Below are 67808 nucleotides of genomic sequence, written 5' to 3' on the forward strand. Positions count from 1 at the left end.
ATCCTAACGTTTTATTTAAAATCTCATGATTTTTAAGTCAGTCTCACAATGCTCTGGGGTCTGTTCTGTGATTTTTGCAGTTGGTGAGAATGCCCTTGTCTGCTCTTTCTCCTACTTCCAAGGACACCAAAAAAAAAAAAAGTAAAATTTCTCTTTTACCTTTGCTCCTTTGGAGATGTTCAGTGTGTGACTCCAACCCCCACTAGAAAAGGAATCTTACCTGCTGCTGGTTGCTTCTCTGACAGAGTTATGCTTGTCTGGGAGAAAGATTTCAAAATGGAGGATAGGGTTTTGATAGGGTAAGCCCCTCCCACAGGGAAAGCTATGATAATTAGTAGTAGGAAATGTGAATGGTCAGGTCTTTGGACCTGGCTGATTTTCTGATATTCTTTTGTCAACGGACTCGTGTTGATGGAGTCAGTCTATTGACCATTGGGTAGGGGAGAGGCTCCTCAAAGAAAGTTGATTGGGTCAGATTGACAAGCCTGTGTAGTCTATCCTCCTGCTTGTACATTAATGAACCCTTCTTAAAGGGAGCCAGAGGGTGGAGAAAAGATAAACTCTTAAATGGAGACCTGTGTGATAGGACAGCCAAACTGAGGTGCTATAAGCCACTTTTTATGTGCATGTTCACACATACGTGGCATCCATGTGATCAATTACAGAGCCAACCAATAAACTGCACTTATCATACACACTTGACTACCTCAGCTGTCTTCTCCTCACTAATCCATCTCAACCAGGGCTTCTTCTAACAGTCAGGACTTCTGAGCAGTTCCAACTACCACTAAAAACATTTATAAAAACCCCAACAACCTACCTCCATGGCTTATGGAATCCTTCCTCCTTTCCTCTGCAAACTAGGCTGGCAGGAGATGCAGAAAGGGCACAGATTAGTTCTGCAGAAGTAGAAGGAGTACCAGGAACTTTATACCATATTAAACTTTATACCATTAAAAAGGGCCTGTAGTGGATGGGAGATTTCTTTCCCAGTTAAGTAAAAAAAGCACCTGGGTTTCCAGTGGAGGGCAGGGGCAATCACAATAAAATCATTTTAAATTATCTAAAACCCTAGTCCTGCAAACACTTATGCATATGATTAATATGGCACAGAAGTCAAGTTAAGCAGATGTGTAAGTGTTTGCAGGATTGGGGCCAGAAGCATTTCCATGTATTTTGGTAAAGTATCGGGCACATACAGAATGTTCCTGAATGTTCCTCCAGGTCTTTGTCAGCTGTGAATAATGCAAACATCACATAATCATGCCAATAAATCCTTATTCCACACCATATCATCGTACAGTTCCTACACAATATTCTAGCTGCTGGAGTGCTATTGTTGCCTAAGAATTTCTAGTATCAGAGGGGTAGTCGTGTTAGTCTGCATCTGTAAAAAGCAACAAAGAGTCCTGTGGCACCTTATAGACTAACACATGTATTGGAGCATAAGCTTTCATGGGTGAGTACCCACTTCGTCAGACGCATGTAATAGAAATTTCCAGAGGCAGATATAAATATGCAGGCAAGAATCAGTCTAGAGATAACAAGGTTAGTTCAAACAGGGAGGATGAGGCGCTCTTCTAGCAGTTGAGGTGTGAACACCAAGGGAGAAGAAACTGCTTTTGTATTTGGCTAGCCATTCACAGTCTTTGTTTAATCCTGAGCTGATGGTGTCAAATTTGCAAATGAACTGAAGCTCAGTGGTTTCTCTTTGAAGTCTGGTCCTGAAGTTTTTTTGCTGTAAGATGGCTACCTTTACATCTGCTGTTGTGTGTCCAGGGAGATTGAAGTGTTCTCCTACAGGTTTTTGTATATTGCCATTCCTAATATCTGATTTGTGTCCATTTAACCTTTTACGTAGGGATTTCTAGTTGCTTATAACATTCCAAAGAATTCAGATTAGACGCAACTTGCCAGGCCTGATCTTTTTAACCCAAGGTGCGGGGTTTTTTTTTTTAATCCAAAACAGTTCAGCCTTTTTTGAATGAGGAAGTTGGGAGCTGAGGGGGGCAATTTCCCCACTTAAACAACTGATTCTTGTGGCTTTTTTCTCAAAAGGATCTATTGCTGTAGAGGAAGTTGTAAGAAATGATCCAGGTACTGTAAGGTTTGAGGCCTTTTTCTGCAGCCATATTAGGACAACAACAGCCATGAGCCAAGAGGCAGAAAGTCACATCCTCACATTCCTTCTAAATTACATTAAAACAATGAAATATCAGGCTGTTAAGAAGGCAGTCCTGTCCTAATAGTACCCACCACCACCAGATAAAGAAACAGATCTTAAGATGTTTAAAGAAAACTTTGTTTGATAGCATTCTGTCTGGCAAGGAATCATTTATCACCAGTTGTGAAACATCTACTTCTTTATTGTTTTGCCTTTATGGTCCCCACTTCCCACAGCTCCGATTGGCTGGGAACGGCGAACTGCGGCCACTGGGAGCTGCGGGGCGGCCGTGCCTGCGGACGGTCAATGTAAATGAACTGTCTCATGGCCCATCAGGGTAATGTTGCCCACCACTGCCCTAGAGTGTGCAGGTAACAGTATTCTTTAGCTACTTCATTTAGGAATAGAAGTCTTTAAAGAGACAGATGCAACCTTGCATCCCCAAGACCTCAGCTCCAAATATTCCCAAATACTGGGGAAGTTCAGCTCCATTCCCCTGAATCCTGATACAGCACTAAATATCATGGCTTGGACTACTTTGTAATGATCATCCAATTACAATAGTGGTGCTGGGATAGGCTATGTCAGTGATCTCCATTGGTTAGTAACAGATCGTTGTTTGTAGGTCCTGCCTAGGGCAGAGGTTCCCAACCTCTATTGTTGAAGAACAACTTTGTGACAGATTCAAGGATGGACACCCACACTGCCCCAGTACCCCATTTCACTATGCTTGGAACAGTTGCCATGTCCCTACTGCTTTCTGTCCATTCTGTCTCTACGTCTCCTCTCCTGTTCTGTCTCCACTGCTCTTTTCCAGGTTTGTTTTGTTTTTTGCTCTCACTTTTGCTGTCTATTTGCATTCACGTTTTTCCTTTTTTTTCCCCCTTGGTTTTTGTTCCTTGTTGCTCCCTGTTCCACCCAAAGTCTGTGTGCTGCTCAGAGTGAGAAGCATCCATCGGAGGCTCGTTGGGGTCAGGCTACACATCCTCACGGCTAAGCTGCGTTGAAAGAGCCAAGATACAAAGCATGGGTTGGTCCATCTATGGCTATTAGTCAGGATGGGAAGGGATGGTGTCCCTAGCCTTTGTTTGCCAGAAGCTGGGAATGGGCGACAGGGGATGGATCACTTGATGATAGCCTGTTCTGTTCATGCCTTCTGGGGCACCTGGCATTGGCCACTGTCAGAAGACAGGATACTGGGCTAGATGGACCATTGGTTTGACCCAGGATGGCCATTCTGATTATCTTAAACTCCAGTCTGTAGCCCTGTATGTATTCTGCTTCTATAGCCAGCTGGATTAGAAACTGCCACAGAAACAGGGAGGAAGGTAGGTTTCAAGGAGCTCCCAACCGCTTTACCCACAGCAGTATATTTGCAGTGGGGAATTGGAAGATTTCTCTAGCCCTGGACTATAAAACACTGTCTGAGGGGGATCTCTCCAGGTTCTATTTCCCATTTAAATGCATTAGGTTGAAATTCCACTGGGTAACCAGAATACTTGAAAAATTCATTCTCTATGATTGAAGGCCCAATCCTGCATACACTTAAGCATGTGCTTGACTTTAGGCAGATCAGTAGTGCCACTGGGTGAAATCCTGGCTCTACTGAAGTCGATGGCAAAATTCCCATTGACTTCAACAGGGCCAGGATTTCACTCATTAACTATAATGGAACTATTCTTGTGCTTCAAGGTATATACGCGCTTAAGCGTTTGTAGGATCCGGGCTTAGATTATTACCTTAAACTCAGACACACAACAAGTATCTATATATTGGTCTATAAGTGGATCGTTTAAATGCATACCAACTGTCAGCACTTCAGAGATTCCTCTAGTGTAAATAGTTAGACAATGAAGATTTACAAACTGCAGAGCTATTCTGAATAAAGACATGAACAGCAAAGTATTTTATATCCTTTTGTTATCATTTAAACATCAATTACATACAGCATTAAGACCAAATATACAGATTTTCATATGTATATACATTGATCAACATAGTGCACAATTTAAATTTATGTTACAATCAAGTGTACAAGTTTAAATATGGCTTTATAAACTAGTAGTAATAACTATGCTAAAATAATTTATGTCTCATGTAGGTTCACACACAGACAATGGAATGCAGCTGTACCACTAGATTCCCCGATTAGCAATGTGTTACTTCATGATGTTGGTAAACTTTTGTACACCGTATAATCAGTCGTAACCCCCCCCCTCCACCTCCCCAACACACACATACTCTATTTTCAGAGGTTCTCAACCTTTTTCTTTCTGAGCCTCCCCCCCCCCCCGCCCCCACAACATGCTATAAAAAACTCCACACCCCCTCTGTGCCACAATAACTGGTTTTCTGCATATAAAAGCCAGGACCGGTGTTAAGGGGTAGCAAGCAGGGCATTGCCCGAGGCCCCATGCCACAGGGGCCCCAACGAAGCTACATTGCTCAGGCTTCAGGTTCAGCCCTGGGTGGCAGGGCTCAGGGACCTGGCTTCAGCCCCATGCGGTGGGGCTTCAGCTTTCTGCCTTGGGCCCCAGCGAGTCTAATGCTGGCCCAGCTTGGGGCCCTGGACTCCTGGTTGAGAACCACTGCTCTATTCTGTCCATAACACGGTTGGATTATATATTATAATTATAAAAACTTTGGGTCCCGCAATTCTCAAATATCCTGAAAATATCAACCTGTATATTCTAGGAAAGATTAGTCAGAATAACAAATTATAATGAGAGGTGGAGGAACACACGCAAACACACTGTTCTGTAAGAATACCATTACAAACAGTGAAGTTGAAAAAGTAAGGGCTAAACCCTGCTTGTCATACTCCAGTGAGTAGTCCGATGGAGGCAAATTGTTAACCGTGAGAGTTATTAGCCATTGGAATAGAGTAACAAGGGATATGACAGATTCTCCATCTCTTGGAACCTTTGGGTGAAATCCTTACCTCAGTGAAGCTAATGGGAGTTTTGCTATTTACTTCCGTGGGGCTAGGATTTCACTCTAAGTCAAAATTAAATGTCTTTCTAAAACATATGTTTTAGTTCAACCCCACATTGTTGGACTTGATGTGGGAATTATTGGGTAAAATTATATGGCCTGTGTTATGCAGAATAGACTAAATTATAAACAGGCCAAACAGGGTTTGGCCCTAGAGGTTCAGCAATAAGATTCCTGTGCTGTACACACATGCTTCATTTCTTTTCCCAGTACCGAATCATGGAACTTCAAAATCTATGCAAACAAGAAGCACTTTATGTTACTGACTACAGAAAAGGAATGAAAGAGAGGCCCTCCATGATGACCATCAAAGTAAGGAGTCCTCAAAACTGCTGAGTTAGAGCTGATTACTTTTGCACATGTCTCTCCGCTAAGGCAAAGAAATGAAGACCAGAATGAGCAGTTCTCCCATCCCACCCACACATGGGCCTGATTCTGTGAGGTACAGAGGGTGCCTTCCGCTCCTACTGATTTAATCTGGAACATAAGAGGATAGGAACTCAGGATATATAGGACTGGGTCAGTGACTCCAGCCCCTGCTCTCCCAGACAACCCCATCTGTACCTGGAATTGAAGGCACACAGTATCTCACAGCATCAGGCTCACTGATAAGTCTAAAACTAAACTCCTTGTGAGGCTGTCTGTACAAAAACCATTTCCAAAAGTCTCCTACCAGGTCTAACATCCTTTAATAAACACACTGACAGTTCTCCAGAACAAACACAGATCTTTGTGAAAGGACAACCCAATAACCTCCGCACAGAATAGTTAATACCTATCAAAAGAAATATCTTGTCTATTTAGCACTAAAGAATACCTGCAATTTATGGCACTATAAAGCTACTGGACACTGTACATACTGTAACTGGGTGCTTCAAAGATCTACATAGTCAACTTTGTCTATGAGACGTTATGGATGGTTAGACAGAGCTACCTTGACATTCCTCTAAACTGCAGTCACCAACGTACATATATGTGACTCATTGCTGTATTATGTACATCTGTTTCCACCTCCCAAACACTGGGGTAGGCAACATAATTTTGCATTTAATGAGCATAATTTGATGAATACAAAACATATCCATGGGGTACTCAGGTCAAAATCCACTTTAGTCCATCCCTTTCCACAGACTTTCACTTGCTGAGCACCCCTGCATAGATCTTTCCACATAACACGTTTTTCCCCCAGGCAACATTTTGTAAGGTTTATTACTTGACAGATAAAATCATTCCGATGGAAATAGCAGGAAACTGTCATGATTACTTGAGCAGACACCACTGACAAAAGGAAATTTGTGTCTGGACTGTTGCTAAAAAAATTTTCAGGCAATATTTTTCAAAGAGAAAATGGATTCAAAGGGACACTGTCAAGGTTTTAAAGATCAAAATGCATGACCTACAGGGTTATAATTGGATGGGGACAGTCCTCCAGTTTTTAAACATCGTTTGATTTGTTTTTTAAATCTAGCACAACATTCATGAGATTTTTGTAGGACTTCTAAAAACAACAGTGTATGATTCCTCTCTTGACTGTAGTCAGAAGCAGTGGGCTCTGCTGATGTTACTGTTGGTGCTAATGGTTATAAACAAATCCACTTCAGCATGACAAGGTGCTATACAATATGAAGTTGCAATTGCTGTTAAACAAGAAACAAGCAAAACTTAAGAAGCAAATCACCATTTGCCACATGGAAAAAGGGGCTAAAATATTTATTCATCATCCTCAGAGGGTTTTATAAAAACAAACTTAAAATAATAATTAACAGTTGGACAGTGATATTATTAAAAACAAAACTGAGGGGGGGAATGCTCTGACTTTTAACAAAATAAAAATAAAAAGCCAGATTCTGATTTTATTAGACGGTATAAATCAGGAGTGACTCCAGAGAAGTCAATGGAGTTACACTCATATAAAACAGTGTGAGATCAGAGGCTCAGATTGTCTCTTTCCATTGTAAGAGCTGGGGAAGGAAACACCACATAATTCCACCCCCTCTTCCTGTGCAGAGCCCATGCAGCATAAAGATCCTTCTACAGCAGCCAGGGAAGGAATGGGTGGAGCAAAAGAGGCACCTACCTGAGCCCTCTTTCGGTAAAGAAGAGGGGAGATCCATGTATGGAGGATTCTTCCATATATGGACCGGGAGGGAGGGGGCACAATCTGGACCACAATCAAATTCAGAGGGATGGATACTGATAGATTAATAAGTAATCCAAAATTCTAATCCACTATACTCCTCTAGTAAAGAATACTCTGGCTGCCCCAGTTTCAGTATCCTACATTACAGACCTAGAGATCCACGTTTGATTCCCAGGGCCAATCTCTTGCACTGTGAGCCAGCATGGACAGTGACTGCTATGCAGGCAATGCATAGTGCCTGATCCTAGAAGATAGTAACTGTTTTCAGAGTGAGCTGAAAGCACTTAGACCCATTCCTTCTGTATCAAAGGGGTATTCCATTTTCCCCCCTTCTGTGTTCTGTATAGTTAATCTCCATTTTGTCCCCTGATTTATTATCCTTGCCCTCACTATTACAAATGACTCTTGTTCTTTGGCTGAGGAAGCATGGCTAAGATTCTCTATGGAGCTTCTCAGCAAAGATAAAAATTTTATTTTAATTTTTATCTTTGCTGAGAAGCTCCATAGAGAATCTTAGCCATGCTTCCTCAGCCAAAGAACAAGAGTCATTTGTAATAGTGAGGGCAAGGATAATAAATCAGGGGACAAAATGGAGATTAACTATACAGAACACAGAAGGGAGGAGGGAAATGGAATACCCCTTTGATGGTTTTCAACTCAATATATTTCATCAGAGAGCTGGTCAAAAGAGGTAGGTATTTTCCATGAAAAATGTTGAAGGAAATGAAAATTTTGCATTTCTGACAAAAAAATTCCTAAAAAGTTTTAGCGGGGGGACTTGTCCTCTCACTTTTTTGCCATTTTAAAAAGAAGCAGGAAAGTAAAAATGCAATGTTTAATTTCTCATTTTTTGTCAAAAAACTAAAGATTTGAACCAAAATTATTTTTATGAATTTATTGTGAAGAGGCATTTGTTTTAGCCAAAACACATTTTCCATTGAAAAAAAGTGTGAACAAAATATTTTTTGACCAGCTCTAGAAGGAAAAACAGTTGATATTTGTTTCTGAACAGGCTAAATTTAGGATAAAAATTTCCTGTCATGCCTTGAAAATATGACGTACATGTATATTTAACATACATACATAGTTTCTGCAATTTCTTCTAAATTTTAAATCAAAACAATGCTGTAAGCAACACAAAAATGCACACTTTTCCAGGGTATCCATGATGAGGAAAATGTTACTAACCTCCTCCTTTAAAAAACCTGAGTTGCTCCTAAGAAACAAAAGGCATGGCATGTGTTGTAAATATTCACACAACTGAGCAATACATAGACAAATCAGTGCAGCTAGAAAATCGCAGCTGATAATGACAAGGGCTGCTGCATTTGTAGTCTCTTTGGATCCTTACAAATTTTTTTAAAATGTTACTTTTCTAAAAAAAAATGTGTTACTGTGCTTGTCAGTTTCAAGTTAAGCCTTCACTGGAAAATTTCTGGATATTCAGAATAAAAATAAAAATCTTAGCTCATCAAGTGACTGTTGCACAACTTATTTTTCCAACCTAAATTTCAATGGAGATACTTCTATCTTAAATACACTTCCTCCTTCTTTAGGGACTAAATCTGCAATTCTAAGAGTAACAATTTTTATTCAAGTGGCCCTATTGATTTCACATGAACCTGTTGATACAGCAGACCCATTGGTCCAAATATTATTAGACCAGTTTCAATCCAGGGAGGTGTTCCAGGTTTACACTGTTCTAACTGAGGGCACTGTGTCTGTGACTTCCATGGGAAAACTAGCATACGTAAGCTTTACTCACATGAATACGAGATGTAGGATCAGGCCTTTTCTCCCCACGCTGTTTGCCTGCCTCTGTAATACAGAATTCTAAGTACTGGAGATACCGAGAATCGGCCATCTAAATTCAATCCCCTTCCCTCTCCCATTCCTGCTGTTGTGTGGGGTTTCTAATATCTAAAGGCCACCTCCAGCAAGTGTTTGTCACAAGACATGACACAGATTTTTAATGATTCTGCTCTAGCCACCTCTCTCCAAGGCGTACATATGGAAGCATCAAAATGCATGAGAATACACAACAGTGGGGGGCAGGGAACCTTGTTAGCATTCTAGTCATTTGTAGCGAAAGGCTCCAGAGTGCTTTTATTTTTCACTCTCCCCAGAGATGGGAAGACACCAATAATCATATCCTCTAACTAGGTTTTTATTTGCCATTCTGAGTGAAAACGAGTCTAGTTCTCTATCAAGGTATAGAATATATCATACAGTTATAAGGGAGATTCTGTTCAGATAAGCTTGAGGTCAGGAATTAGGAAGAATTCAGATACCTAAGAACACGATGGACAGAATGCTGCTCTCTCACTGGTTTTACACCAGTCTAACTTCACTCATTTCAGTGGTTACTGCTGTTTATAGCAATGTGGGATCAGAATCAGACCCCATGAATTTAGAGGGGGAAAGTTAACCCTTAGGCTTCTGGTTAGATTGAGTCCTTTCCCTTTATGATGGACCACAGTCACGGGCAGATTTGTCAGCCTCCACAACTGGGGAAGATGCAAGTGCCTTATAACTCAGGTTAATCTTTTAGCTACAGTAGCTTATTGCTGTGACATCCGACTCAAGCTCCTGACATCAAAAAGTTGAAAAAACACTGCCTTCAAATATAGAGCTTTGAAAGTTAAATCAATATATAAACAAAACAAACAAAACAGATACAAACCAGGGTCACATCTGACATTTTTAAAGAATAAATTCCCCTCTCAAATGTGATTCTTTTGGTCAGAGTTCAACGTCTGAATTTCTTCAGGTAACACCTGGGTTAAATGATCTGTGGGGTTTCAAAGGCGTTTCCGACCAAGCATGTCTGTCCTTTTGGTTCCAAGGCTTTACCCTTTGTGTCCTGTGCTTTGTGCTTAGTTTGCTGACGTGGTTCCTAAATGCTTGGATTGCACCTTCCTCTCCATCATCTGCAAGTCAACTATAGCTCAGATTCATTCCCTGAATCGTACTCATCCGTGAGATTGGAAAGCTTTGATAGAAGCATGACTGCAAAGGAACGTCTGGCCTATTTTAAGAAACAAACACAAAACTATGCATCCCACGCTACGCAAGCCATCAGCTGTCTTCATAATAGCTGTTCCCACCTAAACACAAGGAGCAGTTGCCAGGGTGGCTGTGGATCTCCACATGTGAACTGTGACTCTCCCATTCCGGATCCACGGCCGGCTCTGTGATTCCCCGGAACAAGCATCTTCCGAGCTAGAGGGAGTCTTCACAATTAGTGAAAAGATCCACAACAAATGAATTTCTTTTAAAGCTTTGGGAAACTCCTCCATTTATTTTGAATTCTCAGTATTAGGAGAAGCAATAACAACCATGAGAAGAGTCATCAACTGCCCCTTTTACTCTTAGCTGCCCAGAATACAAGATACAGGAACAAGTTATTTATCAGCTGCATGACTAGTAATGTTGCAAAGTGGTCCCATTCATGTAACAACTTTTCCTAAACCATGAAAGCCATGCATAAAACATTTTAAGGGACACCGTCAAGATTCGTGGACCCAAAATCTGATTTTTCTTAAATATATTTACAAACATCTTGACACACTTTAATTCCTCATATGCTTTTTCTCTGCTTGAAATCAGTGTCAGCATCCAGTCTGGCATGGGGAAATCCACACAGGCTACAGAACTGGCATAGCCAGCTAGTTCTCTACTACCCATTCCCACCCACCTGGTTATAGGGAGTGTGTCAGGTGCCCTAGACCCAATGTAAACGACCTACCTAGCCTTCCCATGTTGAGTTCTCCTCTGGCACTTCTGAGGATCTGGTATCTTGAATTTACATAGCGTCTTATACCCTGCAGCACTCCAAAGTGCTTCGCAAACTTTGCCAACTCATACACAAAAACTACAGAGCAGGGATCGGCAACCTTTGGCATGTAACCCGCCAGGGTAAGGACCCTGGCGGGCTGGGCCTGTTTGCTTACCCTGGAGGGCTGCATGCCAAAGGTTGCCGATCCCTGCTATAGAGACTGAAGTGTCCGGCACTGCAATGCAGTTGACTCTGGGGAGGTGCATTCTAGGTGTTTAACTTAACAGTATCTAGCAAGACCAAACAACAGTTCGCACCAGGAAGTGGAAAGAACACTTGACATAATCGAAACTGCAAGGGGAATTTGAATGGGCAGAGTATATATACCTGAGATGGGGTTTAGCCAAGACTCCTAAACAATCTTCTAGGGGATTGTTAGGTAATAATTTAAAATACTTTGAAGTCTCCCTTTCAACTAAAAAAGTTATAAAACTGAAAGATTTCAAGCTATTGTACAGAATAGGAATTATAAAATGTTGCTTTTTGCATAAGCACATTTTCTTCTTGCCTTTATTGATGGACAGTCTGTGAAAGCACTGGAGACCAAACCCCTACTCCTCTCCTATACACACTCACGCGTAACGTACACACCCAGAGAGCAAGAAGCTGTTGAGTAAAGTTGCCCTGGCATCCTGTTGCATTAATACAGTGCAATCACTGCTTACCAAGGAGGGAGAGGGGAATTCCAATAAACCCTTTTCCCTTTCTATCAACCCCCTGCTGTGACCATGAGAAACTCAACACAAAGCAGTGCTCATGACCTCTCTGCTCCACCTGTGGTAGGTTTACTCGCATGATTTTGGAATCTGTTTTCAGTGGGAGCAATATGTAGGCCTAAGATCCTGCTACTCTCTGGATCTCTTGTTTGCCTATTTTTGTTCTAATTGTTTAACTTAGGCTCCATCTGAATGGATTTACAAAATGAAATAAGAGTGAAATAGTCCAGGTAGCATGTGAAATGTGTCAAGCACAATGATCTCTTCCACACTGGCATGAACGTGGGAAAGTTGGACTGGTCCCAAGAAGTGGCATTTCTGACACAAACGGAGAAGTGCTTGGATACATCACTTGCATTGTGCGTGATCTGTATAATCATCCATGTCCACATCAGAATCAAAGAGAGAGTGTCCAGTATAATCCGTGTCAGGGGTTTGAGAAATACTGTTCTCTGTCCCCTCCTCATCAAATGTTTCTGTCCTTGAATAAAAGCTGAAGTCCTGCAATGGGGTGTGAGGCTTGCTAGCTTCACTACTTTCCTCAGATTCGTACAAGGTGTTATCATCGTCCTGGTGCCACTCTGGCCAGAATTTCCTCCTTATTCTTTCACAGTACATAGCAAGATTAATCAGTTCACCTGCAACATAGTAAAATAAGCCAGTGTAAATACTCCTAATCATTAATCCTGTGACCATGTTCACTGCAAAGAAAAGTCACAGGAGCTGTCTAAAAGAAATCTTCCTGGCTTGTTTCCAGGGAGGCATTAGAGATCTCTTTCCAAAAGGCTAAGATACGATCAAACATAGTAACGGTGCCGTTTACAAGTTCAGTCAAATGAAAAATGCAAATGGTTGTGACTTGATTAACGTACCTATGGTAAGCAGGGTCAAAATGAAAGGATTATGTCTGAGTGTGGCTATAAAGTTAAGCAATTAGAATTAATCTTCATGAATGTGACTCAAAGGGAAAAGATTACTGATTTTATAAATCTGTCACAATAAAATTGTTATGCATTTTGTACAAACCTGGCATCCAAAGTCAGAATTTGGCCATACATATTCTATGTATTTATTAAAAGAATGTCATGCAATTGGAGGCAAATTTTGGTTTTGGACCACAAGATGGCAGTACTGTTTGCAAGATAAATTTGGCATTTGACACACTGAATTTTTACATGGTCACTGTAGCACACCCTTAGGTATTGTACACATTAGGGATGGAAGGATGGAATGAAAGTATTTTTCTTATATATTTATGAAGATATTATAAAAACCTCAGTGAAGGACAAAACACAACAGTACATCCAGGAAAAACACTTGTTGTGTGCAGTATTTCATAGCATGAGCAGCTGTCTGGTTAGGGGGAGTCAGACTGGAGAGTATTGTAGGGGATGGGAGTGTCCATCTGATCATTTTGGTAGGGCAGCTGGGTTTCAATCAATATAAGGCTAATTCTTGAAATGCATGGGTCCTCTAAGATTTTGCCTGAGATCCTTCGGAGATCAAGGTCATAGAAGAGAAGCATATAATAACAACAAATAATACCTAGCTCTTATATACAGTGTTTTTCATCAATAGATCTCAAAACTCTTTACAAATGTGTTTAAAATTCCAAATTTGATTCTGTTCCTCCAAATTTGTTATTACAATATTTAGCCCTTATATAGAACCAGATTCTATCCTTCTTCTACTAAAACTATTTCATGCCACGCCCCCCCTTATAGTCTATCACTTTTTTTTTTAATATACAGTTTTGTTCTGAACATTTATGTTAAATGGCTCAGGGGTGGGGGAAGCCTTCAAATTTATCATGCGTCTATGACTCCAGATCAAATGTGCTCAGCTTACCAATGAAAGGTGAGATCCAAAAGTCAAGATGGGCTCCTTCCACTTCCTGTATCTGCAGTAGTCATTAAGGTTATGATTTCACTGGGACTACTTGCAGAATATGATACTACTCGGTGTAAGCAAGAGAGGCAGCATCTAGCCCATAGTGATTTCATTATCAAATATGTTGCAAACATTAATTAATTAACAGAGCAAAGGCCAAATTTATTTAAACAGAGTGCTGTAGTGTTTAAGCTACCAAGTACAGCAATAGGAGCAACTAATGTGAAGAATTTCATTGGGGGGGGGGGGGGGGAATGAAGGCACCTTTGGATAGAAAAACAATATTACAGAGTACATCAAAAGACAGGACACTCTAGCTGAACTTCTAGGTTCATTCTGTCTTCAAATGTCATATGATCCTGACAGTGTTCTCCTGCATATTATAATGAGATCTCCCTGACATCCTGCCCTAGGCCTACAAGCAGAGAATGCTACCAAAAGAAATGTCCAGATCTCTAAGATTGTCTTACCTTTGATTAGTCTCTCAGGTCTAGTCCCTGGTAATGTCCACATTGCTTGAGCCAGGTGCCCAAAGACAGTGGCATCGAGAGTGGAAAGCTTTGGTCCCATGATGTACTTCTTGTCACCTGTAAATGGTAAAATGGTGAACAGTTATGGACCTGCAGGTACCTCCCCCAACTATCAATATGGATTGCATCTTTTAACATGTGTCTTACTGAAATGATTTGACTGGCAACCTGTATACTCCCCAAAAATATCCGGTTCTGGGATCTATGCTTTAGCAACTACATGTGGGCCAAATTTTGGCTTGGGCACAGAGAAGGTTCCCAGGGATGGACTCCATTATTGCTATGTAATCCTGTGCAAATCAGTTGGCTAATTGATCTATAGTGTTACAGAACCACCAGGCCGTCTGCTCCCCTTCTTTCTGCCATCTCCTATGCACTGAGTAGCAGAACCCACCATGGCATGCAGAGAATACACACTGAGTCGGTTTTGCTGCATTCAGGGCCTTCTATGCTATCAGTAGTGGTTGAATGTATGATTTCCTCCTGTCAGGAAAAAATCAAAGCTGATCCATGATTAACATCTTTGCTGAAAGGATGCCCACGGCAGCCCATGGGTATCCTGCACTAGTCTTTCACCAGTGGAGATCTGGTTTCAGGTCCTTCCTCAGATTACAAGTGAAAAGGAGAGTTGGTGACTTCAACTGAGTACTTACTTAATATTTGTCCAAATCCAAACCATCACCCCATTTGGTATGATTGGCAACTTCTGCTCAAAAGAGGCCTAGTGCTGGAATAGTTAAGTGTATTGCAGTTCCAGGCTACTGCATGCCCCTGGATTGGTGAGGAAGTTTGCAAAATGCCTACTCACACAATGCCTGGCTCTAGCCAGTACTGTTAGATCTCACATACACCTCCCCATTTCAGCCACACGTTTTACAGCAATTTAAACGGCTTAAGAAGGGTACCAGAATGACAGTCCTGGAGTCTGAATTCTTCTGCTTATCCACAGATCAGGCACAACGTGGGAAGGAGCAGCGGAAGCCCTACAATCTGGACTTCAAATCCAGAGGGAGTAATAGGTTATTTTATTCTCAGTCCCACTCAGTCACTTGGCCCTTCTGCTGAAATTGCCAACGATGGTGCAACAGTGTGATGGGGACACTAGTTCATTAGAAATGAAACTGAGATCACTAAGTCATTTCACCCAAGCCACTAAAGAGCAGTTCTATGTGGACTGCTGGGGAGGTGCTGTAGTGCTCTGCGCCCTTCCCCAGGCTGTACCTAACTAGCAGGAGCTAGCCCTAAGTAATGGCATTTTGTCATACATTTCTTTATGGAACTGAAATGGCAGTCGCATGTAAACATCATATTCCTTGAACTGTAAGGTCTGCAGGGCAGAACTGTCTTTTTTGTTCTGTTTGTACAGCGCCTAGCACAAAAGATCCTGGTCTATGACTGGGGCTTCTACATGCTACTACAATACAAATAAATAATTATAATCATAACACAGTAAGGTATGAAAGAAGATTCTTTTGAAAAGCAATTCAGAATCATCATGAGGAAAGGTACATCCAATATTGTATGGATCTGAATCATCCAAATCTATTCATCCCACTTCTCAGTGATAGTCTTTCTCGGTTTGGTTTACATTGCTCTGGTTTGTTGGGGTTACTAGCTTTAGGTTTATTAAACCACTTTAAGCAAAGCTGTACAGCAATGCAATGCAGTGTATTCCGAAGTACTACACACTCTACTACTCAAGCGTCCTACATAGTAGCAATGCAGCTTTGTGAATAACAGAGAATGACAACTTCCTCTAAGAAGTCAAACAGAATATTAAAATTGAACACTTTTTCCCTGTAAAAAGGCCAGTTACTACATAAGTCCATTGTCTAAATAGAACATTCAGGTAAACAATCCCTCTGGCAGCAGGAAATGCGGCAAATGTCTTTGTGGTAGTTACGTTGTGTCTAGTCTTGAACCATCTTGTACAAATCTCAAAAGTTGTGCCCAACACCACAGTTACATACTTTGAGCTAAAATCCCATTTCACCTGCCAATGCCAGGAATTTAACACAATTTAACTGTGCTTCATGCTCAAGTCCAGAACAGTGTAATGCTGGGAAGTAACACTGCATTTCAGGGTGGATTTTAAAAAATCAATTATTTTTAAAAATAATAAATTTAAAAAAAATCAGAATTTATTAATTTAAAAACATATTTTTATTTTAAAAAATAAATCTATTTAAAATTAAATTTGAAATTATGATAGCCTCACTTAAGGCCTAAGCTTACCATAATGTATTAAAATCATTTAAATTAAATACAAAATAATATTAAGCCAATTATGTTTGCTGCTGAGGTTTTAAAGAAAGTCATACCAGTGAATTAGTGAAAGTCACTAGCTAAGCACCCCAGCAGCCAGTGTTGCTGAAGTGCTAAGCCAGCTTTTTACAACAGTAGCCTCTTCTGCAGGTGCAGAGTGAATATTTTCTTCATTTCAATTTATTCAGCTAGTTCAGTTCAATGACAAATTCATTCAAATGTAAGAAAACAACAGGGAGTTGAAAAATCAGGAAAGCTTGTTTTCTTCTTCCAATCTATGAATAAAAACTAGATGTGAGAAGATGAGATCTATTAATTCTACACTACGGGTTTAGGTCGACTTTAGCAGCGTTAAACCGAATTAAGCCTGGACACGTCCACACAACGAGGCCCTTTCTTTCGACTTAAAGGGCCCTTTAAACCGGTTTCTTTACACCACCTCCGACGAGGGGATTAGCGATAAAACCGGCCTTTGCGGGTCGGAATTGGGGTAGTGTGGACGGAATTCGATGTTATTGGCCTCCGGGAGCTATCCCACAGTGCTTCATTGTGACCGCTCTGGACAGCGCTCTCAACTCAGATGCACTGACCAGGTAGACAGGAAAAGACCCACGAAGGTTTGAATTTCATTTCCTGTTTGCCCAGCGTGGAGAGCACAGGTGACCACGCAGAGCTCATCAGCACAGGTAACCGTCATGGAGTCCTCCCAGGATCGCAAAAGAGCTCCAGCATGGACCGAACGGGAGGTACGAGATCTGCTCGCCATATGGGGAGATGAAGCAGTGATAGCTGAACTCCGTAGCAGTAAAAGAAATGGAAAAGTATTAGAAAAGATCTCCAAGGCCATGAAGGACCGAGGCCATAACAGGGACACACAGCAGTGCCGCGTGAAAATTAAGGAGCTACGGCAAGCCTACCACAAAGCCAGAGAAGCAAACGGAAGGTCCGGGGCAGAGCCGCAAACTTGCCGCTACTACGCGGAGCTGCATGCGATCCTAGGGGGTGCAGCCACCACTACCCCAACCGTGTGCTATGACTCTCTCACTGGAGAAACACACAGGGAAGACGGTTCGGGGAACGAGGAAGATGACGATGGAGGTACTGTAGGTAGCTCACAGCAGCAAGGAAGCGGAGAAACCGTTTTCCCCAACAGCCAGGATATGTTTGTGACCCTGGACCTGGAACCAGTAACCCCCGAACTCACCCAAGACCCTCAGGGCACACAGGAGACCTCTGGTGAGTGTAACTTTGTAAATATTTGTAAACATTACAAAAAAAAAGCAAGCAAGTCTGTTAACGTGTATGGGGATGGAGCGGAAATCCTCCAGGGACATCTCCAGAAAGCTCTCCTGGTTGAAATGGGGTGATTTTATTAAGGGGGACATTCAGAGGCGCCCGTTCCTGCTATTCTGACCAGAAATGTTCCCCGCTGTTAACCACGCGGTGGGGGGGAGGGGTGAAGTGATCATCCCAGAGAATCGTGTGTGTGTGGGGGGGGGGGCTTTACTTGTGTTTGTGCCGCATGTTAACCGGGAAACCGCAGCCCCCTCCTTTTACATTGAAACCCCATTTTAAATGGACAACCCAATTCATCCTTGATATGGGAAATGCGCTGCTGTTTGCAACCTTTCCCGCATGCTAAGAAGGTTAAAATAGCCAAAACACTGTGGCCTACGATGGCTGCCTGCAAGCCGAAATATGCGACCTTGTAATGAAAGAGTGTACCCATTGTTCCCTAAAATGTGTCTTTTTTAACCACCTCTCCCTTCTCCTCCACCAGCTGCAAATGTTTCTCCTTCGCAGAGGCTCGTGAACATTAGAAAGAGAAAACGTAAGACGAGGGACGAGATGTTCACGGAGCTGCAGATGTCCTCCCACGCTGATAGAGCACAGCAGAATGCGTGGAGGCAGTCAATGTCGGAGATGAGAAAAGCCCAACATGAACGAGAGGAGAGGTGGCGGCCTGAAGACGATAGGTGGCGTCAGCTTGCAGACAGACGGCAAGAGGCAATGCTCCGTCTGCTGGAGCATCAAAGTGATATGCTCGAGCGTATGGTTGAGTTGCAGGAAAGGCAGCAGGAGCAGAGACCGCCGCTACAGCCCCTGTGTAACCAACAGCCCTCCTCCCCAAGTTCCATAGCCTCCTCACCCAGACGCCCAAGAACACGGTGGGGGGGCCTCCGTCCACCCAGTCACTCCACCCCAGATGATCGCCCAAGCATCAGAAGGCTGGGCTTCAATAAGAGTTAAAGTTTTAAAATGCAGTATGTCCTTTTCCATCCCTCCTCCCCCACCCATCCCAGCTACCTTGGCAATTATCCCCCTACCTCTGTAAGGAACTAATAAAGAATGCATGAATGTGAAAAAACAATGACTTTATTGCCTCTGCAAGCGGGAGGGGAGGGGAAGGTGGGGTGGGGTGGTTGGTTTACAGGGAAGTAGAGTGAACCGGGTCGGGCGGGGGGGGGGGTTGGAGGGTTCATCAAGGAGAAACAAACAGAAGTTTCACACAGTAGCCTGGCCAGTCACAAAACTCGTTTTCAAAGCTTCTCTGATGCGCACCGCGCCCTGCTGTGCTCCTCTAACCGCCCTGGTGTCTGGCTGCGCGTAATCAGCGGCCAGGCGAGTTGCCTCAACCTCCCACCCCGCCATAAAGGTCTCCCCCTTACTCTCACAGATATTGTGGAGCGCACAGCAAGCAGCAATAACAATGGGGATATTCTTTTCGCTGAGGTCTGAGCGAGTCAGTAAACTGCGCCAGCGCGCTTTTAAACGTCCAAATGCACATTCCACCACCATTCGGCACTTGCTCAGCCTGTAGTTGAACAGGTCCTGACTCCTGTCCAGGCTGCCTGTGTACGGCTTCATGAGCCATGGCATTAAGGGGTAGGCTGGGTCCCCAAGGATCACGATAGGCATTTCAACATCCCCAATGGTCACTTTCTGGTCCGGGAAGAAAGTCCCTTCCTCCAGCTTTCGAAACAGAGCAGAGTTCCTGAAGACGCGAGCATCATGTACCTTTCCCGGCCATCCCACGTTGATGTTGGTGAAACGTCCCTTGTGATCCACCAGGGCTTGCAGCAGCATTGAAAAGTACCCCTTGCGGTTTACGTAGTTGGTGGCTTGGTGCTCCGGTGACAAGATAGGGATATGGGTTCCGTCTATGGCCCCGCCACAGTTTGGGAATCCCATTTCAGCAAAACCATCCACTATTGACTGCACGTTGCCCAGAGTCACTACCCTTGCTATCACCAGGTCTTTCATTGCCCTGGCAAATTGGATCACAGCAGCCCCCACAGTAGATTTGCCCACTCCAAATTGATTCCCGACTGACCGGTAGCTGTCTGGCGTTGCAAGCTTCCACAGGGCTATCGCCACTCGCTTCTCAACTGTGAGGGCTGCTCTCATCTTGGTATCCTGGCGTTTCAGGGCAGGGGAAAGCAAGTCACAAAGTTCCATGAAAGTGCCCTTACGCATGCGAAAGTTTCGCAGCCACTGGGAATCGTCCCATACCTGCAGCACGATGCGGTCCCACCAGTCTGTGCTTGTTTCCCGGGCCCAGAATCGGCGTTCCACGGTATCAACCTGCCCCAGTAACACCATGATTTCCACATTGCTGGGGCCTGTGCCTTGTGAGAGGTCTATGGCCATGTCAATTTCCTCATCACTCTCGTCGCCGCGCTGCAATCGCCTCCTCGCCTGGTCCGGGTTTTGCCTTGGCATGTTCTGGCTCTGCATATACTCCAGGACAATGCGCGTGGTGTTCATAGTGCTCATAATTGCCGCGGTGATCTGAGCGGGCTCCATGATCCCAGTGCTAGCTATGGCGCCTGGTCAGAAAAAAGGCGCGAAAGTAGTATCTGATGGACCAGGAGAAGGAGGGCGGGAGGGAGGGAGGGAGGGAGGGCCGAGTGACAACATGGCGTACAGGTACAGGAACAGGGAGAAACACAAACAACTGTCACACAGAATGGTGCCCCCAAAGATTAAACTGGAAACCCTGGGCTTAGCAGGCCGTTGATTTCACGGAGGAAGGGGAAGCAAATGAACACAGAACAAATCTATTTTTTACATCTTAAGGTGGCAGCCGATGCTGCAGCATGAGTGACAGCCATACCAATATGACGATGATGGTTACCAATCATAAAATACCATCATCTGCCAAAAGGCAAGGGGCTGCTGCTGTGTAGCAATGCAGCCCCACGTCTGCCAGCCCCACGTCCGCCAGCACCCAGCATCGCCCTCGGCCTCTTCTGGGTGCTTAGCAGACAATACTGGGCAATTGGCAGAAAATAGTATATTATGACTGGTAACCGTCATCATCAAAACAGTAGCATGTCTGCCCAGGTGGCCATGATTGACAGCCATACCAGTATGACGACGATGGGTACCAGTCATAATATACCATCGCCTGGAAGGGGCTGGTGCAATGCAGCACTACGGCTGCCAGCCCCACGGCTATCACTCATGCTACACTGTCTACCGCCAAAAGGCAGTTAGCAGCTGCTGCTGTGTAGCAATGCAGTCCCACGTCTGCCGGCACCCAGAGGACATATGGTGACGGTGAGCTCAGCTGAGCTGAGCGGGCTCCATGCTTGCCGTGGTATGTTGTCTGCACAGGTAACCCAGGTAAATAGGCGCGAATCTATTGTCTGCCGTTGCTGTGACGAGGGGGGAGGGGCCTGACGACATGTACCCAGAACCGCCCGCGACACTGTTTTGCATCATCCGGGCATTGGGATCTCAACCCAGAATTCAAAGAAAAGGCGCGAACCGCTTCTCGGCTCGAGCTGTGGCGCAAACGTAGTATCTGACGGCCTAGGGGAAGGAGGGAGGGGGGCCGAGTGACGACATGGCGTACAGGCACAGGGAATTAAAATAAAGAACAGTGGCTGTGCATCAGGGAGAGACACAAACAACTGTCACAGACTGGTCCCCCCCAAAGATTAAACTGAAAACCCTGGGTTTAGCAGGCCGTTGATTTGACGGAGGGAGGGGGAAGCAAATGAATACAGAGAAAATCTATTTTTTTACATCTTAAGACGACGGTGCAGCGTGACTGATAGCCCTCGGCATCTTTCTGGGTGCTTGGCAGCAAATACGGGGCGGTGTATGACGATGGTCTTCAGGCCTATTGCACAATCGGCTGCTCGGGGAAGACTCTGCTAACGTGCGATGACCCGACTTGTAATAGGCCGGCTAACAGTCATAATACACCATTTACTGCCAAAAGGCAAGCCCCACGGCTGCCAGCACCCAGATCGCCGATGAAGGCTACCAGTCTACTGCACCGTCTACCGCCAAAAGGCAGTTAGCAGCTGCTGCTGTGTAGCAATGCAGTCCCACGTCTGCCGGCACCAAGAGGACATATGGTGACGGTGAGCTCAGCTGTGCTGAGCGGGCTCCATGTTGTCTGCACAGGTAACCCAGGTAACCCAGATAAAAAGGCGCGAATCTATTGTCTGCCGTTGCTGTGACGGGGGAGGGAGGGGCCTGACGACATGTACCCAGAACCGCCCGCGACACTGTTTTGCATCATCCGGGCATTGGGATCTCAACCCAGAATTCCAAGGGGCGGCGGAGACTGCGGGAACTGTGGGATAGCTGTGGGATAGCTACCCATAGTGCAATGCTCCGGAAGTCGACGCTAGCCTCGTACTGTGGACGCGGTCTGCCGACTAGAGCACCTAGAGCATTTTATGTGTGGACATACACAATCGGCTGTATACAACCGATTTCAATAAAACCGGCTTCTATAAATTCGAACTAATTTCGTAGTGTAGACATACCCTTAGGCTATGTCTATACTACAGACCTTACAGTGGCACAGCTGTACCGCTTCAGCTGCGCTGCTGTAAGGTCTCCCATGTAGCTGCTCTATTCTGTCGGGAGAGAGCTCTCCCATCGGCATAATTAAACCACCCCTAAAAAGTGGCGGTAGCTATGTCGGCGGGAGAGCATCTCCTGCAAACACAGCGCTGTCCACACCGGCGCTTTTGTTGGTGAAACTTTTGTTGGTCAGGGTATGTTTCTTCACATCCCAGTCTGACAAAAGTTTTACTAACAAAAGTGCTAGTGTAGATGAACCCTGAAACCTTGAAGGACATTGTGACAAGAAACAATCAGTTCAATTCACTAACTATATATAATACTTGCTTTGCTTTGTTTACTAAATCAGTTAGTTTTAAATGCAAAACATATTGTAATAAACTTACTTGTTTTTTCTTAGGTAGTTATTTAACTAATAAAAACTATTAAATGTTGGTTTTGCACATTATTAATTTAATTCCAATTTCTGTCCAAATGCAGCTTGACACAAGTCACAAGTAAAAATTTCATCATCATCCAGTAAATAAGAAATGCACCATTCACTATTTTCTAACATGATAAGATGCAAAAATTAAGAATCTGAATAAATGTGTGTTAAGCTGTATAATTTATTAAGTAAATATGTACAGATATAGTACATCCTCTTTTGTTAACCAAAGAGAGTACCAAATTTAGTCTAAAGGCTATATTTAGTAGCAAATCAACATGTTTTAATGTAAAAAGTAACAGAGGGTCCTGTGGCACCTTTAAGACAGAAGTATTGGGAGCATAAGCTTTCATGGGTAAGAACCTCACTTCTTCAGATCAATGAGAATCAACCTTTCTTTAGGAAAATAACAAAAGTACAAATGCAAAACAAGGTGAGTTAAATCAAGGTTCCTGGTTGCTGGCTTAAATTATCCTTAAATCACTTTGATTTAAATCAGTCCACCTTGCTGCATGTAGATGTTGGTACAGCCAGGGAAGGTAGTGACTGTTATATTCGCCTACTCTCCTACCCATGGCCTCATCTCACACCTGCAGCACTCCTAGCTGGGGGCGGGCAGACAGAAAATCTCAGCAGATCTCTTCAGACCATTAAAGCATAATACCAGACATGTGAGAAGAGAAATGGGGTTCCCAACCTCATTCTTCTGAAATGTTGTTCTCAGATCCCTAAAAACAAATGCAAACAAGACTGTGACTATGACTACATGCCTTAAGAAGGGATTAAAGGGGAGTAAAAACACCCCCTGACACTTCTGCATGGGCTACTTGGACTCTGGATTCAGGTGTAAGCAGGCACTCCCAACATGCCATCATTACAGCAGAGCCATGAGGCAAGTCATCACTGAGGCTACATCTACACTACAAGCTCAGGGGCAATTCACAGTTCACATACACATACTCAGGCTATGTCACTGAGACTAGCCTGGGTATAAAATAGTGTAGCCACAGTAGCACAAGCAGCTGCAGCACAGCATAGCCGTGCCAAGTACAAACCCACCTGAACCCCATGAGTACATCTTGGCACAGCTGAGCCATGCCAGCATTGCCCATGCTATCACAGCTACACTACAATTTATACTCACGCTAGCTTTCATCAAGCTAGCACAGGGATCGGCAACCTTTGGCACGCAGCCTGCCAGGGAAAGCACCCTGGCGGGCTGGGCTGGTTTGTTTACCTGCTGCATCCGCAGGTTCGGCCAATCGCGGCTCCCACATCCCTCGGCCCGCGCCGCTTCCCGCAGCCCCCATTGGCCTGGAGTGGCGAACCGCAGCCAGTGGGAGCCGCGATCGGCCAAACCTGCGGACACGGCAGGTAAACAAACTGACCCAGCCCACCAGGGTGCTTACCCTGGCGGGTCGCGGGCCAAACGTTGCCGATCCCAGATCTAGCCCCAAGAGATGTTAAGAATTCTGATTCTTGACCATCAGAATTTCCCTGAGAACTTCTCCTTTAAGATTTTAGCTAATTAAAAAGAAGAGAAACAGAATTCTCCACAGGGATTAGGACAAGTGCAATAAAAGGAGAGACCACCCTGCCCCACAAAGGTAATTTAAATTGCATCTCTCAGAGTGCTCACCTCCCATAATCACCAGTGCACTTACTTCACTGTTGCCCCCTAAGCATGAGATGAGCTCCCTGTGCTAGGGTTACCATATTTCAGCGAGCAAAAAAGAGGACGGGAGAAGCCCCGCCCTAGCCCCGCCCCTGCCCCTCCCACTTCCCGCCCCCCCTGACCTCCCAACCCTCCCCCCGTTCCTTGTCCCCTGACTACCCCCTCCTGGGACCCCTGCCCCTAACTGCCCCCCAGGACTATCTAAGCCTCCCTGCCTCTTGTCCCCTGACTGCCCCAACCTTTATCCACACCCCCACCCCCAGACAGACCCCTGGGACTCCCACGCCCCATCCAACCACTCCCCACCCCCTGACAGCCCCCCCCAGAACTCCCAACCCATCTAAACCCCTCTGCTCCCTGTCCCGACTGCTCCGATCCCTCTCCCCACTCCTGCCCCCTGACAGCTCCCCCCCAGAACTCCCAACCCATCTAAACCCCTCTGCTCCCTGTCCCCTGACTGCTCCGATCCCTCTCCGCACTCCTGCCCCCTGACAGCCCCCCCCAGAACTCCCAACCCATCTAAACCCCTCTGCTCCCTGTCCCCTGACTGCTCCGATCCCTCTCCCCACTCCTGCCCCCTGACAGCTCCCCCCCAGAACTCCCAGCCCCCTACCCCCCCGCTCCTTGTCCCCTGACTGCCCCCTCCTGGGACCCCTGCTCCTAACTGCCCTCCAGAACCCCACCCCCTACCTAAGACTCCCTGTTCCTTGTCCCCTAACTGCCCCCTCCTAAGACCCCCCCCCAACTGCCCACCAGGACCCTACCCCCTACCTGTACCCTGACTGCCCAAAACTTTCTCCACTCCCCCCAAAAAGCCCCCCCCGCCCCGTTTCTTGACTGCCCCCTCCAGAACCTCCCTGCCCCTTCTCCTGCCCCCCTTACCCTGCTGCTCAGAACAGGGTGTTGGGCTCTGTGCGAGCCGGACACGTGGCTAAGCTCCCCAGCACAACAAAACCCGGTCCCTGGCCCTGCACAACAAAACCCGGTCCCTGGCCCGGACCGGGTTGCAGGGGAGAGCTGCCCTTGTATCAGCACAAAGTGCTCTCGCTCCCGTTTTGCTACGCTGCATGGCAGTAACCGCTCCCAGTTGCAAAAGGGGAGGGCTGCACTTTGTGCTGAGACACTTGCTCAGAATGCAGGGCGGAGCTCCTCTCCAGCTGCTCCGGAGTCCAGCCCGGGACTTTCCTGCAGCCCTCCCAGCCGCTCCGGGGGAGGGGGGAAATCCCGGACATTGTGAGTGCTTTACAAATTCCCCCCGGACGCTATTTTTAGCACAAAAAGGAGGACATGTCCGGGTAAATCCGGACGAATGGTAACCCTACCTGTGCTGACTCAAAGCCAGTGCCCTCAAGTCCCTACTCAGAATCCACCTCAGCCATGATGCCTGTGGTAAACTGCTAGCTGAGAACAGCTGAGTGGCCAGTTAACAGATTCATTAAAATCTCTTGCTTATTTGCAACTGTAAAAGAAATCACAGAAATCTACTGAAGTCCCTGTGTGGATACCACCATTGATCTCTCTATGCTTCAGTTCCCCGTCTGTAAAATGGGACTAATATTATTTCCTTATTTTTCCCAGCGTTTTGTGAGGATACAGTCATTAAAAATCAGTGCTAAGATAGTTTGATAATGTGGGCCATTTAAATACCTAAGATATATAGACAATACAGCAGAGTACAAACTACACCACCTTTCTGATAAAGGTAGCATCTCTGGCAGTAATCTGTGTGGAAGGACTTTCTGAAAACTGCAGAAGAAAATTCTGATAAGAAAAATTGACTAAAAAGCTCTTAGCCCACATCTTAATGTGGTGTAAATTGATCTCTCTCTGTTGATTTACACCCATTGACGATCTGGTTCTTGGTGTCCAAAGTTAAGCATGAACTGTTATGTTTACTAATCCGCAGTTTTGCCAGGTCTTCTGGGATAGCTTGAGTATGAAAGGGGCTATACAAAATTCTACTTCTACCCTATTCTATGCATGCACTTACTGACACCATACACATGCTGATGTCTGCTTCAGAACGTTGCGATATTACTCTACCACTAGGTGAGGAGAAAAGCTCAGCTTCAAACCAAGCAAGGTAAATATTTCCACTCCTTCCACACAGAGAGACTGTCAAGTATCAGAGGCGTAGCCGTGTTAGTCTGAATCTGTAAAAAGTAACAGAGGGTCCTGTGGCACCTATAAGACTAACAGAAGTATAGGGAGCATAAGCTTTCATGGGTAAGAACCTCACTTCTTGTCATCACTTGCATCTGAAGAAGTGAGGTTCTTACCCACAAAATCTCATGCTCCCAGTACTTCTGTTAGTCTTATAGGTGCCACAGGACCCTCTGTTACTTTTTACAGAGAGACTGGGCAGCTGCCAAGTTATTCCTTTATGGAAACTATTTTTGGAGCTAAAAATAAATATTGTTGCTCCAGTGCATATTTGTCATGGTGCAAAAGGGGCTCCAAAGTAATCTGATCTGTAACAGTCTCAAAATCAACTCAAGATAAGCAGCCACTTTGCATTAGGATTTAGGCAGCACTTTAATCCTCCTACTGTTGCCCTGGGTTTTTCTAATTAAGAACCAAGAACCAATTGCCCGCTCCTATGGGAAAACTCATAGAAGGGAGAAGATAGGTGGGGAATCTGGTAGAGCTTTTTATTGAATTGTAAGGGTCAGGGCAATTGCACCCCTATGGAACATGCTATGGCATTAGACTCAGGGGTGAAAGTAACTTAAAGGACTTACCGGTACACAGGGCCGGGCTCGTGAGCAGGGGTGTGGGGCCTCAACCGGAAGGGGCGTGGCCTTTACATCCCAGGGTCCTTAAAATAGCCATTTAAAGAGCCCGGGGCTCTGGTTGCGATAGCTGGGAGTCCCGGACCCTTTAAATCACTGCCGGAGCCCCATGGTAACAGTAGCTGCGGCGGCAGCTGGGAGCTCCAGGCCCTTTAAATCGCCGCCGGAGCCCTGGGGCTCCTGGCCACTGCATCTACCCCAGGGCTCTGGCAGCAGGGCTCTGGCGGTGATTTAAAGGGCCAGGGGCTCCAGCCACTGCCCAGAGCTCAGGGCCCTTTTAAATTGCCAGCCTGGGGAAGCTGCCCCCTGCCTGTACGGTCGGCTTTGTACCGGCTCTTGCTGGTATGCCGTACCAGACCAGACCAGCTTACTTTCACCTCTGGTTAGACTGCAACCCTCATGGACACCCCTCACCCCAGGAATCAGCAGGAGGCCAGAACCCTTTGTGCTGGGGCCCTATGATTTCACAGGAGCTCTGGATCCTCAGAACTGTCTCCCCACACACAGTCCCTAGCAACAACTGCCCCTTAAAGGAGGATCTCCATTACAAAGTGGACCAACAGAATGTAAATGTCTCTTCCATGTGGGACAGTACACCAAGAACCTTTTTCAGAGCCTGGGGGCAGATGCTGCTGGGGAGACAGCTGAGCCTCCCTTCACATAGGAGGGTTATAAGCCACAATGTAGGAGGTCTCCTCTGTGTATAGATGCAGACACAATCAGCCTCCAAGACTGGATTTTCCAAAGGAACCTAAGGGAGTTAGGTACCCAGCAGCTGTCATTGAATTTCCTGGGAGCTGGACTTCTAACTCCAATATGCACCTTTAAAAATCCCAGCCTAGGTGATTATGTTAGGATATCCACACGCACTAAGGAGAACTCTTGCAGCAGTGCTATTTATCTGTCTAGGTGCCTATATGGCTCCCAGTGCTGTAGTGCCTGAATGACACTTGTATCAGCTGAAAAAAATTAAGCTTAGATAGGGTTTGTCAATCATAGGGAGAATCGTTTTGTAAAGACAAAGGACCAGATTCTGACATTCCATCGTTGACCAGGGCCACAAATAACTGCATTAAAATTAGTGGGACTAACACCTGGGAACAAGGTACTATTCAACAAGACAAATGGGGGCCAAAATTTGACCCAGTGATATTAGACCATTCCAATTAAGTATTTTATGTTGCTCTTTAACTACTATGTAAATTTCTGTGTTTCTCTGTGTGACACTGTATGGAATATGGGAGACACTTTATGATATTGTTGATACCAATATTATAAAAGTGCAATAAATCTTACCAGATATACCACGTAAGGTATCCATGGAAAAGTTACATTTCACTAAATATGATAATCTTGTTTATATGTTTGTATCACCTTTGTATTGTGAGTTATAGATATGTAGGGTATATCTGTGTTTCCAAACTTGTGCTGTGTTTCTGGGTGACACCCCTAGACAAATTGGCATCAGCACTACCTAGCTTGTTCGATGGCCCATCAGCTGTACAATGAACCCATTGAAAGGCCAGAGACTACACCTTATGAGTCAGCAAGGCATGTGGTATGCGTGTGAGCAGAGAACTCTAAAGCTTTTCCATGCCATGTGCTGTGAAACTTGTGTTTGGGACACAGGAAGTACAAGCCACATGGCAAAAGGAATATAAAGGGCAGCTGCATCATCTCCATTTTGTCTTCATTCCTGCTTCTTACCTCTCAAGTAACTTTGCAACAAACTGAAGCTCTGAACAAAGGACAGACAGACCCTTCCAAGCTGTGGATGTATTCCAGAGGGACTTTCAAGCCAGCAAACTCACCAAGACTGCTAAGAACCTGATACTGTATATAGACTGCGAAGTCTCTGAATATATCTGAGTGCTTTATCATTTAACAACTCTCTTCTTGTTCTTTCTTTTTTCATTAAACCTTTAGTTTGAGACACTACACGATTAGTTGGCAATGTGGTATTTTGGATAAGATCCAAACTAATATTGACCTGGTAACGTGGCTGACTCTTTGGGGTCAGAAGAACATTGTGTATAGTGAGCAGAGTTTTTAAATAACTTCTCACTGTACTGGACCTATATGCTGATTGGGAGCCAGAGAAGTGGAATGCAATAAAGGGGGCTGTGTAATTTCTTTTTTTATTTTTTTTTCTTCTTGATAATGTGTGGGGGATCAGAGGTACAGTTTGTGACTCGTTGGTGAGTTTAACTTTAGTGTTAACCTCCAGTTTTGGGAATATCTGCTCTCCCTTTTGCAGCCTGCCCTGACTTTGGCATTTTCAGTGAGGGCTGCCATAGGCACCCTGGGTCACACTATGTTCATTATTAAGTATACAAATTTCATGCAGACTGCCAGTGTCCTAAAAACATTCAGCATGTTCTGCTATCATGCTGTTAAACTGACACTTTAACAAACCAAACCAAAAAGGTGATCAACCAGTTATAGGAGAGAAGATTAGATCACAAATAGAGTTTTCTGATTGGCTACCCAGATGTCATCATAATGTCAAGCTTCGACTGTTTTTTATTTATAAATTCATTTTGCCTCATTTTTATTTATAAATAAACTTTTACAACAAGATATTTGACACTGCACTTTCAAGGATTATTGTGCTTCTCAAGCAGCTATTCACATGCGCTTCTGACTGATGCCTTACTTATTACATTACCCAAGATCTGCAATAATAAGCTAGGAGAAGTGTCTGTAAAGTCTTATTGCTTGATTATGGGTCTGATTTCAAACTATATACACTAGGAAATAAGGACTAGCACTTAATTCAGCACACTGTGCCTAGGCATATTATAAAATGTATCATTCTCAGATATATGACAAGACAATGTGGAAAGTAAAGCCATTCCATTGCAGAGAATGACCCAACAGCATTTTGAAACTGGGGGAAATGGAGGGAGACACTGCTTTATTTTATAAAACCACAAAACTGCTAAACAAATTAAAGTCATTTTAGGAAAAATAAATGAATCCTAGCAACTAGTTCACAAAGAGCCCAATGATACTCACCCAAGTCCTCGGCTAGCCACCAAACCATCTTTCCTCTACTTACAAATAATGAATTCATTCCCAGAAAGTTGGGATGAGTTTACAACTGATTAGCTACCCAACAAGGGCTAAATTCAAAATGGATAGTTCAACCAATTCTAATTTACTTATTAATTTAATTTACATGTGGCCTGATTTTCAGAAGTGCAGCTGTCTTCAATATCAGCTGCTAGAGATGTGAATCTCTGCAAATAAGGCCAGATGTATCTTTACATAGTGGTCCAGCTGTTGGAAGGAATGCAGAATATTGTAGGAGATCCCTGTTGATCACTTGACTTTCCAATTAGTGCCAGTTCCACAGAAGTACTGAACACACATCTGCTAAGATCTCCTCTAAACACACTCTTTGGAAAGAAATAATATTGCCACTACTACACCCTGAGAAGCACAGTTTGGAAGACATATGGTGGAGGTCTCACATAGCCAGTAGGAAAAATTGTAGATGATAATTTTTCTAACACCAAAAGTATTGCATCCGATATAAGGTAACTATTTTGGACTTCTTTATGATAAATTAATCACTGGACTGGAAGTTTGCGGTTGCCTAGGAACCAATGATGATGGTCTGATTGCATTCAATATGGGCAAACAGAGGACAGTTCCAACCAGAAATATACACACTCATGATGCTTCGAAAGGAAAATTTGGACAAAAATGACTGAGAGAACAAATTTAGACAGAAATTTGAATGAAAATTGGGAACTCTTTAAGACAAGTTTATCAGATGGCCAAAAAGCCATAATTCCAAAATCAAGAAAGAGGAAAACTTTGTCTACAAGCCCAACCTGGTTCAGTGGCAAAGTGAAGGCTGCAATTAGAAATAAAAAAAGCAAAATATAACAAATGGGGAAAGAGAAGAAAGATAGCATCAATATGAATCAGAAGTTATAGGGTGCAGAACAATGATAAGGGAAGCTAAAGACAACAGGGAAAATCCAGGGCTGGCAGGACAAAAGCCAAAAAAAGGGAGTTTAAGTATATTAGGAACAAAAGAAATCCTAATAATGGTATAGACCCATTGCTATATGGAAAGGGTAAGATTGTTAATAATGACACAGAACAGGCAGAAGTGCTCAATAAATATTTTTGTTCTATATTTGGAAAGAAGGAGGATGATATACTAATGACAATGATGAAGAACCTTCCAGGCCATTATCAGCTAAGGAGTAGAGCTGGTCAGCACAATTCTAGCTAAACAATCCCTCCTCAGAATTTGCCTATGCAACAAAATTGGAACTTTTCCAGAGACAGTCTAATTTTGCCAAAGTTCTGATGGAACTCAGCCAAAGAATGAAACCAAATTTCCCAATCAGAATTAAACCAAATTTCAAAATATTGAAATCCTCTTCAAAACAGAATTCCCTTTTTCCACACATCTCTAGTGAAGAGGATGTTAGACAACCTCTACTAGGGATAAAAGTTTTAACATTAGCAGACCCTAGATAACCATGCACCCAAGTGTCCTAAAAGAGCTAACTGAGAAGATCTCTAGACCGCTGATGTTAATTTTTAATAAATATTGGAATACCAGGAAAATTCCGTAAGATTGGAAGAGTGCTAATAATGTGCCAATATTCAAAAAAGGCAAACAGGATGATCTGGGTAACCAGATGCTAGATAGCCTAACATACATCCCAGGCAAAACAACAGAAAAGCTGATATGGGATTCAATTGAAAAAGAATTAAAATATATTAATATAATTAATACTAGTCAACGGGGTTTATGAAAAATAGCCCTGATTTCATTCTTTGATGAGACTGCAAGTTTGGTTGCTAAAGATAACTGCAATAAAGTTATCTAATATAGTTGCATGCTTATATCAATATAGATATAGTAATAGTTATATAAAATTAGTTTAAACTACTGTAAAACCTTAGGCTTAGTACTACCTGACATTCTGATTAAAAATTAGCATTATGTAATATCAAGAAAACAAACATTAAGCAGATTAAGAACTAGCTAACTGGCAGATCTCAAAAAGTAGTCATCAAAGGGAAATAATTATTGAAGAGGGGTATTTCTAGTGGGGTTCTTCAGAGATTGGGATTAAGTCCAATGCTATTCAACATTTTAATCAATGACCTGGAAGTAAATATCAAATCACTGTTGATAAAATCTGTAGATGACAAAGATTGGAGGAGTGGTAATAATGATGAGGATAGGGCAGTCATACAGAGCGACGTGGATCACTTGGGCCCATTCAAACAAAATACACTTTAATACAGACAAATGGAAAGTTGTACATCTAGGTACTATGGTGATCACCTGTACTACATTAGGCAGGACAGTCCTGAAATGCAGAGTTCAAGTCCCAGTCCCAGGCTGAATGACTCCAGGACAACGTTTGTCCCGGATTACCTGTGGCACTGTTCCACGGCTGCCCAAAGCTCAGGGGCAGTGCCAGCCTCTTCCTGGAGAGGGAGTTGAGGTGGGCCTTAGCCCCCCATCGCCACAAGGCCCTACTAAGTACAAGGAATGATCATAGCCCAGGGCAGGTGAAGGGTCCAGGGCTCCCCACAGTGGTCTGGGCTCCCTGGGCTGCTCTTACCACAGCCCAGCTCAGGGTTCTGGCCTGGCCAGAGGGTAAGGCCTCAGGGGAAAGAGAAGAAGCAGAGGGTGAGGCTTTGGGGAAGAGGAGGAGCAGGGGGCGGGGCATCAGGGATGAGGAGGAGCAGGGGTGTGGCCACAACGGGGGCGAGGCGCCTGCATGTGTCCCACTTGTGCCTTTTGAAAAGGTGGTCACCCTCCTAGGTACAAGGCATGCAGGCCATACCTACAGAATGGGGACTGTATCCTGAAAGCAGAGTATCTGAGAAGGATTTATGGGTCAGAATAGCTGGTGTGCTGAAACCACAGCCTACTATGACAGCCAATATTCTCTCTGTTTCCTTGTACTTCCTTGCTGGTCAGTCTATATCCATCTGTTGTTTCTTGTCTTACTCTTAGATTATAACCTTTTGGGGCAAGAACCATCTTTGTTCTCTGTTTGTACAGTGCCTAACACAATAGGGTCCTGTTCCATGACTGGGGCTCCTAGGCACTATGATCATTCAAATAAATAAAATAATAATAATAAATAGCATGCACTCCCAATGCGATGGTATGGCAAAAAGGGCTAATGTGATCCTTCCATGTATAAACAAGGGAGCAGTGAGTAGAAGTAGGGGCACTGGTGAGAATGGAATACTGCATACAATTCTATTTTTAAAAGAATGTTGTACAATTGTAGAGGATGCAGAAAAGAGCCATAACAATGATTTGAGGGCTGCAGAAAATACCAGTGAGAGACTTAAGAAGATCAAAAAGATTGAAAGGTGACTTGATTACACAGTTTAAGTACCTTTACGGGGAGAAAATACCGTGTACTAAAGGGCTCAAATCTAGTAGAGAAAACCATAATGGGAACCAATGGCTGGAAACTGAAGCCAGACAAATTCAAGTCAGAAATTAGACACTAATTTTTAACAGTGAAGTGGATTAATCACTGGAACAAACTACAAAGGGAAGTGGTGGATTCTTGATGTTTATAAATCAAAACTGGGTACATTTCTGGAAAATATGCTTTAGTCACACACAAGTTATTGGGCTCGCTACAGGGGTGAAATTTAGTGGTCTGCAATATACAGGATTATCTGCAATATACAGATTAGATAACCTAATGGTCTCTTCTGGCCTTAAACTCTATGAATCTCACTGTGAGGGTACGTCTATACTTACCTCCGGGTCCAGCGGTAAGCAATCGATCTTCTGGGATCGATCCCAGAAGTGCTCGCCATCGACGCCGGTACTCCTGCGCGGCGAGAGGAGTATGCGGAGTCGACGGGGGAGCCTGCCTGCCACGTCTGGACCCCCAGTAAGTTCAAACTAAGATAGTTCGACTTTAGCTACGTGAATAACGTAGCTGAAGTTGCGTATCTTAGTTCGAAGTGGGGGGTTAGTGTGGACCAGCCCTGAATCCCAGAGAAAGAATGATGTAGCTGAAGCTAGCAAAGAGCTGGAAAAGGTGTTATGAAAAACAGAATCAAGAGTGGAAAAAGCATTGTTAACAAATAAAAGATGTGCATTTAATAAATTCCTCGTATATCAACATTGCTCCAACAGGATTTCATTCTACACAGCTAGGCATGAGCTAACTTAGTCAAGTTTTACCCCTTTAACTTTACCATACACATATGAAACAGAGGAAAGATTAGAGGACAGTGGAAAAGGATAAGATTAAGGAACTAAAATTCTTCTTTTCTACTACAGAGTATCACTCCTGCTATATCAAGCAGTCAGCTGAACAGTATTCCTTGGGGGATGGGGTTGGGGAAGGGAGCGCAGATAGGTGGCGTAGACTAGCTCTTTTGAAGGAGGAAACCAAAAAACTTTTAAGGTGGTTACTAATTTGGTTAAGTTTTGTCACTAACTAACGAACAATCCTACACCATCACTTCTGACAGTACAAACCCATGTCTCACCAGCAGCTCAACTCCCAGTTTGAATGCCAACCGAATAACAGTTATATCTTGTTAGTAAATAGCTCGCTCAAAGAGTGTTAATGTCAATCAAATTCTCAACTCATCAAAACAACTATAATACCTTCAAGTGATTTTCAAACACCAGCTTTACAAATACTTGCTGTTAAAAAGCCCTGGGCCAATTTCTACACACACACACACACACACACACACACAATTCCCAATGAAGATAAAAGGAGATGAGTGTATGCCTCTGGTGGCAGAATTTGGCAATATACATGTATAATGGCAGCAAGAAAAAAAGTGACATCCCCTTAACTAGGAAGACAGACATGGAATGATAGTGCCATGATAGGCTGTACATATAGTTTGGAAACAAAAGTAATGTTTAAACAGCCTGGCAGAGAGCATTACCAGTAAATCTAATCATGCAAAAAGTGACTGTGCAAAATATAATGGGTTGTACATTACCCAAGAGACCTGCTAGTGACCGCATGTCTTTCTCCATCAGCTTGTATATCTCTTCCTCCGAGAAGCGGCCGATGCCATGACCGTACATTTCTCGTTTCACAATTCCTTTTGTTAGGTGGCACAGAATCCACTTCAGCAGGTCACTAAAGGGGCCACTGCACAAAAGCATCTTCTGGGTCTCGTGGAGATTGTCCACCCATTGGCAATAAGCTAATGTCCTAGAATGTGGTGAAAACAAGTTACAACTGTGCAGCATATTGACCCCCCAACACCTCTACAAAAAGGGTTTGATGAAGAGCTTGCGTAAGTCTTGAGGCCCTGAGGATTATTGGCCTGATGGAAAGCTAGCTCTGTGGTAAAATATACATCTTGGTATGAATGTGGAATATCACCCAGAATACTAAATGTTGGCCTTCGTTCTGAAGCACTTGGTCACACTGCATAGCACTTAGTTATGCAAGTAGTCCCACTGAGATCATTGAAATTCAGGGGAGTAAGTACTACTCAACAGAAATAAGGGTTGCAGATCCGGGCCTTAGATTATCACAGCAAAGTGTTGTGCAAACCGGATCTGGTATTAATAACAGACTGATACACATTAGACAAACCTTTCCTACCTATCTATTCCCTTTGGCTTATGCTTTATTTATACTTTGTCTAAGAAGTAATTCTATGCACTGCTGAAGCCTGCCAAATGAATCATTTTGCTGCAATATGATGATTCTTGTAATAGGTATTTGTTTCAGAGGCCTCCACTCTCCCCTGAAATGTATTATGGTTTATGGTTTAAACAGAAAAATAATTCATTTAAGAGATTTATGCTTTGTCAGATTGGTTTTATTTTGTATTTTATCCTCCTATGAAGTGAAGGTTTACCCTGAATGAGATATTTTTTCAAAGGGACTTTACTGTATTTCAATCTATATGTTTGGTTGGTTGAATGGAAGATGTATTCTTTTTAAAGGAGTCTTTATTAAATTTGCTTTGCCAGTCAAAAATCTCTGAGTTCTCACTTGAATTGCTGGTCTTTATTACTGTTCCAAACAGGTTAAAGAGAATTTCAGTTTTTTGCTGAAGAAGTTTGTGAGAAAAGGAACAAAAGGAACAAAGGAAAGTGACAGTCGTAAGTAATATTGAACAGTTCCCCTCTCCCATTGAAGGCAATAGGATTATTGTCACCAACTTCAGTGGGAGCAGGAGCAGGGAGTTTAAAAGAGTTATCCATCAGAGGAGGAGGTGGGAAGAGCAGATGCAACCTTAGGTGTCTGGGAAATGCAGGGTGTTTATGACAATATGTGACGGGTATTCTGAGTAATTTCCAAACTGGAAAATATAAAATCAGCTTAAACATTTGTGGTCATGTTAGAAGCTGGTTCGTACAGTTAGTTAGAAACATTGAAATATCACATAGTGTAGAATACTGTCTACTGGTTAACTGTTCCACTGTACTGGGATTTTCTGTTCTGAACATGACTTCAGTTTATCATTGTACATAGTTCTAAGCCTATGGGATTTCCTTATTGTACATACTGATCAACTAATACAAGAGAGAGAATGAGCAAAATCCTTTTGGGCACTCCTATACATTTTCTTTCATATCACCACAAATTTCTGCAACCCAGACAGAAGCAGAGTTCATTATTCCCCTGACACTACACCTACTTTCTCACTAGGGTCCATTTCTAATCTCTTTAGGAAACAGCTCACAAATTCTTCACTTTAATGACTCTATTAACATGTAGTAAAAAGTCACCAAGGATATTTCTTGCTAAGAGTAAAAGGAGGATATTTGGCTTAATAGCCAAGCAATTTGTAATAAAAGCCCAAGCTATACAATACTCTCAGAACTGAGCACCCAGAGACACTTTCAATTAATCAAATTAAAATTAATTCAGTGAATTAATATTTATATTTAAGTATTCTGAGAGCTGGTGTACTAAAGGCAAGGCAAGTTTTTTAATTTGAAATTGATTTAGGTAAATCAGTTTTAAAAAAACAAGGTGGGTGAGGTAATATCTTCTATTGGGCCAACTTCTGTTGGCAAGAGAGACAAGCATCTGAGCCACACAGAGCTCTTCTTCAGGTCTGGGAAAGGTACTAAGAGTGTCACAGCTAAATACAAGATCGAATAGATAGTTTAGCATCAGTAATTAGTTCATATTCTAAGGGACCTTCCCAGGTGACCCATTAATACCCTGTAGTCATAGGACAAAAAGGGAGGTTAGTGGGTTATAGATTGTTGAAATGGGCCATAAATCCAGTATCTTTACTGAGACCGTGATTTTTAGCGTCTAGCAAAGATATGAATTTAAGCTCCCAGGATTGTCTTTTGAAAGTGTTCTGCAAGTTTCCTTTCAGGATGAGGACTGAGAAGTCAGATATAGAGGGATCGCTCTGTGAAAAGCATTCACCAATAGGTGATATGATGTTTTTGTCTTTTACCATTTTCCTGTGCGAGTTCATTCGAGAACATAGTGATTGTCTGGTTTCACCCACATAGTTGTTATTGGGGCATTCAGTGCACTGGATGAGGTACACCACATGTTGTGATAGACATGTGTAGGATCCATGGATCTTGAAAGATGTGTTGTGGGGGCGTGTTGATCATTGTAGTAGTGGAGATATGTCTGCAGATTTTGCATCTGGTGTTCTGGCAGGATCTGGTGCCATTTTGAGTTGCTGTGTCCTGGTCTGTGTGGAGCTTGCTTCTGATTATGAGCTGGGAAGATTGGAGGGTTGTTTGAAGGCCAGAATAAGGAATTCAAGAAAGATTTATTTCAGGGTGGGATTCCCATTGAGTATGGTTTGTAGTTGTTGGATGATACCCCATATGGGCTCCAGTGTGGGGTGGTAGGTGACAACTAGGGGTGTGTGGTCGAAGGGAGTCTTATTGCTGTATTGAAGCAGGTTCACTCAGGGTGTTTGGGTGGCCTGTTCCAGGATGTGATCTACTTCTCTGGTGGAGTGTCCTTGTTTGGTGAAGGCAGTTTTGTGTGTGTTAAAGTATATATCCCAGACTTTCTCCTCAGAGCATATTCTGTGGTACCTGAGTGTCTGACTGTAGATAATAGGATTTCTTGGTGTGTTTGAGGTGGTCACTGGATCTATGAAGGCAGATGTGATGATCCATAGGTTTCTTACATATAGTTGTTTATAAGATTCCATTGCTGAAGCTGATTGTCGTATCCAGGAAGTTGATGCTTGTGTGGGAGTGTTCGCAAGAGAGTTTAATGGATGGGTGGTGGTTGCTGAAGTTGTGGTGTAAATATATGAGGGAGTTTAAGTCATCTGTCCAGAGTCCCTAAAATCTAACCACAATAATGATCAAACCATCAGACAAAGGGGGTGCCATCATAGTCCTCAACCGTGATGACTACGTTAACAACTGACAACTCTCTGACACTACCTATTATAAGGAACTCAAAGAAGACCTCTACAACACAGTTTACCCAGGAATGTAAGGATATCATCAAATCCTTTCCCAAACAAATCCAAGAGAAACTCTACAAACTCATCCCCCACGAACCCAAACCAGGGACCTTCTACATGCTTCCCAAGATACACAAACAAGGAATCCAGGCAGACCTATCTGGCCACAGCACTCTTACTGAAGGAATATTGGGACTCATAGAAACCATCCTCAACCGACTCACCACACAAAGGGACAGCTTCCTCCAGGACACAACTGACTTCCTCCACAAACTCCACAACATTAACAATCTACCTCAGCACATCCTCTTTGCCACCATAGATGTCACCTCCCTATACACCAATATCCCTCACAATGACGGCATAGCTGCCTGCCTCAAATATTTACAAAACAAATGACAACCCTCAGATATCCACCCCAAACACATTGCTAAACTTATCCATTTCATCCTCACCCATAACAATTTTTCATTCAACAACAAACACTTTGTCCAAACCATGGGAAAAACCAGAGGTACTAGAGTGGCTCCCCAATATGCCAACCTCTTCATGGGCCACTTGGAGAAGAATTTTGGGACAAATGCACCAATGATATACCTGAGATACATCAATGATATTTTCATCCTCTGGACAAATGACTTAAACTCCCTCATAGATTTCCATCACAACTTCAACACCCAACACCTGTCCATTAAACTCTCACTGGAACTAAATATTTCCCTGAGTCTCACTTACTGATTGTGGAGCTGTACTGAGAACTGGTTGGTTCAGGAAAGGACAAACACAATATAAAGATTGCCAATATGGATATTAATCAGGTGAAAGTACAATGGGGGTGGACCCAGATGATCCATTAAAGGCCTAATTTTCATGAACAGCCTCAGACACTTTGTGACACTTTGTATGGATGCTTTGGGGGATCAGGTGCCCCAAAACTCAAATTTGGGCCTGCAAAGGAGGTAACTGAACAGCCAACTACCTGATCTGTTCACACAAAGCCATGATTTGAGCACGCAGAAATGTGTGTGCCAACAAATTTAGAGGCTGGGTTAAGGCAACTGAAAATTGGCCCTACCCAGGGTCTTATCAAAGTATGTTATTGTTACATAGCTTGATAAACTGATTTATCTGTACTTACTACCAATACCTATTCATTGTATATCTGTAATATTAGAATGGTGAAACTTGCTTAAAGCTGAGCACTAATTCACACTTCATGTTAGCAAACACATCTGTTGCACTAAGACGGGCCTCAGCTCATATTGTCACTCAAGCTGACTATTTCATTGACTCATAACAGGCCTGTGGGCCAATCATAAGAACTACCAGGGATCAACAGTGGATGTCCAGAAGATCCAGAAGAGTGTCATTAAGGAGAGTCCTGGGAGCAATCATACCACTCTAGCTCAAGGCCAGTTCCTCCCCCTACCCCAGGCATGAGTCGCTTTATAAAAGGCCTCTCTGAACTCCGGACCTTTAGGAAACACTGTAAGATGATCTATTTTCTCAGGCATAGGGAGAGGGGTGAGTAGTGTCATCAGCTGGTTGTTTATTTGTTTACATGGGTCTAGGCTGATATACACTGTTGTTATGTGTGTGATCTGTGTATTTTTGAAAACTTACTAGTGCCTCAGATAGGCACTCCTGTACAAATCTTTGGATTATTATTTCATTTATGTCCTTTGAATAGGAATGGTCCCAGGAACTAGCATATCTGAAACAAAGACATAGGTAATTACTTTAGTCTCAATACATAAGTTAGGAATGGGAGCAGGTAGAGAGACTCACCAGAAGTGGCTAGCTTGCATCGCCCCCTTACTGTTGGAAACTAATTGAGAACTTATGCAAAGCAAGAGATAGGTGTTCACAAAGGTGAAGTAAGGGGGTGGCTCATTAGCATGTATAAAGTAGGAGACCATTAGGGACAGATCCTCAGCTGGCGTACATCACTGATGCTCAAGGTTCTTCGATGGAACTATGATAGCTTGCACCAGGTGAGGATCTGATCCCTACATTTTGTCTAGTTTAGGCAAATAGTTGAGATCATTCTGGGTAAACAAGCACATTCCTAACGTATTAACCAACCCCAACCTAATCTCAACCTCTCTTCCTAATCTAGATTATCCCTTAGAAAGCAGCAAGGAGACAGATTCCGTTTTGAAGAGACAAAAGACTTCTCCTGTAGACCCAGCAGAAACCGTGACATCTATGTTGGTAATTCATAGCTAAAATATCTGAATGCCATGAGTAATATTCCTTTCCTTTCCCTTAATTAGGAACCTTTGCAAGACCCCCAGAGAACAGACTGTGTAAAGAAGCTAACATATAATTTCCTAGTTTCTGACTGTTTTCTCTGCTGTACCATAACTTTAAGGTAACTTTTGTTTCTTCTAATCTGGATTGACATAGACTATTCTAGCAGGGGACATATCAACGGACTGAGACCATTTTTGAAGCCCAATTTAAATCTGACCTCAGCCTAGAAGGTAGGTGTCAGATCTCTGTTCAAATCTCTCTCATCAGGTGAACCAGGGGTCTCCCACATCCAAGGTGAGTACCCTAGCAACTGAGCTAAAAGTTGTAAGAGAGGTCCTCCTCCTTCCCCTAGTTTCTTGGGGAAATGCTGTAGGCACTTAACTGCAAATAGGGTTCCCAGATGTGAATCGCTAGTAGAGATAAACACCTCCCTACAACCTAGACCAGGGGTCGGCAACGTTTGGCACGCGGCTCGCCAGGGTAAGCACCCTAGCGGGCCGGGCCAGTTTATTTACCTGCTGATGTGGCAGGTTCAGCCGATCGTGGCCCCCACTGGCCACGGGTCACCGTCCCGGGCCAATGGGGGCGGCGGGAAGCCGCGGCCAGCACATCCCTCGGCCCGCGCCGCTTCCTGCCGCCCCCATTGGCCCGGGACGGCGAACCGCAGTGAGTGAGGGCTGCGATCGGCCGAACCTGCCATGTCAGCAGGTAAATAAACTGGCCCGGCCTGCCAGGGTGCTTACCCTGGCGAGCCGCGTGCCGAATGTTGCCGACCCTTGACCTAGACGTAAGCACCTAACATACACCCCTCTCGTCGGCATCTCCTAATGGGTAATTTAGGTGGCACCCTGCCTAGCCTGCTAGATTTTGGGAATCACAGTCTAAGGTGCCTATCTCTCCCCATTCAGTGTCTTGGAGTCTAGGCACCTAACACAGGCTTTGTGATTCACAATGTGTTCCTGTGATTTTCTAAGCATCTAAAAGTTCAGCATTGTGACGCTCAGTGTCACAACAACTACGTACGTTGGTGAACCTTGGCCCAAGTGCCTTCAACTGCCATTGAAGTCAATAGTTCAGATCTTGAGATGCATCAAGCATGTGCAACGCCCACTGAAGACACCTGGAGTTCCAGGTGCTCAGCAGCTCCTCTCAGCAGCTGGCCCAGTAGGAGTGGAACGCCTCAGCAGGAGGCACTCAGCCCCAGGCAGGATGGGGCCCATATTTTAAAAAAAAAAATAAGCAAAAATAAGACATCACAAAATGTACTTTGCTCATTTATTTGACAAGGCTCCCTAAAATGTGAATCAGTGTTCGGTCATACATATTTTTAATGCAATGAAGTCATAATAGGAACCCTCACTCTGCTTTTAACGGCCTTACTCAACCAGTAGCCTCACTGATGTCACAAGCAGCATCCTACATTTGTCAGGGTTGCTGTGTCTAGTCCTAAATCTTTGCTGGTGAGTGGGCAGACTCTCATTTTTGTGAGTGTGAGCGTAACCATTAGCAACAGGAGATTTAGTGAGGTTCTATCCCATATTGTGGTTTATGGGCTTTTAAATGACTTCAAGTCACTCTACCACCAGACAGACAAAGAGAGAAATCCTTCGAGTTGAACGTTAGACCTTACTTTGCTCAGTCAACAATACTGCATCCCATTACTGATAGTGGAAGAATAACAACAACATTCTGAACAACAACAAAATGAAGAGGACTGTGCAAATATATATATAGTTTTCAATTAATTCAAAATATTGCATTCCTGTCACCTCTTAATCCCAAAAGCTGGATTTTTTTCTCTCCCTTTTGGCAATCACAAATGTATTAAACAGTCTCAAATTTAGCCTATTATTAATCAGCCCAATCCTGCAGTTATTTCTCATGTGCCACTGAAGTAGTATATGTGAAAGGACTGCATATGCATTAGTAGTATATGTGAAGGAGCCTGTTGTTGCTCCTCTTTATAAACTTGCAGATGGGCAAAGGGCCTGATTCTGAATTTCACTTGCAATGGCTTTACACCCTCCAGTGGTGTTTACTCCTGATTCACACTGGCACAAGTAAGAACGGAAAGAGACACCAATACTCCAAGAGTGAAAAGAATTGTGGAATTGACAGCTCGGTTCTGAGTTATTTGAAAGACAAAGCAAGCATTCATTTCCAGATAAAATGTGCAGCGGCAGGTTTGATAAGATCAGAACAGAACTAGCTTTACCATGCAAGCTTACCAATAGAAGTGCTCCTCCACCATTTTTGTCACTGCTCTGGAAACAGCTCTTTCATGTGGACCAAGGTTTTTATTTAAATTCACTCCGAGTTTCTCTTCCAAAAAGTCAATAATGAACTCAGTGCCAGATACCTTTTTGCGATTGTATTCAATCCAGGGCATTTTCCCTTGGGGGGAAAGTTTTCCATCAAAATAGTTCTAAGAAAAGAAGCAAGTAAACAAAAACAAAAAAACAAACACACACAAAAAACACCCTTCAGCTTCTGTTTGATCAGTATAAAGTTTTCTTTAAAAGGTGCCAATACCCAAAGCATAAAATCAATATCCTCCATAAAGTAACTATCAAACTAGAGCGACAACCTTACTCTAAATGGAAATGCATAAACCTATTTCCAGCATAAGTAATTCCTAGCCAAAAGAATGTACCCATCATTGTTTTTCTTTTGTTTGTTTTTTTAATGCAAAGCAATGGGACCAGTCCTGAAAGGTGTTATGTGCCTTTGATGCCTTCTATGGTGTGATTTAATGTTAATTATTTAATTAAAGGCCAGTGGGGATAGAACCACTCAGAACTCCACAGGGACAGGCCCAATATTCTGGACAATTTTGCATCATAGACAAAACAATAATAATATTTGGTACTTATTCACAGTAGCATTCTTCATCTTAAAAGCACTTCTTGGGTTTTTTACCCACAAAAGCTTATGCCCAAATAAATCTGTTAGTCTTTAAGGTGCCACCAGACTCCTCGTTGTTTTTGTGGATATAGACTAACACGGCTACCCCTCTGATACCTAACTAATGAAATATCTCAGTAGCCCTGAAAGGCAAATGTGGCTAATCTGCACACCCACTAAGTGCACACCAAAAGTGGATGCAGGAAGGAAAGTGGGAACAGGAAGGACCTAGACTCATCCTCAAGCTCAGATGAGGAAACCCCAATGGCATGTACTCCTGCCTTCTTTCAGGCCTTCAACGAGCAGCCAGGCCCAAGCAATGGAATGATATGTCACTCCCTCATTGGAGAGGGAAAGTATGTCTTTGCCTGTAATCCTGGCATTTCCTGGTCTGCAACCTCACTCATCTGCAGCCAAGGTCCCTGCAATCAGATCCACAAGAGCCCATCACCTGTGTGGAGTCCCATTAAACTTAGCAGGTCTCTGCACCTAGGTATTTATCCCCATTTTACAAATGGGGAAGCTGAAGCAGAGAGATCAAGCAGGGAATGAGTCAGGAGTAAAACACAGGAATTCCTGGCTTCCAGTCATGTGATTAGATCATTAGACCATAATTCTCTTTAATTACAAGTCTGCTTATTCCTAAAAGCACAGGTATGAGCTACTTACTGTATTCTTGTTCTTTTATTTCCTTTATTTAAAAGGACACTCAACAATGTTAATTATTCTTGTGATTTTACAGCAAGTCTCATGATAGTTGGTGTTCTTCTTAAAGACCCATTTCCTGGAGTCCTGTTATTACATAAAAATCTCAGCTTCCATTTAAAGATATCATTCATGGCCATGGTGAAAAGCTCAAAAATGTGAACCCTAAAGGCTCAAAATGAGAAGCCAAATAAAAAACCTCAAATTTATTATTTTTTAAAATGTTATGATTTTAAGCCAGTTATTTTGGGTGCGTGACTCATGATTTTTGAAGGTTTGGGGTTGGCAATACAATGTCAACCTGTTTAGGCCTCAAAAATTTAACTTCCAGAAATCCACTAAGGTCGAAGATAGACAAACATATAGCACACTGTGTGGCAATGGAGATTCAGCAGGAGATCCTCATTAGTTGGCTACATTTAATAATATGGATGTGTGATACATCACAAATACATGTTCTTTCTCAGACACATCTTCCTTCTGGATCAAATTAGAAGACATATTGGGGAACATTGCTGGGAACAGCGTCTTCTGGTTCTAGCCACTCTTGGATTTCTGCCCATACACAGATATCCTGATATGAGAATAAAATGATATGATGTGTCATGACTTGTATCTAGAAATGAATGAATAAGGAAATGGAAATCATCTGTCTAGTGTATGAGTGAGGAGGAAAGATGGAAGGTGTTCTGGCTCATAGCAGAAAGGCTACAGAAACAGATGACTTGAAACTTAAAAGAGAATACCAACTCTTCCATGCTCTTTAGTCCAGGCTCTTCCCTTATGAAAAAAAGGCCTATAGAATTTTAAATAAACTGGTAACCTTTCTATAGGTTTTTTTTAACCATCCTATAGAATTTAATAGTCCGTCTATACAATGGTTAAAAAAACCTATAGAAAGAATCTCATTCTTATTAAATTCTATAGGATTTTAAAATAGGTTCTATAGGACCCTATTAATAGATATACAGTACTGTTGTTTTAATCTCAATTAAACTCCATAGGACTGTTCCATTAGGGTTTTTTCCCCTTATGCCAAAAATACTGATATTTTGGGCATTTGCTGTTAGCTTTTATAAAATATATTTGCCTAATTTTCTTTACTGCAATAGTTTAAATCAATATAGCTTGGATTAATAAAAATGAAGAATATTTTATATAATATGTGTGTGAGTGTGTGTGTGTGTAAAGAATTACATTAATGCAACATCAAGTTTACATATTTTAAACTTAGGCAATGCAAAAGTTAAGATTCTAGAAACAAAGCTGACAAGCATATTACACAGGTAAAATCTGCTGAATCTTAGGCTTCCTAGAGTTTGTATTTTTAATGTTTCTTTACAATATGATTAAGCAAGGAAAATGGAATATAAGGCTTCTATTCATTATCCTGTGATATTTTAAGATGTCCTCCATCCCTGGGCAAAATCTCTTATAATACATTGTACTGTTTCTAAAGCAGATATCTTTAGGCCCAAAAACCTTGCTATCTTTAAAGCTGCTACTAATTGTCATCAAATATTTACCAAACTCTCACTTAAGAATCAGTCCAGCTGCAAAGAACAGCGAGTGGCCATGGTATTGGTATAGCAAAACTAATAAATCCACCCTAGTACATTAACTTTAACTATAATCTACAAAGCAATTGTCACAAGAGCCCATGGAAAGCTCATTTTATGTAGATGGAATTTACAAACTGAATTGCATTGAAAGACATTTTGGGGCCCTTTTACAGTGATAACCAGGAATAATTAAGCCTAATATTGCCAATTACTGGAGTTTGTGTTGTGTCCCTTTGTATCTATTTTTTAAAAACTATTTCTTAACAGATCTTATATAAATATAACATTTCTGTTGCCTTTATAGTTTGTCAGACTGTAAAAAAATCCATGTCTTTCAAAAATTCTGTTTTACAGAAAACCCCTGAACCCAAAACTGGTTCCTCCAAACCAAACTCTACAGAGAACATCATCAAAGTTCAACACCTGGCATAAAAACCTTTTGCTACATTGTAACATTCAGAGACACCAACAAAGCAATCAGGCCAGATCAAGATGGCTTGGGAAGAGAAAGCAATCAGTGGCAACATTTAGCACAGGAGGACTGGCAAAGCAAAGCAAAGCAAAGCAAAGCTTAGGGTAGGTCTAGACTTACCTCCGGGTCCGGCGGTAAGCAATCGATCTTCTGGGATCGATTTATCGCGTCTTGTCTAGATGCGATAAATCGATCCCGGATCGATCCCGGAAGTGCTTGCCATCGACGCCAGTACTCCTGCTCCGTGAGAGGAGTACACGGAGTCGACGGAGGAGCCTGCCTGCCACGTCTGGACCCGCGGTAAGTTCGAACTAAGGTACTTCGACTTCAGCTACATTATTGACGTAGCTGAAGTCGCGTATCTTAGTTCGAAGTGGGGGGTTAGTGTGGACCAGGCCTTATATTCAACAAACAAACACATCTGATCAAAATAGCGCAGTGACTTGTTGGCAGTGGTCAATAAAAATGGACAAGGAATTCTAGCAACATGTGAATTTCTTGATGGTTCAGAAGTCAGGCAGGCTCAAAAATGTCCTTGCCACATTGTGTGGCCTGAAAGGTGACACAATGCTGATGGAAGACAAAGGAAGGGTAGAAATGGGAGGCACATTCTCCTTTAAAGGTCTATACACCCGTAGGGCACAGACACTACACAGGCAGCACCAGCTGCCAACATATACTAAATGCAAGAAATGCTAGCAAAACTGACGTGTAAATGTCACCTTCTGCTTCTCTATGATATTTATATCTGGAGGGAGGGGGAGAAACACTGGATAAATTCACCAGATAATCGCTCTCCAGTGAGCGTTAAAATTTGTGCTCTAGGCAGCTGCAAATGATCCAGTTCAAAACTGTACTGTCTGCTATTGTCCAGCTAACAGCAGTTTCTAAGAAGTTCTAAAGGTTCCTCAGTAGCTTAATCCCATCTTTTTTTAATCCTCCTTTTCTCTAAGGGTGTGTCTACACTTGAAGCTGGAGGTGCGATTCACAGCTTGAGGAGACATACCCACACTAGCTCTGATCCAGCTAGTGGACTACAGTGTAGCTGCGGAGGTGCAAGCAACAGGAGGGGCTAGCTCTCCTGAATACATACCTGCCATCTGAGAGGGGTATGTACTTGGGCAGCTAGTCTCTCCCAACGTTCATGCTGCTGCAGATACGCTTTATTTTTAGCACTCTAGTTTGATCAGAGCTAGCGCGGGTGTGTCTTCTTGAGCTAAGAATTACACCCCAGCTCAAAGTGTAGACATATCCTGAGGTGCTAAGGTGCATCTGTGGGTAGCACCAGACTCCTAGTAGGATGGTAAAAAGAGAATCCTTGCTGCTTCAGACAGTTGAGTTGCTTCTGCAGCTCAAAGGTACAGTGCCAGCTCGGGAGATAAAACTAGATCTTCAAAGGCACTCAGTGTTGGCCTCACTCTGTTCCCACTGAAGTCAACAGCAAAACTCCTATTATCCCCAGTCAAGTTAAAAGAAGGTTCCCTCTTGCAGGAAGGTTCCCTCTTGCAGCCATGGTGTTAGCATGATTCAGCAACAGCTAACACATGGTTAGGTCCCATCAGCACTGCAAGAAAAAAATGGTACTTTAACCATAAGACAAACTGGGAAATAGCTGTATTATTTTTATGAACATGGTACACGCCTCTCTGCGTTTGTCTATGATGGGTACTTGGCTATGGAGTTAGATAAAAAAGAGTTGTTAGAAGAACCAAGAAGGAAAGGTAAAACAATGAAACAGATAGGAGACCTAGAGGAAACAATGGAAAAAGCTGTTTATTAGGGAATACCCTACAAGGTAGCCTGAGAACAGTTTATTATTTCCAAGGCTAAATCTAGGATCAGAAGGAGGATACCAAATATTAGAGGACCCTGGGCCTAGAAAAGGGCTGGGGTTCAGTGAGTGGCCAGACACTGCCCAGGAAGTGTCAGTGAGAGCTGGCAAGGAAAGAGAGAGAGAGAGAGAGAAAAAAAGAGAGAGAGAGAGACTGCTGTGAGCAATCTGTTTCTCCCAGCCAGAGATGGGGATTAGCTGGATTGAGGGACATTTACAAAAGTTGGCAAGAAAAGACTAAGACATAAATAAGAACGAGGCATACAGGCCTTTTATTGTTTGTACTCTTCACTCTACATGCTTTCTACCTTTGGGGGAAGGAATAAATACAGCTTTGTTTTGAAGATGCTGATTCTGAGTCACTTTAATCAACTTGCTGGTCACGGACCCCAGAAAGAAAAGGCTGGCAGGTGCCAATGCAGTTGGGCCTGTTGGATTGGCACAGTGGGGAAAAGGGGGCTACACCCCATAGATCCCATCTAAGAGTGGTTGGACTCCACCCAGAGTGAGGTGCAGGGAGCCAGGCCTGTCACCCACTGGGTACACTCAAGAGGTACTAGAAGGCATCTAAGGCACATTTTCCCTGTAACTATAACAAACCATGTCAGGAGACAACCATGGTCTAACTCGGTCCCTCCAGCACTGCTGGTTTTACAATGTTTATGGGACCCAACAAAGTACAGTGCTTTAATTTACACGGGGAAAGGGGGCCTCTAAAACCTGCGGGGCTAGAATCTTTCTTTCCTTGTAAATAAAAGCTTAGATTTGGGGAGGAGGAGCAGAGGGAGACCAAAAATCTCTAAATCTAAATCCTCAAACCCCCTAGAAGTTTGTATACCGGCAGTCAGATTTCCATTGTCTCAGCCAGTGAGATTGTTGGACAGCTCCCTGCCACTACATTTATAAGGCAGCTGCCCCAATCAGCATCTTGTGCAACACAAGGAAGGTAGGTTCCTCCAGGGCCAGCAGCAAAGACTATGTTAGCTGAAAGGTCTGTCTTTGTCCCTTCCTGTCAACAGTTTAGCTGGGATAAATTCTGCCTTTAAACCCCATGCAGCCCCATAAACTTCAACCCCAGGGACTGAGCATTAAGCAATTTGGGGTCATGGTAGAAAATTTCCCCTCCTGATTAAACTTTTTAAAAGTTTATTAAGACTTCAACTAGGTTTCCAAGTAACCTGCAGCCCCTACAGTAACATCTATTCCAGCAGGCCCAGATACACAATGCACAGGGGAGATTTAGGGTATGTTTACACAGCAACTAAACACCCACAGCTGGCCCAGGTCTGCTGACTTGGGCCTGCAGGGCTCGGGCGGCAGGAATGTAAGATTGTGGTGTAGAGGTTTGGGCTCAGGCTGGAGCTCAAGCTCTGGGACCTGCAAGGGGGGATGGTCCCAGAGCCTGGGCTCCAGCCCAAGCCCAAATGTCTACAATGCAGTTTGACAGCCCCATAATCCCAAGTCAGCTGTGGATGAGGGGAAAGCAGTGGATGCGTTATTCCTTGACTTTAGCAAAGCTTTTGATACAGTCCCCCACAGTGTTCTTGCCAGTAAGTTAAAGAAGTATGGGCTGGATGAATGGACTGTAAGGTGGATAGAAAGCTGGCTAGATCATTGGGCTCAACGGGTAGGGATCAATGGCTCCATGTCTAGTTGGCAGCCGGTATCAAGTGGAGTGCCCCAAGGGTTGGTCCTGGGGCTGGTTTTGTTCAATATCTTCATTAATGATCTGGAGGATGGCATGGATGGATTACACCCTCAGCAAGTTTGCAGATGACACTAAACTGGGAGGAGTGGTAGACACACTGGAGGGTAGGGATAGGATAGAAATCTGATGAGGTTCAACCTGGACAAGTGCAGAGTCCTGCACTTAGGATGGAAGAATCCCATGCACTGCTGCAGACTAGGGACCAAGTTCTGCAGAAAAGGACCTAGGGGTTACAATGGACAAGAAGCTGGATATGAGTCAACAGTGTGCCCTTGTTGCCAAGAAGGCTAACAGCATTTTGGGCTGTATAAGTAGGAGCATTGCCAGCAGATCGAGGGACGTGATCATTCCCCTCTATTCAGCATTGGTGAGGCCTCATCTGGAGTACTGTGTCCAGTTTTGGGCCCCACACTACAAGAAGGATGTGGAAAAATTGGAAAGAGTCCAGCAAAGGGCAACAAAAATGATTAGGGGGCTGGAGCACATGACTTATGAGGAGAGGCTGAGGGAACTGGGATTATTTAGTCTGCAGAAGAGAAGAATGAGGGGGGAGTTGATAGCTGCTTTCAACTACCTGAAAGGGGGTTCCAAAGAGGATGGATATAGACTGTTCTCAATGGTAGCAGATGACAAAACAAGGAGTAATAGTCTCAAGTTGCACTGGGGGAGGTCTAGGTTGTTTATTAGGAAACACTATTTCACTAGGAGGGTGGTGAAGCACTGGAATGGGTTACCTAGGGAGGTGGTGGAATCTCCTTCCTTAGAGGTTTTTAAGGCCCAGCTTGACAAAACCCTGGCTGGGATGATTTAATTGGGGATTGGTCCTGCTTTGGGCAGGGGGTTGGACTAGATGACTTCCCGAGATCCCTTCCAACGCTAATATTCTATGATTCTATGACATGGGCCAGCAGCGGATGTTGAATTGCTGTATAGACAATGCTCCTGTGCAGGGCTGAGACAAGCACAGCCTTACACACACTTGACGTGCCAAGTGGTGGTAGGAAAGTAGATATGATCATGCAAAATCTCTGTATGGCCAGAGGAAAGAGGACTGTGCCACATGCTTCCTTCCAACTGCATGTAAAAATCCAGAGTAAGTACAGTGCAAAATAAAGCTGGTTGAGGGTGCTTTAAAGTGCATGTGTTGGAGACAACACTGGCATATCCTGGGCAGAGAGCAGCACAGCACAGCCTCCTGCCAAAAAGGAAGATTCTTAGAGTAGCATGTGTGTGGCTGTCCCCTGATGATGGGCAGTTGCAAAAATGCCTGTGCTCAGTACACACATGATGCACTCCCCATGGGTCAGGATTCAGTGCCAGGGCACAACAGCTATTGGGATCTACACACCAGCTGTGTGGAAGGCAGGTCTGCCCACTCTGAACCAGCCCATTTGGTAGTGCCCCCATCACTGGCCATTATCAGCATCCGTCACACACTGCAGCCAGGATCACTGATGCCTCCTGCCAGCTAGACATACCTCCTATGGCATAGAGGGCTCCAATACACGCATTCTTGGAATAGGATGACCAGGGGGTGTGCGTGTGTGTATCATATACATGGTGAGTAACATTCCTTTAAAAATTGCAGAACTATGGGATAACCTGGTTTTATATTGCAATTTTGTCAGCCTTACCTGCCTTCTGCCCACTACTCCACCTTCACTAGAGCTATTTTAATCATTCCAAACCTGCTTAACCAACCAATTGCAAAGAAAAGACAACCTGCCAAAAATATGTTTGTCCCTGCAAACAGCAATTTCACCCCCAAATTACAATTCAGCCTCAAATTGGTCGGAGGTGTCAGAGGGGCTTTTACCCATGCTGCACCTGTGCTGATATGTTTAAAGTTCACTATCTTGTGAGCTGTGCCAGCTGGACCTGGGAGGCATATATCCTGGGAGGCCAGGAATTTCCTCCTTTCCAGTACAATACTGTGCTTGGTTCTAGTGCTGGAAAATCACAAGTTAATGGACATTAAAACCAGACGTGACTTTTTATAAAATTATTTTAGATACTCTTAAAGGGGTCTAAGGTATATCAGTTAGCATTTTTCTTTACCTCAGCTGCCCGTACATGTTCACTATTCTATTCGTAGCAGTAAAGAAGCAGAGTTTTGTTTGGGGTGGATACCAACAACAATAAAAGTAAAAATACTCTAAATAACATTTCTAAAAAAAATTCCTGTCAGCTACATGGCAAAAACAAACTAATTTTCATAACAGTGTGATATAAAAGTGTTACTGGAACCCATTTGAGATGACCACACAACTTACTCATGGCTCCACTACTTGTGAATAATGTAGTCATCCCAAAACGTCTGCCAATAAAACAAACATTTATACCACATTGTACCATCAGGTATTTTTATCATATTATTAAGCATTCATATAGTCCATCTTAAATTTATACAGTGTATTACACACGCAGAAAAAGGTATGTTCTCTACCTCAGCGAGCTGACAATTATAAAATGTAAAACAGCTCTGTTAAAACTGTAACAATGGAGTGTGAGCTTATCCAGTGGCCTGGTGGCTAGATCTTGACTAGTGGAGAGTCAGAATGCATTTCCCAGTCTCCTGTCTCTCAATCCCTGGTTTACTTTGGGATTCAGTCCATGGAGAAAGACAGTGCCTCAACAGCAACCCATCCACTATTAAGAAAGGGCATTCATGGGCTCTGCAAGCAATCCTGTCCTCCTCAGCGAGGAGGGCAGTGTCTGCAATGGAAGGCCAAATGAGGGATTTGTGACTATTCTATTAGGAGAGCATAGAAGAGACACCCTCAAAAGGAAAGAAAAAAAACTTCAACAGCTTAAATTTGATCTATTAACATAGCAGACCTGGTAGGTTACATAAAACTAAACAACATTGAATTTTAGAGCAAACCCAGTCCATTATGTAGCATTATATGAACCCTGAACCACTCCAAAAGTTTGTTTCCCCCCAAATTAAATTTTCAATTGCCATCAAGCAATGAAATCTGGAATAGTGCTTTGAATGTTTAGACCAACCAACTTATGTTAGGTCTACCTTGAAGATCACAGACCAAAACTTCACTATAGTGATAAGTGTATATCTAGCTAGCTATATGTGTACTTATACACTTCTCTTGGATATGATAGATATTTCCCCTGCATATTTAGTATTGTGTGTTACTATAGTTAACCATAATGCAAAGGGAAACAGTGCACTCAAGTTTACCTGGTAGGGTAAATCAGCCATCCTTAAATAAGTTTCCATTTTCAAACAAAAAGGAGATAAACTGGGAATACCATTGTTAGGTCTTGAAAATTGATGCAGTATAATAGCATCTTTGGAATCAACCTCTTGCTCTTTCCTGGCAAAACAAAACAGAATTAAAAGAAACCCAGATTACAGCATGTGCCATATATCAATATATTAAGTGCATGAAGGAGCGAGAATGGCTGAGGCAATACATTTTGTCCTCCCTTTAATGGGTTATTGTAATTTTTTATTCATCAAGTCTGAAATCACTAAAAAGCACTTACATTGCAGGAGCAGAATTCAGACAGGAAGCTTAGTTAATTCTATGTTGGAGAGACCAAAAAATCTTGCAAACCTTAGGTAATAAGCCAGGCTCATAGACTAAAATAAGCAGGCAAGCAAGCCTGAAACTCCCCTGCCTTGTGCCTCATGTAGTCACTTAGGGCTTGTCTACATGGTGCCTTAGTCCACACTAGCTGGGGTGTGAATTTTAATGTGCACTATCATGTTGCACACTACCTGGCCTGTGTGGACCCTGCTGGCACACATTAAAAGTTCCCTTGTTCTGGGTAGCATATTACTGTTTGAAATGGGACTATATTAACATGCACTGGGGAACTTTTAGTGCATATCAGTAGGGTTCATACGATAGGGTTACCATATTTAGCAAATAAAAAAAAGAGGACCCTCCACGGGCCCTGGCCCCTCCCCAACTCCGCCCCTTCCCCGCCCCAACCCCGCCCCCTCCTCCCTCCCACTCCCAGCCACGCGAAAAGGGCTGCCCGAGCACTACCGGCTTCACAGTTTGCCGGGCAGCCCCCAGACCCTGCGCCCCCGGCCGGCGCTTCCCCAGCGCAGCTGGAGCCCAGGAGGGGAAGTGCCAAGCCGGAAGCGCAGGGTCTGGAGGCTGCCCGGCAAACCGTGAAGCCGGTAGTGCTTGGGCTTCGGGCAGCCCCTATGCCTCCGGACCCTGCGCCCCCAGCCGGGCACTTCCCCTCCCGGGCTCCGGCGGCGCAGGGTCCGGAGGCATGGGGGCTGCCCGAAGCCCGTAGCGCTTGGCTCTTAAACAGAGCCAAAGAGTCAGGGGAGGAGCAGAGCCTCCGGCCGCGGTGACTCTGCTCCTCCCCTGACTCTTCGGCTCTGTTTAAGAGCCGAGCTGCCTGAGCGCTACCGGCTTCGGGCAGCTCCCATGCCTCCGGACCCTGCGCCGCCAGAGCCCGGGAGGGGAAGTGCCTGGCCGGCGGTTGGGGTCCGGAGGCATGGGGGCTGCCTGAAGCCCAGAGCGCTTGGGCAGCTCGGCTCTTAAACAGAGCCGAAGAGTCAGGGGAGGAGCAGAGCCACCGCGGGAGGGGAAGTGTCCGGCCGGCATTTTCTCGGACATGTTCGGCTTTTTGGCAATTCCCCCCCAGACGGGGGTTTGATTGCCGAAAAGCCGGACATGTCCGGGAAAAACCGGACGTATGGTAACCCTATCATACGAGCCAGTTAGTGTGCAGAATGCTAGTATGGAACTAAAATTGACACCCAAGCTTGTGTGGACTAAGGCAGTGGTTCTCAACCCTTTTTTATTTGCAAACCCCTAAAAAATTTCAGATGGAGGTGAAGATGTCTTTGGAAATTTCAAATGGAGGTGCAGGCCCCTTTGGAAATCTATTGTCTCTATATATAGTTGAATTCTGTTTTCAGTCTAAGTCTTTCACAGACCCCTTAGACAAAGTGAGTGTAAAATGCTCTGACTTTGCTGTGGTAGGGGTTTTCAGCCACTTTGCACAGTTATAAATGACAACACAAGGGGTGAGGCAATGGAAAATCAGGCCCTGCAAATCTACCTCCTTCAGTTAAGGGCTTTAAAGAAAAGAGAGGCTCTCTTGAAGAACATGAACAACTCAAGCATAATTCCAGCTCTCCTATCCCCACTTCCAGACTCAGAAATGCCATTCACCTCCACTGTCTGTAAACGTGTCATTACCCTTGGCCTTGTTCTCTGTTCTTTGTATCTCCTCCCGTTGTACATGTGTCCATTACCATCTCTGCACTTGACTGCCTTGACTCCACCCTGTGGAAGTCTTTACCACTTCTCGTCTCAACTATTTTAACTCTCATCTCTATGGCTTCTCAAGATCCGTATTCTCCTAACTCCAGAATATCCAGGAGACTGTTGCTTGCCTTCTCCCATCTACAAAGACTCATGGTCACATCACCCCTGCTGTCAAACAACTCCAATGGCTATTCATTCATTTCAGGATCCAGTTCAAAATGTCCCATTCATGGTTCTCAAAGCCTACCATGGACTTGCTCCAATCTACCTCCTGGACTTGGGACCAAACTTTTGCTCTCAATTACACTGAGGCAAATCAAGAGGATTCCAAAGGATTTACACTAGTGTAACCAAGAGCAGAATTTGACCCACCTTCATGAGATCCATCAAAGTCAATGTGGCTGTACAGGTGTAAAACTGGAGCAAGTCAAAGGAGTAAGAAAGCCCATTGTCTCTTACGCACACTCCTGCACCTCTGGCACTTGTCTAGCACTGGCCTCTTATCTGTGCCTTCACACAAATTTGCAACTGCTAGTGTAAAAGCCTTCTGCTCTGATGCTTCTGCCATCTCAAACAGTGTTTCAGTTTCCATCCACCTCATCCAGTCTTCATCTCTGTTGATTTCTTATCTAAAAACATATCTGTTGTTCTTTGCTCTGGCCTGTAAATTTCTCTTACAGTAACTGCCTTTGGTTATTGACTTTAAGGGAGATTTTCATAGGCACATGTGTCAAAGGGAGTGAGGTGCTTACTGGCTCTTTATGCCTTTGGAAATCACCCCCTTTATGACTCCAGGCCTTAACTGAATCATCACACTATCTTGATACAATACATTGTGTTGAATAGTTTCAGTCTGTGAAGCATTTGGGATATAATATCCATGAAAGATGCTGTACAGAATAGGGTTGCACTGCACATCACAGACAGCAGCCCGTGCAGTTTTGGTTAGCATGATAATTTTAATCTCTCAAAAATGAGCTCTGAACTGCCAGAGATGATATTAGTTTGCTTTGCTTTTAAAATTTGGCCACTGGCAATTGCAATTTGACTGCCAAATTATACACATTTTAAAATGTCTGATTTGAAATCATTTAATACATTCATAGCATCCCTTTATATACTGTACATATTGAAACATTCAAACACAGATTTAACATTGCTAGTAGCCTGTGCAGATGGCACATATTTGCTGAACCAGTAAATCACATCTACACATTTCTCCAGAAAATGTAATATCTTTTAAAATATGGCTACATGAAGTAACTTCATTCTGTAAATCTCTCCTAAGAATAGAGGCAAAATAATCTATGAAATTTAAATGATAAAAACATCCCTGAATTCAAGTATTTTCCAAGAATTATGTTTATACAGTGATTTATTGTAAGCTGAATGAAAATAAGCGCATAAAATATAGAAGACAAATATATCTTTCAGTGCTAGTGTTATTAAAAGGTTATCAATGGCAACATTATCTTTGTTTACCTTATGTTGTGCATGGCAGCTCATTAGTACAGGGCTACTTTGATCCTTTATTTCTTTGTAAATGTTGTATCCAGAAATAACTTCTGTGTTTTGCCATTGTTTATATTACACAAACAGCTGTCTTGTGCAATGATCATAGTAACCATTTAGGACCCAGTTATGCAGTCCTCACTGAAATCAATGAGAGACTTAGCTGAGTAAGAAGGGCAGGCTGGGGCCCATTGTGGTCTGAAGTTCATCTCCATTCCATTTTCATAATGTTAGTCTCCACCATACTTCTATGGTGTACATATATCAAATCCCCTGAGATTGTTCTCATTAATTTCTTTAAAACAGTGTACTAGTAATATATCACCTCTGTTGTGGATATTATATTTCCAGGTACATCCTTGGGAAATCAGTAGTTAAAGCCACCATTTTCTGAGATGATTTACTATCCTTGTAAACAAACTGCAGCACCATATGCAACTGTTTACTTCAGATCTCAGTCTATGACAAACATACTCCTGTGTCTATTCCTGCTCTCATGCTCCCTATTACTCACACCATTATGAAGCTAGAGCTCATAACCAGACACAATACTACATTGAAAACAATTGTGGCTTCTTCTTATTTCCAAGAGATCTTGTATAACTAGTTGATGCTGCATCATTTTAAATATGCATTTTCATATTAGATTTTTGAGCAACCCCCAAAAGCACTGACCAGTATGTTTAATTTGATGCTGAGGTTTATTATGTAGAGTTGTCTTATTTAAACATACTGGTAGTTTGGGTGAAGATGGTTTAATACATGACGATCTATTAAACCATTTTTTGCAAAGCAGCTAAAATGGCAAGATCTAAGAGTAAGGTGGGTCCATGATGAAGGTAGTTCTTGTTTTAAAGCCCACTGGTTTAATTCTGAGCCCCTGTCCTTAAAACACAGGCCAGACAAGTCAGATGTTTCCAGATAAGGCTAAAACTATCTCTGAAAAGAGCCCTGTGGTTGATTCCCCTAGAATCTATGACACTGGGTTTTAAGAATGATGTATCTACTGGTGTGACATTAATCCTTACAGAGGTGAAGCTCTGAAATGCCCAGTAAACAAAAACAATTACAAAAGACTCCTGATTTCTGCCTTGCTCGTTGTTATTGTGTCAGTTTCTCAAGGGGTGAAGTCGAGTACAATGCATTCCCATCAGATCAGAACTGTCTTATTATTTCCTATTCCCATTGCAGCGTCTATTCCAAATACTCCCTGCTGCAGCCTGCCCCAGGCTCTCTCTCCCTGTCTCTCACCTAATTGCCAGGAGTTCATGTAGCAGATACGCCGCGGCAGCGAGCAGGGCTCCCCCAGTCAAATAAAGGGTTTTCTTCCACCACGAATCAGAACCCAGCCCTGCCATGATCCCACCGTAATCCTGCCAAGGGAAAGCGATGATGTCCCCATAAAAGGAGACGTGCTCTTCGGATCCTGCACACCAGCCGAGGGTGAGGCTCTGATTCCGGCTCAGCTCAACCACACAGGACCTGGAGGAGGCAAAACCAACACCCCAGTGCATGCTGCGCGTTGCCTGCTGCTCCCTTTCCCCCCGCCGCTCGCCAGGGCAGTCTGCATGGGCAAGGGCTGCTCTGGAGCCAGCCGGCACGCTCAGCTTAGCAGCGGGCCAGGAGGGGATGGAGCAGCGGTGCTGGGTCTCCGTGGTGATCTCTGCAGCAGCCTCCTTCTGCAGCTGCCTCTCGCCTTTGTCTCTTCGTATCCAGGAGGCTGGGTGATGTCATTGCTCCTGGGAGCGTTAAAATACCGGGGCAATAAAAATCACACCCCTCTCTCCTTTCCCCTTCCTGTCCTCCCCCACAGATAGCCTCTTCCGAAAAGCAACCCTTCTCTCCCCATCAGCGCGGGCTAGCGAAGGTCACAGGAAAAGGGCAAAACTCACCTAGCGCTAAGGGGACATGCTGGCATTTGCTACCAGGCGGAGGGGGGAGGATCCAGATTAATGGCTGGATTGGAAAGATTTACTCTCCAGGGGGAGGAAGCAGCTTTCTGCTCGGATAGCTAATTTCCCCCCGAAGCTATAATTACATTACACAGTTAGCCTGGACCAGGTCATGTGTTTAGGCTTTAGCTTGAGAAAATGGAAATCAACCATTGTTGTGTGTGTGTTTTATCTGGTAAACAAACCTGATTGCAATCTACCCTCGTTTGGGTTGTATTAAAACGGCAGTAAAGACCTGCCAGTTGCATCCCTACCCTTGCAATGTGCTTTGGAACAGGTAGCAAAGCTAGGGTGTTTTTTTTTAAATGTTAAATACCTCCCAATAAGTGTGCTAGATGGGCATCTAGCATAATTGCACCTCTTGCCATGTATGAAGAACCATGTCATTTATAAACATATAGCAGGGAATTCTGAATGACCAGCTGTGCCATTCTGTAGAATCATAGGAATGACCTATTTTGTAGGTGCAGCTGTGGATAAATCCGTGCATAGTAGGAATACATGCAGATTTTGTGGATGCCGTTTAGACAACTGTGTCTAAAACTCTGGGGTGAAATCCTGGACCCATTGAAATCACTGCATGTTGCACATCTAGTCTTTCATTGCTGTTTAAGTCCATCATTTAAAACATCAACGGTTATACAACACAGTGACAGAGTTTAAGGCCAGACAGGACCACCATATCATCTAGTCTGGCCTTCTGAGCCAGAGGTGAGCCCTGCACCCTACCATCACAAGCAACCCCCACCATACAATTACACTCATAAATTTGTCCAGCTCTCATTTAAAACTAATTAAGTTTTTTGCCCCTCCCCCTCCTATTGGGAGGCTGTTCCAGAACCCCACCTCTCTGATGGTTAGATATCTTTTGATTTTCAGCCTGAATTTTTTCATGGCCAGTTTATATCCCCTTGGTCTTGTGCTAACACTGTCCATAGGCTTAAATAGCTCTTCACCATCCCTAGTATTAACTCCCCCTAATATATTTATAAAGAGCAATCATATCCCTTTTCAACCTTCTTTTTGCTAGACTAAACAAATCAAGCTCTTCCAGTCTGCTCTCATAAGATAGGCCCTTCTTTCCCCTGATCATCCTAGTAGCTCTTCTCTGCACCTGTTTCAGTTTAAATTCATCTTTCTTGAACACAGGTGACCAGAATTGTACACAGTATTTCAGATGAGGTCTTACCAGTGCCTTTTACAATGGCATTATTACTTCTCTATCTCTACTGGAAATACCTCTAATACATCCTAGTATCGCATTTGCCTTTTTTTCATAACTACATCACATTGCTGGCTCATACTCATCCTGTTAGCAACCTACACACCCAGGTCTCTCTCCTGCTCTGTAACTTCCAAATGATGAGTCCCAAGCTGGCAGGATAAGTTCTTATTATTAGACCCTAAGTAAATGACCTAGCATTTTGTACTATTGAATTTCATTTAATTTCTGTCACTCCCATCTTCAAGGTCACTCAAATCTTCCTGTATAATATTCCGATCCTCCTCTCTATTGACAATGCCTCCCAACTTTGTATCATCAGCCAATTTCATGAGCACGCTCCTGCTTTTTGTGCCAAGGTCATTAATAGAAATATTGAATAAGACTGGTCCTAAGACCGATCCTTGAAGAACTCCACTAGTAACCTCCTTCCAGTCTGATAATTCACCTTTGAGCACAACCCATTGCCTTCTCTCCTTTAACCAATTCCTAATCCACTTTACAATGCTTGTACTGATCCTCATCTTCCCCAGTTTAACTAATAACTTCCCATGTGCTACGGTGTCAGATGATTTACTGAAGTCCAAGTACATTAGACCTATCACACTTCCCTTATCGAAAAAATCAGTTATTTTCTAAAAGAATGTTTCTTTGTATTCGGTTGCTCTCCACTTTCTCCACAAAGGATCTGGGATCCCAAGCCTCTACTATTCAACTCCAGCTGGTTACATGATACCATACCATAAAATTGTGGCACCTGGATTTATTAAAAAAAACACTTATGATCAATTTAGAATATACCAGTTCTAATTTTTCTGTCACTTCGAGGCTTGCACATGGTAACTAAGAAACCTGAGTTTAAAAGGCCAAAGGGTACAAAAATAGCCTCAATATAATTTTAAAATTAAAAAGTGTTCTAGAATAACTCTTTTCTGCAATATGATTAAAAAAAGAATACAAAGTACCATAAGGTGGTATAGAGATTTTACTATCACTCATTCGGGATGATCTGTACAGATCTCCTGTAACTTTAAACTAGGGCTGTCAAGCGATTAAAAAAAGTAATCATGATTAATTGCACAATTAATCACACTGTTAAACAATAATAGAATATCATTTATTGAAATATTTTTGGATGTTTTCTACATTTTCAAATATATTGATTTCAATAACAACACAGAATACAAAATGTATAGTGCTCACTTTATATTTATTTTTGCACTGTATTTGCACTGTAAAAAAACAAAAGAAATAGTATTTTTCAATTCACTTCATACAAGTACTGTATTTTGGAGGCTTTTTCTACTCTCCAGGGATAATACTAAATCTCTATCCAACCAGGATAGTAACAATATTAATGAACTACATTATTATGAGAAGGGAAGAGACATCAAACTGTAGACATTTTTACTTTGCTAGATGACTTGTTGTGACCATATCTGGTTTGTGGGTTAAAGAAGTTTCAGTACCACATAATCTAGAATGTGTCACTTAAATACTATCATTTTGACTTGAATGTGAGTAAGATGGTCATTGCAAGAAGTGGTCTAGAAAGGGTTTCTTCTACAGTTACAGGCAAACTGCAAAATTAATAATAAAATGGAGTCAAGATTAGAAATAATTAATAACATTTATTAAACACAGATTCACATGTTCAAAGCACTTCACAACAATTAAGCACTCCTCACACCACTCATGTGAGTGTTATCAGCCCTGTTTTGCAGAGGGGGAACCTGAAGCCGGGGCCAACTCCAGGGTTTTTGCCGCCCCAAGCGGCGGGGGGAAAAAAAAAAAAAAGCCGCGATTGCGATCGGCTGCAGCTCCACCACGCCGCGGCAATTTGGCGACAGGTCCTTCCCTCCGAGAGTACCGAGGGACCCGCCGCCAAATTGCTGCCGAAGAGCCCGACGTGCCGCCCCTTCCCCTTGGCCGCCCCAAGCACCTGCTTGCTGGGCTGGTGCCTGGAGCCGGCCCTGCCTGAAGCAATAAGATGGACGTGACCTGACCAAGGCCACAGAGTGAGCCAGTGACAGAGCTAGGATTAGCATTCATGGCCATCTGATTACCAACACTGTACTTGAACCAGGCTGTGGGTGAATTTAGCATTACAATGAGCTGTGGATAAGGCACTGGACTGGGACTCAAGAGATGTAAACTATATTCCTGGATCTGCTACAGACTTCCTTTGTGACCCTGGAAAAGGCACTTGACTGTGCATCAGTTCCTTATCTGTAAAATGGGGATGGTAATAATACAGGATATTACATTGGTAAATTCATGAATTTATGTCAGGGGCTAAGATGCTGTGGTAACAAGGCCACAGAAATGCCTACACATTTTTACAACATTCTTTTCTGCCCGTAGGAAATCCTCTGATACTCCTTAGCTTGCACAAGACTTTCTAGCTTGCCCAAGGTGCATCACTCTGCAGCAGCATTGGACTAGAAAAGTCATGCAACCTACAAGAGCTGTGAAATCTCTGATAGCAAAAATGAATGTTAGGATGCCTTTCCCAAACCAGGATGTTCAAAAAGATTTCACAGAATGGGAAAGTAAACTCCTTAAAGCTAAGTTAAAACTTAGCTGCTAAATGACCCCACACCATAGTGGTGGGGGCAGATACAACACATTTCTTTGTTTAACTCAAATTTCATTTTAGAGTTACAGTTCACCTTTAAATAATGTGTGTTTATTTTATGTTTGCAGTCTTGTTGTAGTTGTGTTGGTCCCAGGATATTAGAGAGGTGGGTGTGGTAATATCTTTTATTGGATCAACTTCTGTTGGTGAGAGAGACACGCTTTTGAGCTTACATAGAGCTCTTCTTCAGGTCTGGGAAACTAACTCAGAGTGTCACTGCTAAATACAAGGTGGAACAGATTGTGTAGCTTCAACAAATTCTTTCACAACAATGACGACACCACTCACAACTACCACCATCCCACTGGCAATCATAAGAAGAAAGAATCTGACCAGACATTACGGAGGAGATGAAAGCACACTCTTGATCATTACATTGATTGTTTCAAGAAAAAAAATTGACTATGAAATCCTTAAACATCACATCCATCACAATCTCTCCACCACCAAGACGACAGATATACAGTCCCTGAAATCTGACCGCACGATAGTAATCAAACCGGAAGACAAAGGGGGCACCATCGTAGTTCTCAATTGTGATGACTACGTTAATGAGGCCCCACAAAACAATTTACCCAGGAATTTAAGGATATCATTAAATCTTTCCCCAAATCTTGAAGGATAAATCTTTAAGGATATCCATCTTTCCCCAAACAACGCCAAGAGAAAATCTACAAACTCATCCCCCACAAACACATCATCACACCCATCAATTTCATCCTCACTCAGAATAATTTTACATTCAACAACGAACACTTTGTCCAGACCATGGGAACAGCCCTGAATACTAGGATGACTGCCTAATAAGCCAACTCTTCATGAGTCAAGAAGAATTTCTGGACAAATGCACCATGAAACCAATGATATACCTGTAATACACCGATGATATTTTCATCCTCTGGACAGACAACAAACTCCCTCATAGATTTCCACCACAACTTCAACAACCACCACCCGTCCATTAAATTCTCTCTGGAACATTAGCATCAACTTCCTGGACACAAAAATCAGCTTCAACAATGGAACCCTACAGACAACTGTGATGCTGTATGATTGAAATGTGACCATGTATATCACTGTTGCTACCACTGTTAGACAATTACAACAAAATTTCTACAAAATATGTCATGTAAAGTGTCAATGAAAAAGTTATGATTTGCAAAGTGTGATTATTCTATTTATAAAAAGCAACAGAGGGTCCTGTGGCACCTTAGAGACTAACAGAAGTACTGGGAGCATAAGCTTTCAGATGCATCTGAAGAAGTGAGGTTCTTACCCACGAAAGCTTATGCTCCCAGTACTTCTGTTAGTCTCTAAGGTGCCACAGGACCCTCTGTTGCTTTTTACAGATTCAGACTAACACGGCTACCCCTCCGATATTCTATTTATATGCATGTATCATTTTTGTATCTGAAGTTATGAATATTGGCTACAGATCTGTATCCCAAATGTGTTTGTTCCTGGGGTAACACCCATCAGGTAAAAATCTAAATTGAAGCCAGACAGCTCTGTGTTGATGGTTCCTCAAAAGCAACTGACTCGCACAATGGGCCACAGAAGAAACTCGTACTGCCCAGCAAGTCTTTCTGTGAACGCCTAAGCCTCCAAGTGGGCAATGGCTGCTCCTGTGAGTCATCAAAGCCATGTAAGGGCATGTGACTTCCTCATGTGACCCTGGACTCCACCTTGTGCCTGTACTTTTCCACAAACTATGCTGTGGGCTTTGTTTGGAACAGTAAAATTCCATCCACATGGCAGAGGGTATAAAAGACCCTGGAAACATCTCCATTTTGTCTTCATATCCTGCTTCATTTCTCTGAACTGGATTTCTAACAAGGGAGCTCTAAACAAGGACTGATGACCCCAAAGCTGTTTGGGTAATTTCCAAAGAGATTTTGCAGACTAGCAGTTTATTCCATCATAGCTTCAAACCTGACATAAGAACTTTGCAATCGTAGAATCATAGAACTGGAAGGGACCTCGAGAGGTTATCTAGTCCAGTCCCCTGCACTGATGGCAGAACTAAGTATTATCTAGACCAGTGGTTTTTAAACTTTTTATATTGGTGACCCCTTTCACACAGCAAGTTTAGGGGTGTGACATCCCCCCCCACTACACATTAAAAATGGGAGGGGTAATTTAATTTAATGGGGGCTGGGAGCTGTCAGCCCCAAGGAGTTGACAGTTCACGACCCACATGTAACCACCTTGTGACACCCTGAGGGGTCATGACCCCAGTTTGAGAACCCTTGATCTAGACTATTCCTGACTGGTGTTTGTCTAACCTGCTCACAAAAATCTCCAATGATGGAGATTCCACAACCTCTTTAGGCAATTTATTCCAGGCAATTTAGTCACCTGAAAGGAAGTTTTTCCTAATGTCCAACCTAAACCTCTCTTGCTGCATTTTAAGCCCATTGCTTCTTGTCCTCAGGACCGTTCCTACCCATACGCAAACTACGCAGCTGCGTAGGGCACCAGGAAATTTGGGGCACCAAATTGCCCCAAATTTCCTGGTGCTCTACACAGCTGCATGCTGCTCCAGTGGCCAACCCGATCCCCCGGCTGGCTGAGCCGGCCAGGAAAGCTGCCCCGCACCTGCTCCGCCCCCACCCCGCCTCTTCCCCAAAGCCCGCACCCCTGCTCCGCCCCAACCCCACCTTTTCCCACTCCTGCTCTGCCACAGCCCCCACTCCACCCCTTCTCCAAAGCCCCCGCCCTGCCTCTTTCCACCCCTGTTCCGCCCCCACTCCACCCCTTCCCGTGAGCTATGTCCCAGGGGACTGCAGCAGGGGTCAGGCACGCCTTGCACTCACCGGGTGGCGGGAAGTGGAGCGACCCGGACCCAGCCTGCTCCGCTCCGCCGGCTCGTGCTGGGGGGTGGTTTTCCCCCTGCCCCCCAAAGACCTTGGTTGCAGCCCCACCCTGGGAGGCCTGGGGACACCCCTCTCCCCCCCCCCCCACAGAGGGGCTGCATAGGGCACCACTATGTCTAGGGATGGCCCTGCTTGTCCTATCCTCAGAGGTTGAGAACTATTTTTCTCTCGCCTCCTTGTAACAGCCTTTTATGTACTTGAAAACTGTTATGTCGCCTCGCAGTTTTCTCTTCTCCAGACTAAATAAACCTAGCTTTTTCAATCTTCCCTCATAGGTCATGTTTTCTAGACCTTTAAGCATCGTTGATTCTCTCCTCTGGGCTGTCTCCACTTTGTCCACATCTTTCCTGAAATGTGGCACCCAGAGCTGGACGCAATACTCCAGTTGAGGCCATAGTAGCATGGAGTAGAGCGGAAGAATTACTTCTTGTGTCTTGGTTACAATACTCCTGCTAATACGTCCCAGAATGATGTTTTCTATTTTTGCAAGTATTATATTATTCACTTATATTTAATTTGTAATCCACTATGCGCCCCAGATCCCTTTCTGCAGTATTGTTTCTTCGGCAGTCATTTCCTATTTTGTATGTGTGCAACTGATTGTTCCTGCCTAAGTGGAGTACTTTACATTTGTCCTTATTGAATTTCATCTTATTTACCTTCAGACCATTTCTCCAGTTTGGCCAGATCATTTTGAATTTTAATCCTACCCTCCCAGCTTGGTATCATCTGCAAACTTTATAAGTGTACTTTCTATCCCATTACCTAAATCATTAATGAAGATATTGAACAGAACCAGACCCAGAACTGATCCTGGCAGGACCCCACTTGTTATGCCCTTCCAGCTTGACTGTGAACCACTGATAACTACTCCCTGGGAATGGTTTTCCAACCAGTTATGTACCCACCATATAGTAGCTTCAGCTAGGTGGTATTTCCCTAGTTTGTTTATGAGACAATCATGTGAGACAATATCAAAAGCTATATTAAAGTCTATTACTTCCCCCATCCATGAAGCTTGTTACCCTGTCAATGAACGCTATTAGGTTAATTTGACACAATTTGTTCTTGATAAATCCATGCTGGGAAATTATCATTCTAGGGGGGTATTTCTAGTGGGCACCCACAGCGAGCTGCTCTAAGCCTGATGCTATTCAACATTTGTATCAATGATTTGGAAGAAAATATAAAATCACTGTGTCATCTGCAAACTTTATTGGCAAACATGAGTGGAGTGGTATGTGATGGTTAGTGCTCGCTGGAAGTGTTTCCGAGTGGCCAGGGGATCAGGCCCTTCCGAATGCAAAAAGGGGGGGTTGGTAGAGGAGGTCAGGTCCTCCCACTCCACCAGGCTCTGGCCCAGGGTACTGTAAGGGCTACCAAAGGTCCAGCATACCAGAGCACCTTATGGCTACCCTCCTTGGGCCACTTCTTACCACCCCTCTATCGTCCAAGTTTTGCAGCTTGTAGTGAAATGATAACAGAAAAAGGTACTAACTCCACCGTCAGTCAGTCTGGAACCAGCAGGCAGACAGCCTCTCCTTTCCCAAGATAAGGCTGCTGCAGCGTCCCTTCCAAGGAGTTCCTAGGGCAGCTTCCTCTCCCTGCCTTGTCAGGCTCCTTTCTGAGCCGTGTGACTTCTTTTTAAGTTCCAGCTCCATCTGGAGCATGGTCTGCAGATGTGGCTATGCAGGGTCATCTAGGGTGACCTAGAGTTGCTCTTTAACCCCTTCAGTCCTAGTGTGGGGTTAATAAACCCCATCACATGGTAAATTTTGATGGGAACAGGTCACTTACATAGAGCAACCTGGATCACTTGGTAAGGCAGGCTCATTTAAACAATGTGTTTTAACACAACGTAACGCAAAGTCATACACCTAGAAGAAAGAACGCAAGTCATATAAGATGAGAGACAGTATCCTAGAATGCAGAGATACTGAAAAGGAATTGGAAGACATAGTGGATAACCAACTGAACATGAGCGCCCAGTGCAATGCTTAGCTAAGAGAGCAATGCAATCCTTGGATGTATAAGTAGAAGAGTATCAAGTAGGAGTAAGAAGATGGTATTACCTCTCCCTACAGCATAAGTAAGACCCATTACTGGAATACTGTTGTCCAACTCTGATGGCCACTATTCACAAAGAATGCTGGAACAGGAGAAAGGGTTCAGAAGAGAATTACAAGAATTATTTGAGATCTGGGAAGAAATGCCTTTTAGTGAATGGCTTA

General features: G+C 43.5%; 2 protein-coding genes across 3 annotated transcripts; one reads left to right on the forward strand and one right to left on the reverse strand.

Annotated features, from left to right (window-relative positions):
* Nucleotides 1–11951: 11951 nt before the first annotated feature.
* On the reverse strand, nt 11952–59591 carry FAXC (failed axon connections homolog, metaxin like GST domain containing). 2 transcript variants are annotated; one of them, XM_065588228.1, is made up of 7 exons: nt 58782–59591; nt 58141–58371; nt 53316–53451; nt 43163–43359; nt 35250–35467; nt 14213–14329; nt 11952–12490 (listed from the first exon to the last, which is right to left on the reverse strand). In XM_065588228.1, exons 1-7 carry the CDS (start codon nt 58805–58807, stop codon nt 12201–12203), a joined length of 1215 nt encoding a protein of 404 aa, XP_065444300.1. In that variant the 5' UTR covers nt 58808–59591; the 3' UTR covers nt 11952–12200. The 2 variants fall into 2 exon arrangements, with proteins under 2 accessions (XP_065444300.1, XP_005301188.1); XM_005301131.5 differs by lacking the exon at nt 58782–59591 and having other exon boundaries at nt 58141–58759.
* Nucleotides 16906–18879, forward strand: LOC135982279 (uncharacterized). Its single transcript, XM_065588229.1, has 2 exons — nt 16906–17773; nt 18318–18879. Exons 1-2 carry the CDS (start codon nt 17233–17235, stop codon nt 18785–18787), a joined length of 1011 nt encoding a protein of 336 aa, XP_065444301.1. The 5' UTR covers nt 16906–17232; the 3' UTR covers nt 18788–18879.
* Nucleotides 59592–67808: the final 8217 nt, after the last annotated feature.

Source organism: Chrysemys picta, chromosome 3 (genome assembly GCF_011386835.1).
Source record: "Chrysemys picta bellii isolate R12L10 chromosome 3, ASM1138683v2, whole genome shotgun sequence".
Taxonomy (NCBI): domain Eukaryota; kingdom Metazoa; phylum Chordata; order Testudines; family Emydidae; genus Chrysemys; species Chrysemys picta.

Excerpts from the sequence above, each read along its gene's own strand:
- LOC135982279 (XM_065588229.1), top strand. The coding sequence starts at position 17,233 with ATGGAGTCCTCCCAGGATCGCAAAAGAGCTCCAGCATGGACCGAACGG. Across the intron at positions 17,774-18,317 it reads GGGCACACAGGAGACCTCTG|CTGCAAATGTTTCTCCTTCG; the intron begins GTGAGTGTAACT and ends CTCCTCCACCAG.
- FAXC (XM_005301131.5), bottom strand. The coding sequence starts at position 58,403 with ATGCACTGGGGTGTTGGTTTTGCCTCCTCCAGGTCCTGTGTGGTTGAG. Across the intron at positions 53,452-58,140 it reads CATGAACTCCTGGCAATTAG|GAAAGAGCAAGAGGTTGATT; the intron begins GTGAGAGACAGG and ends TTGTTTTGCCAG. Across the intron at positions 35,468-43,162 it reads GTGGAGGAGCACTTCTATTG|GACATTAGCTTATTGCCAAT; the intron begins GTAAGCTTGCAT and ends ACCACATTCTAG.